This window comes from Coenobita brevimanus, chromosome 27 (assembly GCF_032717465.1).
Source record: "Coenobita brevimanus isolate Jiangsu-jjx chromosome 27, ASM3271746v2, whole genome shotgun sequence".
Taxonomy (NCBI): domain Eukaryota; kingdom Metazoa; phylum Arthropoda; class Malacostraca; order Decapoda; family Coenobitidae; genus Coenobita; species Coenobita brevimanus.
This window is the reverse complement of record NC_136980.1, coordinates 24341220-24413308: the sequence shown is the minus strand read 5'-3', so window position 1 is coordinate 24413308 and position 72089 is coordinate 24341220. Positions and strand designations below refer to the sequence as shown.

The 72089-nt window shown below is 41.6% G+C and overlaps 1 protein-coding gene across 1 annotated transcript; it reads right to left on the bottom strand.

Annotated features, from left to right (window-relative positions):
- Positions 1-13222: 13222 nt before the first annotated feature.
- LOC145394510 ((3R)-3-hydroxyacyl-CoA dehydrogenase-like) lies at positions 13223-68517 on the bottom strand. The gene is made up of 6 exons (XM_080268354.1): positions 68445-68517; positions 52176-52292; positions 44240-44433; positions 43913-44097; positions 43517-43644; positions 13223-13347 (listed from the first exon to the last, which is right to left on the bottom strand). Exons 1-6 carry the CDS (start codon positions 68515-68517, stop codon positions 13256-13258), a joined length of 789 nt encoding a protein of 262 aa, XP_080124480.1. The 3' UTR covers positions 13223-13255.
- Between the last annotated feature and the right edge of the window lie 3572 nt (positions 68518-72089).

Below are 72089 nucleotides of genomic sequence, written 5' to 3'. Positions count from 1 at the left end.
TACTGCGGGCTCATGGCCTTTAGTTCCTTCTTCCTCGCATAAAAAAAAAAAAAAAAAACATAAATGAAGACATGCTAAGAAAGCTAATAACAATATTCATCAGACCAACCTTGGAATATGCATCAGTAGTCTGGAGTCCTCATCTCAAAAAACACATAGACAAGATTGAAAAAGTTCTAAGGGCAGCTACAAGATGGGTACCAAGTTTAAGGGATCTATGCTACGATGAAAGACTAAATAAACTGAATCTACCAACATTACAGGAGAGAACGAAAAGAGGTGACATGATTATGCTATATAAATGCATATCAGGGAAGAAGAAAATAGACATAAATGATTATTTAACATATGGGGAAGCATCAGCAAGAGGACACTGCAAAAAACTGCATAAGAAGAGAGAAGATAAAGACGTAAGGAAATTTAGTGTCCCAAATAGAGCAACTGATCAGTGGAATGCACTACCGAATGAAAATTGTGTGCCAAAACAATTCACAATTTTAAGGATACATACGATAAATATGGTTTAAATCACGGGACAGCACGAGCTTGACTCATTCCTGTAAAGATACAATTAGGTAATTACAATTAGGTAAGAACACACACACACACACACACACACAGTGTGGACAATGCATCACTTAACCTATCTATCTATCTATCTATTGTCAGACGCCTCAATCCCGTTTGGGGTGGCCACAAACAAATCGCCTCCACGTCGTCCTGTCCCCCGCCATTTCACTGCCCTGCTCCCAACTCACCCCCCTCTCTCATATACCTCTCCACCCCATCCCTCCATCTCATCCTCGGCCTCCCCCTCCCTCTTCCCCCCTCCACCTCACTCACATACACTCTCTTCGTCAGTCTTTCACCCTCCATCCTCTCCACATGGCCAAACCACCTCAGTGTGTTCCTCATAACACTTCCTATCACATCTTCATCCACACCACAACGCTCCTTTATATCCTCATTCGTCAGCCTGTCTCTCCATGTGACTCCACAGGCTCCTCTTAAATAACTCATTTCCATTGCTCTCACTCTTGACTTGTGTCCTTCCAACAACGTCCAAGCTTCACTTCCATATGTTAGAGTTGGTATCACAATACTGTCATGTAGTAACTTTTTCACTTCCATGCTCACTTCCCTGTTTCTTATCACTGCTTTCAAAGAACCAGCAACCTTTCTTCCCTGCTGTACCCATTCAAGCACTTCACCCTCCAAACCTCCATCCTTATTCATCATACTACCCAAGTACTTAAACGTACTCACATTTTCCAATTTCTCACCATCCAACCTCGCTGTACATTCACTGACTTCACCTCTCTCAAAGACCATCACTTTACTCTTCCCTACATTCACCTTTAGATTCCGTTTCTTACACACTCTCCCAAACTCATCCACCAAGCTTTGCAGCTTCCCTTCGTCTTCACTCAACAACACAGTATCATCTGCAAACAACAGTACAGGGAGTTTCCAAACATTATCCTCTCTCACCAGGGCCACTCCAACATCCACTACCCTACCTTGTACCTCTTTTATTACCCCATCCATGAACAGATTGAACAACCATGGAGACATGACACATCCCTGTTTCAACCCAACCTCCAAAGAGAAAAATTCACTTAGTTCACCATCCACACACACTGCAGCCTTAGCACCATCATACATACTCTTCACAGCATTCAACAACTTTCCATCTACTCCACCACTTAACCCGCGGCGTCCCGTCGACGTACTTCCACGTCCTCACGTTATGTCACAGCTAATCCCGTCGACGTACTTCAACGTCCTGCAATTGCAAGGTTCATAATTTCCACAATTTTCAAAATTCGCGCGAGATTTTCGATTCGCCCACGTACCCAAGCCTCCCCTACCTGCTGCCAGGCAGGCAGCATCCTAGACCCCGCATGACCCGCGCTCGCCCTTGTCTCGGTCACTCACCTGCTAGCAGTGACCCAGGTCAGACATGGCGTGGAAAGGTCTCTCAGACAAGGAAATAGCATCCGCCCTGGAAGCCTTCACTGGAGATAGTGATTCTCCACTCGATGATGATGTGGTAGATCGCGATTACATCCAGCCAGAGGAAGAAATAAGTAGCAGTGATGAGGAGGTCCCTTCGCCCCAAAAAACGCGGCATGTGACATACCGTAAGACAAGGGAAGGCCAGCCTGCTCCCCAACCACGTGCACAGCTATCTCACCATCCCGAATCTGATGAGGACGAGGATGAGGATGATGAGGATGACGGAGGCTTAGGACGTGATATCGCCGCGTGGTTGGGAAAAGAGAAAATATCACCACGAGGATCAGAAGGTGGGGCGAGACGACATATAAGGTATGGTGAAAGTACTTTGTCTGGGGAAGTGGCAAGTGGTGTGGTGGGATTGCTGGGAGAAAGGGAAAGTGTTGTGGCGGCAGCGCGGGGTGAAAGTGAGAGTGGTGTGGGGGTAGTGCGGGGTGAAGGGGCAAGTGGTGTGAGGGAGGCAGCGCAAGCACGTGGTGCTTGTAGGCCTAGGGGAGAGGAGGTGGAGTCACTCCCCAGCACTTCTTTTGCCCCTGAATATTCCCAAACTTCCTCCCCACAGCCCCAGGATGTGGGGAAAGGAAAGAAAGGGAAGGGAAAGGGTAAAGGAAAAGGGAGAGGGAAGAGAAGTGTGAGTGATGAGAGGTGCCGCTCTCCACCTCCCCAACCTCCCCCACCACCCTCACCTCCCCACCCTGACGAAGGGGACGATGGTGACGTGGCTGGAGATGGTGGTGTCACGTGGAACTGGGAAGATGGGAGTAATTTTACTCCCATCATTCACCCTTTCACTGAGGAGTGGCGGTCAGGTTGCACGGCTCCAGGTGTAAATGCAGGTTCGTCAGGGGTGGATTTTTTCAACTTGTTCTTTGGTGAGGCGTTTGTGGGGCGCATAGTTGAACAAACTAATATTTTTTCACAATCACAGCACCGTGAAAGTGAACGTTTGGGAACCACGAGTAGGCATTCCCAACAGTATGACTATCCCGTGACAATTTCAGAGATGTTCCTATTTTTGGCCCTGGTTATCTTGATGGGTGTGGTAAGGAAAAACCAAATTCCTGCCTACTGGACAACTGACCCAATCATCCTCACACCTTTCTTTGGAAAGGTGATGAGTCGTAACCGATTTCAGTATATTCTCTGCCGCCTCCACTTTTTTGATGCAGAAGATCCAGCCAATGCAAATAACACCGATAAAATGAGGAGAATTAGGCTGGTATTTAATCATTTACGGCAAATGTTCCGCTCCTCATTTTATCCCTACAGAGACCTCGTCATAGACGAGAGTCTTGTGTTGTGGAGAGGTAATATTTCCTTTAGGCAGTACATACCCAGCAAGAGATACCGTTTCGGGTTCAAGATCTTTGTTATGTGTGACTGTAAGACTGGTTATGTGCAAGACATAGTCTTGTACACGGGTGCACAGACAGATATAACAGAAGATCGGAGTATAGGACTCTCTGGGGCATTGGTGAAGACAATGATAGAAGAGTACCTTCATCGTGGTCATGTGTTGTACCTGGACAACTGGTACACTAGCCCTCTTCTCGCTAGGTTCCTCCACCAACACGACACCGGAGTCTGTGGTAGTCAAGAGAAACCGTCGCCATATGGTCAAGATAGGGAGGAAACTTGACAAGAACGAGGTGGTTTTCTTCCAGGCCAATAACATCCTTGCAACCCTGTGGAACCACAACAGGGAAGTTTGCCTCCTATCAACTGTTCACAGCCCCCTGATGCACCGCACAGACTCCGTGGATCACCGTAGCGAGAGGAGGCGCAACGTATGGAAACCCGAGTCTGTACTTGCCTATAATCTGAACATGAGGCAAGTTGATCAGTCAGACTCGATGATTTCAAGTGTTGACTGTGCCAGGACCACGATGAAGTGGTACAAGAAACTCTTTTTCCACTTGCTTGACATCACGGTCCTGAACGCCCACTACCTGCACGCAATGACCACCGGAGTATCCGAGACCTTTGAGGGGTTTGTGAGGGAGCTGGCACGTGAAATAATCGCCAAGCATGCCCAGGACAGACCCACACACCGCACCCGCACCCCCATGGCTGCTCAGACTCCCCTACGTCTTGCAGGACGCCACTATCCCAGCGCAATCCCTTCCGACCCAAACCGTCGTAAACCCCAGTGTCACTGCCATGTATGTAAGCACTCGACAGTCAGACCATCCACTCAGAGAAAAGACACAAGATACGAGTGTGTCGAGTGCAATGTTGCGTTGTGCCTTCAGCCTTGTTTCAAGGAGTATCATAATTTCCTACTCTACTGAAACTGTGTGGGAAGGCGAAATGACGCTCATTATAATGGTAAGGCCAGTCAGTAGGTGCTAAGTCAAATATAAAGTTGCAACGGGTGTTATTTTTTCAGAAAAGTAATGTATAAGTTGAGAATTAGTGTAAGTGGAAAGAATTGATATCAAAACTACACCCACTGTGTAAATCTGGTCAGTAAATATGTGATACCAAGGAAATAAAGTGGAAACGGGTGTAATGTTAGCATGAATAAAACGTATAAGTTGAACAATAGTGTAAGTTGTAATAATTGATGTCACGAGTACACCCACATTCTGGTCAGTAAGTATGTGATAGGAATTATATACAGTGGAATTTGTTGTAATGTTAGTAGTAAGGTATTTTATAAGTTGAATACTAGTGTAAGATGAAACAAATGATATCGCGATAACACTCCCTGTGTAAGTACGCGCAAATATGACGCTCAGTTCCATCGTAAGTTCTGAAATTATGCGACATCAATCATATCAAGTGTAAACATGTGCAATGTTAGTGAAGAATTATTATATAAGTACAAAAATAGGTTGTAAGTTGAAATAGTTGTCATAGCGACTTCACCATGTGTGTTATTATGCGCTATTATTACGCTATATATTTACGTAAGGCCTGAAATAATCTCAAAACAGTTCTATAAAGTTGAAAGGTGTATAATAATATTAGAAAAGTATTATGGAAGTATAATAAACACAATACGAGTTGAAACAACAGTCACAGCGAGTTCACTCACTACGTAAATAAGCGCTAACATTATGCTAAATGTTATCAAAAGGCCTGTGAATACGTAAAAACAGTTCAATAAAATGTAAAATGGTATAATGTTATTGTAGAAGTATTATGTAAGTAAAAAAAATTATATGTGTCATGATTTTAGAATTTTAGCGATTCATCGTGACCAAGTTGGCCAATTTTGCTCGTTTCGCACGATGGTACAATGCTTATTTCTGCTCTATTTTTGTATAAAATCCAATATACTCTTTTATCACATGTTTTTATGTTTGTAATAAATACATATCTACTTACTTTCATTGGTTTCCCAGACTTATAATACCATAGAAAACGTTAGAGGCTCAGACCGCCTACGGAGAACACGGGGCCAGGTGGGACCAAGGCATACCTGGTTAGGGTAATTAGGGACCCCGGGGACCAATTTCTTTGCCACTGACCATTGTTTCTGACCAAAAGCGAAAGTTTAAGCAAAAAAAAAAAAGGGTCGAAAAATGGTCGGGATTGGGGGGTATCAGTGGTTAAAAAGTGGTCGGGACGGGACGGGTTAACCAAAATCCTATATTTTGTGAAACACCAAGACAAAGTTCAGCAAACAATGGCTGGGAAAGTATCAAGGAACATTATATACTGCATGTAAATCATGAATTTACACGGCCTAATGAGCTCTCAGGTGTGAGGTGTGTGGACGTGAGAAAAGCAACAGAAGAAGCGAAGTGAACATCGGCCACCGTGCGTGCGCTGCCCACTGGCTCTGGCAGCCACTAGTAATTGTGGATGTAGTGTAGGGGATATCTGGCCACGGAAATACTGCGTAACAATTTTTACTGTTTTTACATCTGTTGCAGATACTTTACATTAGTCACCCACACTGCGTCAAAAAGTAAAATGGGAAAGTTGTTTATATACTCAGGATGCAATTTTGCCACACTTCCAAAAACTGATGCTCGAGAAGGTTGCAACTCCCCCTTCCTTCCCCTTACTACGCCCCTGTATAGAGCTGTTTTCTCTGAAATCTCCCATAGGGACCGAAAACTAGTTTCTATTAGCAATGGAATATACAGTAATGGGGAGCTATTGTTCACAATTATTCATTATCAGTATAACACTTCAGTACTACAGAAGATTTATGACACGATGGTCCTGAAGGTTGCCACTCTTCTCCCATCTCTTTATCCACTTCATCAAAGTTTTTGTAGTGAAGCCAAGTTGATGCGTTATTGCCCTGATGAAAAGGCCATTATCACGTAGAGCGATGATTTGACCTCTAAACACTAATTTGTCTTCTCGCCGATTCATGTCGACTTGGTGGGGCACTTGGAGGTACTGATTTCGCCTTTGAGCAGAGGATAACCAAAACATCTCGGTTGAACCCCCCACCCCCAGAGAGAGAGAGAGAGAGAGAGAGAGAGAGACCAACGGTTATGTAGAGGAAACATCATGTAAGAAACTTCATCTTAAAACATATTTCCATAATTCCTTAGACTCCACCAATCGTCTTCGTCTAGTTTTGAGTATCAATATGAGTTTTAGCTGTTTAGATATTTCTTAAATGTTTGAATACCTTGAGTACATACAAATTATTTTTGGCTGCTTGGATATTCCTTGAAGCAGTAGAACTGTTCATAGATATTGAGCCAAGATGGTTAGCTGAAATACTGTCCACGTCTAAGGATTAAGACATGTGATAACTCACTAGCTCGCATAACACATTCATTCATTGCCGACCTTATATTCTGTAATGTGCTCTTCTGCTGTTATTTTTGTATTATATTTTCTAGGCCAGGCAAATATAAACATACTTTCATCATTTAATCAGCAGTAAGATTGATCGATATCTACGAGTATCAAAATAAAATTCTCATTTCATTTATCAGTCGGTGAGCGAATGACACTGGTTTGATACTACGTAAATTCTGGTTGCTTGTGGAAGGTTCGAAGCTGTAACCTGTCGTCCGGGAAGGAGGGGCCGAGACTAGCGCCTTCTACATTGTGTGTAGTTCGAACTTCTGAACTGAGCTGTATATTGGAAAAGTGGATACAAAAGAAACAAAAATCCCGATTCAAAGAGCAAAATGGAAAAAGGATGCAGAGAACTTCAAAGTGAAAACTTGCGATTTTATTTGTCAGAAAGGTCAAAGTGGGATGGATGAAATGAGTGATACTGATGATAGTTTGGAAAATGATGGTACGGATGAAACATATTGTCCGAGTGTAGAAAAAAAAAAAAAACGGAAAAATATCAAGGTATCACGATAACTGTGAACTTGTTGCAAGAGAAGCTGATCGATTTGGTGTGAGTGATAGAGGTGCCGCTTCAATTGCCACTTCCACTCTGGTGGGCGCTGGACTTGTTTCACCTTAAAACAAGAATTTAGTTGTAGACAAGTCAAAAGTAACATGTGCCAGAATATCAGACAGAGAAAGACTTCAGCATATAGAGAAGGATGACAAAACATTAACACTGGACGTGAGAAAAGATGAAAATGTTTGTCTGTCCATTCACTAAGTATGCAAATTTGAGGAACACATTTCATTAGTTAAAGAGACAGGCTTTGAATACCTTGACCATGAAACTCCTGGTGGGGGAACAGCAGCTGCCATTTCTGAGTGCTTGATGAACTGTGGGCTGAGGACTGAAATGCTTATTGCAGTAGGGTGTGATGGTACACCTGTTTACACAGAGACAAAGGCGGAGCAATAAAACTGATTGAAGACTTTCTTAACCGTCCTTTGCAGTGGCTTATATGTTTGTTACACTTCAATGAGCTTCCATTTCGGCATATATTTAAACTTTCTGATGGTGAAACCTCAGGGCCACAGCAGTGAAAAGAAAAATTGGGAAGTAGATAGGAGAAACAGTTAGTAACCTCCCTGTGGTAAATTTTGAACCAATCCCAGTAGATGATGCGAAGAAGTTTCATGAGACCTATTCGCAGCTAGATTTAAGTTAAAAAAACAAATTCTGACTATATGGTATGTAGTGTCATCTGGAAAATTTCCTGCATCATTTTCTTCAGCTCAACCAGACCCATTAGCACATTCAAGATGGCTGATAGCATGTGCAAGAATTTTGAGACTGTATTGCTCAGTACCTCTTCCTTCCAAGCCACTGAAGACATTAGCCAAATATTTGATGACTGTGTACATTCCGACCTGGTTTGAGATTTAGAAAAAAATTTCCTGTGTCAGTGGCCCAAAACATCTATTCAATGCTGTTACCAAGATCAAATATAATTATGAAGTATGAGTGTTTGGGAGCATATAAGGCTGCTACCCAGGCCAGTCAAACAAATGCTTTCCATGCCCATCCGGAAAACATGTTATTGGGCATGGCATTTGATGAAGAGATTGCCATCAGAAGAAATGCTGTGAAGAAAATTCTGCTGTATCAGCAACAAACAACCCGAAACAAGAAAAAAGATAATTCAAAGCACCAGAGATAAATTTGGGGGCAGATCATTATACTCAAATGATCAGCTGGGATGTGTTGGATATTACAGAACCACCACTCCTCAAGAATTTGACTGATGTTGAACTACATGATTCGGCTGAAAGTCCTTAACTTGTAGAGAAGCTGTGTCCAAAGTATCCTTGCCATACTCAGTCAATTGAATGCACAGCAAAGCTGGTGACTGAAGCATCTGAAGATGTTTATGGTTACAGAAACATAGATGGGTATATAAGAAACACTCTCAGGTCATAAAAAATAATGCCAACATTCGAATCATTGAAGGAATTCAAAGCAGAGTAAATCTGGCCCAGTTTAATGGAAGGGTGGATGGAATGGGTAAGGTGTGGAACTCTATTTCCAGCCACCTCCTCGCGGTGAGTTCTGAGTAATGCATGGTCACACTGTGCTAGGTAAGAGCTGCATAATAAAGTTTCCAGGTGCCACCTCGTACTGACATAATACGGATATAATATTTTGCAGTTCTCTTGCTTTTATATAGGAGCAAGATTTCCACTCTATCATAAAAAGAAAAATAGATAGTAGATAGATAGAGAGATAGGTAGATAGATTGACAGATAGATAGATACACAGATATATATATATATATATATATATATATATATATATATATATATATATATATATATAACAGCTTTTGGTAGATTTGGAAATACGAAGCAAATTTACCACAAAATTCCTTAAAGTCCAAGAAAGGCAGCTATAATTAATTTCTGCATATTTTTAATAACGTACACTTTACTTAACAGTATCTGAACAAAGGAAAAAAAATTGAATTTCTGCTCACAGCTCGTGTACCATCGAAAGTAAACCCTAAGCCTGTCATGCCACTGATGGAAAAATGCCATTGTGTACTGCATGACTCACAGCTTACTTCCTGTCTGCCACAGGTCCTTGACAGAAGACTGCTGTGTAGGTATTGTTGTGTTTAGTTTCATTCTATCCACAGTGATATGATATTATGGTCCAAATATTCTGCACGTTATATTTCATGCATTTTACCATTTAAGAGTGAGCAGGATCTGGGATACGAATGTATTAGTGGCAAATAATAATTACAGCCTTAGTTCACATCTAAATGGTGGAGAAATAAGTGCTAGGAGACAGATAAGAGTCGATAGTCACTGGGTAAAACATTTATTTATTTTTCATTGTTAGGCGATTCCGATACGATGCCGATTATCGTATAATTTTTCACTTCAGATATAGATACCTATTTTAATATGGTTTTGCTTGCCGAGTTATAACAGTAGGTGTAACAAGAACCTTCCAGTCTGAGTGGATTTACTTTGGTGCTCAACAAGAGGTTGACCCCATATATCAAGCAGGACAGCTAGAATGTGAAAATAAATAAACCACACTGGACCTGAGGTTCGTGGAAAGACAAGAGGAATGTTTAAGGAAGCTGCCAATAGTATTCTTATTGGCAATGATTATCTTAACCTGCTGCGTGCCAGTGCTGTTTTAAAACGGCTTAAAATTTAAACATTCACCGTGACCGCATTTTTCAAGATTCGCGGGTAAAAATTGGCAGGCATGTATGTTAACTGTTCCTCTATCATGTCCCAGGCAGTTAAAACCATACACCCCCCACCCCACACACTCACTCTACCTGTGTACCTCACCCAGTACTGTACATAGCGAAGGCATGTTGTAAATATTTTCACGTAAGAGTAGGGACTATACATAGTGAAATCAGGTTGTAAATATTTTCTTGTAAGTTTAAGTACCATATATAGTGAAGTCAAGTTGTAAATACCTTCTTGTATGTGCCAGGACTGTACATAGTGAAGTCAGGTTGTACCAATCTTCAAGTAAGTGTAAAACAATGCATTCACAGTGAGAGAGACATGCAAATTGTGACAGATGTTGAAGTAATAAGTAATCAGAAAAGTGTCCTGAACATTGCTATACCTTCCCAGCATAAATAACTGAGTTTACCTTACACAGAAAACGGCTTTCTCTCATCTATGTGGTAAGTGTGAGAGAGCGGGAATACCTGTATATGAATATGCGGGTCTCAATAAAACCGTTTTCCGAGCTTCGATGAGTATTGTAATGGTGAAATTTGTTGTTTTCACATCAAAATCTATCATTTTATCCAAAAAAAAAGTCAAAAAATGGCCAGCACGGAGGCGACCCATAGCGCTAAAGATAGTTGGCATGCAGCAGGTTAAAATTAATTTAAGGATAGCATTCAGAGAGAAGTAAGTTTAGTATTTTCCTAATTTCGTAGCTTAAAGAACCTTAGTGTGGGAACTTTGTTTACAAACACTCATTTTCGACAGTGTGTACTGGCTGGTTTGGGAAAAGCTTTGAATTTAGAAACTTGCTTAACCCGCCAGATGCAGGCAGACTTTGGACCCTCATGGCGCCATGATGCCAGGCAATTTTTGACCATTTTTTTTCTTTGCTAGATAGGTTAGAAGTGATGAGAAAACATGGAGAACAACAATAAAAGTATTCACAGAAGCCATGTAGGTCGATTTTGAGGTGGATTCTCCCTGAGCAGACGGCTGAAAACTTCGGAGTAATGCCCATAGACTTCACCCCCCGCTGCTGCCACAGAGCAAGAGGAGGCAGAAGCTCTGCATTTTCGTCATTGGTAACTATGCTATTCAAGCCAAGGACACTCTTGTTGAGTATATATTGAGGCCTAGAGAGTCAGATGAGGCCTAGAGTGGTGTTGGAATATCCCAGCCGATTTTTTTGTGCCTAATTTGACTTCGAGTTTTGGCATATATATCAAATCGCCGACGTACATCGCTGGCACTGTCCGCGCATATAGGGGCCGACATACACGTAGATCTCCGGCACAGAATGGGTTAATAGTTTCTCAAAAATATGGACAGTGTACTTACTGTATTAATGGCAAAATTTACTTTATGTAAACAAATTACAGAGCAGAAAGTGAGCCATATGGAAAACGAATTGTACTCCAATGTGGAACAAGATAGTTATATTATTATCATTTAGACTGTATGGGATGTAACTGAGGATAGGAAGTTTGTGCTTAGGCCAGTGAAAGTAGGTTTGTGAGAAACACTTGCGGGATAAGTCAAGTGATTGGAGTGATTGGTAACTAGAATGTCCAGGAATGGAAGGTTTTTGTCGTTTTTAGGTTCATAAGTGAAATTTATGTCGGCATGTTGGGAGACAACAATCCAAATATTTTTCAATGTGAGCAGGGTTGTTAAATATGAGGAATGTGTCGTCAGTATACCTTTGGTAAAAAAGAAAGAAGAAAGAAAGAAAAGGGGGCTTAAAATTACTGGGACAGTTATTAAGCTTGGTTTGTGCATTATGTCAAAGAAAAAAAAAATGCAAATGAAGAACCTGGTAGTGACCCCATCGCCACACCATGTGTTTGAGTAGAAAGTTTTCCATTAAATGTAAACAGGGATTGGTGGGGTAGCTATCTCCAACAAGCTGTACAATGATTTCCTGTTGAGGCCAACTGAAGTGAAGGTAGAAGTACTGGTGTTGTTTGTGATGAGTCGAGTCGCTTCATGCAAGGGAACATCAAAGCCAGCAGAAATCTGAACCATATATTTATTTGTGCATGGGAAACTGACCAGGGGAACCAAAAATATATTTTTATTGTAAGTGAAGGTACCTTTAAATGAAATGTTGGGTCTTAAAGGTATGTTAGACTTATAAACTTTGGGGAGACCATAAAGATAACCAGGAATAGAACCAGAAGCATACAGACTAATAGGTGCTACTATAGTGTACGGTCTACAGAGATATTTACACTACAGCACTCGGTTAGGATAGGATAGGTTAGATTGGCTAAGTTAGGTTAGGTTAGGTATAGATTAAGACAGGACACGATAGGACAGGATAGGATAAGTTAGGGTTAAGTTTGGACAGGTTAGGATAGGATAGGACAGGATAGGATAGGATAGGTTAGGTTAGGTTAGGTTAGGTTAGGTTAGGTTAGGTTAGGTTAGGCTAGGCTACGATAGGACAGGACAGGATAGAATAGGATAGGTTAGGTTAGGTTGGGTAAGGTTCTGTCATGTCCTAACTCAACCTAACCTAAACTGTTCTATTCTGTCCCAACCTAACATTCTATTCTGTCCTATTGAACTACATTCTAAAATGTCCCATTAGACCACTCGCTATAGTGTAAATGTTCCGGTAGACCACACATTATAGCAGCACCAAGTAACAGTCATTAGTAGTGTCATCAACTTCATCTTTAATACTTCGTAGCAATCTGTTTAGTTTATATTCATGCTTAAGGATGGTAGAAGAAATATCAAAATTAATGACCTTAAATTTAGAGGTGTCGCTGAGAATATGATTAAGCTTAAATTCATATTCATCCTTGTTCAAGTAAACTATGCCCTTTCCTTTGTTGGGGAAGGTAATAATTATATTATAATTATTTAGTGATTTCAAAATCCTATGATATATGCAATCCTCCTTTTCTTTCACATGTGTATAGTATTTTGTAAAAGATTTTGTTTTTGCTAAAGCAGATACATTATGCCGCACATAAATCATGTCTTGGTTGTGGATGTTGTATTCCTTTAAACCTGAACATTATTTCTCAAAAGGTAAGTAGAACTTAACATAGTTTAAACGAAGGGAGGGAGAGCAAAATCCACGTTTAACGACAAAACATCGAATTGGCGTCAATCGTTTAGTTAATATAGATGAAGTCATTTTTAATCCCTCCACAAGGCCTTTGACTAGGGAAGAGAAAGATGTGTATGGTGATCACATGCCGTATCCTCCCGTCACCTCAACACAGGCTCCCACCATGTAGCTGCTCCGCTCGCCCAGCAGAAACGCCACCACTTCAGCCACTTCTGTATTTGGCGAGAAAAAATAAAAAAATAAAGTAAAATAATATAAACACAAGTGCTCGTGGACCCTTCGGGCCCCTCGCACTTGCTCCTGCGAAGGGGGTTTAGGCGTTATGAAGTATGGTTATCTGAGTACAATAATATAGTATGGGTACACTCTCGCGCTGCTATATTTTAGTTATAGCTATGGACAAAAAATTCTACGGAGATCCTATGCCGGGCGCCGGCAGCTGTGTTTTTTTGGTCAAAATGTGATCACTCATTAAATACAGTAAAAGTATTTCAATCGTGATGGGATCAAGTTTTTTCACATAAACGAATTTTTTTGCAATTTTAGTGCCAATTTTGGTGCGATTTGAATGTGTAATTTCGGCTGCCCAAAACACACACACACACACACACACACACACACAGCTAGTGCTATAGTACAGTATATTAGATTTCCAAAACTAAACAAGTTTGTTAAGTTCGTTACGTTTTTCCGTTACCTGGAACTGAAAATAGGGACCTGAATGTAAATCGATGGTTGTGTGTGGTATTCTGGGGGAATGTTTGGGTGATTTCCTTCTCCGTCACACTTGCATGTGTGTGTGACTGTTCCTTGCCACTAAATACTGCCCACGCATGTTGGGTTGAGCCCCGATACTTGTTTCTTCAACTGAAAATCAATCCCTTACCAACTAATTCTTCCCATGTCCCCATCCTTTCTACCGACTTAGTGGTTGGCACAAATATCTAGTTCTTTCCTTTTCCGTCACACACAGTGTATCGTCGTTAGAGGGCTGGGCAGAAAATTTTGACAGAATGTGTTAAGTATGGTAACAATGGAGCTTTGTGATTGATTCCAAGATTTGTCAGTCTTGTTGTGTGATTCTGCTTGCTTACTTGGTTTTTCTTCTCAGACCAACCTCCCCAAATGCCTGTCATCGTAGCCTGCATTCAACCCTCATCCTCCACCTTTCATCTATTATATACCGGTAGTATCATTTCCAACATCAGGCTAGCCTTCAGATTATGTTATGTAGCCCTGCTTTGCCACAGATAATATAATTGCAGTTTCATTATATGATTACGAGGAAGGTTCTAAAACAGAACTGCATTTTCAGGCATTTGATCTAACAATAACCTTATGAGATACAATGGATATAAATGAAAGGCCAGCTTAGGAGTGTACATATTAGACTTATGACAAGTAAAATTAAGGCAGACACGGTTCTTTCTTCTCCCCCCCCCACACACACACACACTGGCACCCAAATCGACTGAGTGTCCCTATACTGGGTCACTCGTTTACCGAGTCATTGTACTCTGTTGAATAATGAACCCTGGCATGTTACAAGCCACAAATGTGGGATGCTGAAGGATGGGAGTATTAATGATGCCTGGGGTGTATCTGAGGTGCGGGTGTTTTGCTTCTTGGGTGTGTCTGGAGTGTATCTGAGAGTCTGTCCAAAGACATAATATGTGATGGAATGTGTCGGGGTGCTGGATACGTTCTGGGTGGATGCAGTTTTGAAAGGTCTGCTGAGATGAAGGCGTCTGACGGCACCAAGCTAGTGGTCACAAATTCTGTTCTTGTACTCATTTGATGCAGTGCTGCCTACTTCTTCCTTCACTTTTATCATTCTTTTTCTGTGTCTGCCCACCTCTTTTCCAATATCTCCCATCTTTCCTGTCACTTCTTTTCAGGTGGCATATCATTAAGTGACAAACATTGTGGCTTCCTGTAAGCCAGGAAACAATTTGCAACGCTGGTTGGTAACCATATAACCAACCCAAACGTCCCTATATGTCAGCAGATGGGTTGGTGGAGAGTTAGTACCCCTCCTCGTAAAACAACAAACTCAAAAACAAATTACGGGATTATGGCATCTTGCTACAGATAGACAGATAGATAGCTTTTTATATCGACTGATGACTAATACTTTCTTCCGTAATAATAATGTGTCGTGTACCAGTACAGTAGGTGCAAGAAAAAGTACTATGTATGACAGAACCATTAATAATGGTGTATCCAGAAGCCATTAAATGTTATTCTGGAGATTAAAATACAAAAAACTTACAAAGTAGGTGAGCTTTCATTCTCTGATATGCTTTGTCCAATTGTTACTATTATAATAAACCTGACAGTCACACAGTCATATTGTAAAATACTGTATTATTTATCAGGGGACAAGATATACTGTATTCATACAAGGGAGCCTACGCGCACTTTTGCCACTAGGTCACACTTCGCCAGACAAATATCGAACTACAGACGATTTCCAATCCAGTCGACCTCCATATGGTTGAATATACTGTAGCTTAAGAAAGACCCCTTTCAGTTGGATGGGCTAAGGAAGGCTATATTGTTGAACCCCTCCAGTTCGAAACCTCTCTCACGATCTGTTTTAATAATGTCTGGAGACAACTTGAATAAAATACATGAAAACGTTGTGACAGAAAGTAGTAAATTTTCAGCAATTCGATCCTTCCACTGCTATATTCCCCATCCAGACGCTTTTGTCAATTTTAGGAAAGGCCTCTCATATTTATCGGTTAATGAGTTAATAAAGGCTGTACCTAACCTACAGTTCAATATGTCCCCTGGAAAGAGTATGAACATGGTACAAAAAACAACCACATGGAAGGTGTTATTATCGGTTGTTCGAAGCCTCCTTTGTTGAGTTCAGCATCCTGCTTCGAATCTTCTGAACCCCTGAAGTCCCCTGCTTCGTCTTTATTACACGTACCCGCCCTGGAGGGGCTCTGGGATAGGTGTTGTTTTCACTCATTTTCTCTGTTTGTTTGTTTGCTTGCTTGTTTGTTTGTCTGTCTGTCTTTCTGGCTGGCTGGCTGTCTGTTAACAATTTTTCGTGAAAACTACTGGTGCGATTTTGACTAAAATTACACGGATGATGGGCTAGGGCCTTCTGATCACCTGATTAAATATTGGGCCAAATTGGGCCAAGGCCCAGGCTGTAGGCCCCCAAAATTTAAATAACGGGGATGCGTATTTTTTGTCGCCATAACTACTTTCAAATTAGTTATATAGACATGAAACCTAAACCTAATGGTGCATCTTTCAAATCTGCTTCCTATATCATGCCTCTTCCCATCAGGGGGTTCACCCCCCAGCTTGCGGTAAAAGGGTCAATGGCAGGTGGGTCGGGCCTAAAGCTTCAAATGGGCATAAAATTGTCAATTTTCACCTGATCTACTACAAATTTGGTATGTGACATCTTTGACTAGATATCCGATTGTGTTTATATGTCAGCACTAAAATGAATGCCGGGGACGGGTTTGCTAAGCCTTGGCAACGCTTCTGTTCACGTTCAGATGATTTTATGCAGCTAAGTAAATCCCTCTCATATTAAAGAAATTAATGAAGGCTTAATCTAACCACTTCAACTGAACTATCTCTCTTAATATGAATAAAACCATCTAAAGATAAGAAGAATAACAAGAAGGGTAATCTGTGCAAGAGGTAATGCCTATTATTCGAACCCTCCTTCAAAGAGTTAATTATCCTGTTTCATATCCACAGGTCCCTTTAAGCTGGCCTGCGAATAAGATATGTCCCATACCATGATAGGGTTAACAGTGACCGTATTCACACTATAGCGGTATTTTCGTCCTGCCCTTTGAGCGGTCATAACCAGTCGCGACACGAGGCTTCCCGTGACGTGATTGGTGTTGAAATTTCTATTGTCAAAATGGCAGCAGGAAAATGTGGCTAATGACACAGCTGAACGATACTGATTGTCGTTAGTTGGAATAAATACTACAAAGGACGCGTCCACGACAGGGTTTACAATAATATTGCTCTCTCTCTCTCTCTCTCTCACACACACACACACACACACACACACACACACACACACACACACACACACACATACACACACACATACACACACACACATACACACACACACACACACACACACACACACACACACACACACACACACACACACACACGCACACCAAAGTTCTGTCCCACCTTTCCCACCATACTTATTCCCCAAGTGCACATGCAAAACACCTACTCTAGTCGATATGTACACCTACACATCCCTCACATACACCCTCATTCGACAGAAAATCATTCTGGAGAAGGAAGGAAGAAAATATCATCATCATCATCAGCCTAGCCTCTTTTTCCCGTCCAAGGATAGAGGATGAACTATTTATGTACAGACAATGTGAATCTCTCAGCTGATCACAAGTATTTTTCTCATAACTCTTATCTCTTTAGTCATGCAAAACAACTCTCTTTTTTCCCTTTACACTCATACCTCTCACTTACATCCCCTCAATCACATTTCGTACTCACACTGTTATCCATCGTTACACATTGTCACCCACTCACACTTATTCACACCTCTCACCCATACCTACATCCTCATCCCCACTGAAACGTCTATACCCACCTTCACCCACACCTGCCTCCACCCACATTCACACCGACATCCACAATCACAACCACCAAAGCATCACACCCTCACTCATTTATACTCACTTCCACAAAAATCCACGCTTGCCTACACCTACATTCACTACAATCACACCCGCATCCACAACCACATCCCAACCATCAAAGCATCACACCCACATATACTCATCTGCATCTAAACCCACACTTACCTACACCTACATTCACAACAAACACACCCACATCCACATCCACATCCACAATCACAACCATCAAAGCATCACACCCACATATACTCATCTGCATATAAACCCACACTTACCTACACCTCACAACAAACACACCCACACCCACATCCACATCCACAATCACAACCATCAAAGCATCACTCAAATTTATACTCACCTGCACCTAAACCCACACTTACCTACACCCACAATAACTACACTCACACCCTCTTACACCTACAATCATGCTTACTTACACCCCCATCCCCACACCTACTATACCCTTTTTACTCTAACTTGTCCTAAAATTTCCATCTATCCATCTTGAATGCTGAGTTGTAACCAAACATGGGGACTCGAGTCTGTGACTCGGACTCGAGTCCGACTCGAGTCGCTGTTTTTGATGACTTGCGACTTGACTTGGACTCGAGAGTAATCTGACTTGACTAGAGACTTGGTCATAAAGACTCGTGACTTGACTCGAGACTTGCAGTTATTTTGACTTGGGACTTGGTTTAAAATGATTCGAGTCTTGGTAAAATCATTATAATGTATTTAGTATAGGAGTTGGATAAATAAACCGTCTGATTCCTCCAGACAAATTGTTCCGTATGGACAGGATCCAGACAGGTCCACTTACAGGCGCACTGCCAAGTTGCCAGCCATACGATCATGATTAACCTGAAATAATATGTGTGACATACATACTTCCAAAGAGAATGATTTAATACCATATATTTTCATCATTTGAGGGTATGCCGTCTGGCAGCAACACAAGAGTAATATAATCGAATGAAAATACGATCATCTGAGAACATAGGCTGCAGCCGCCGCACACTGCAACTTCTGCTAGCAGTCTGTCGTTCGTGATAGATGACAACCTTGTGGTGCGGTCATTCTCCCTTGTGTCTGTCGCTCTGATTTGATCTGTTACTTTTGTCGACATTATGGCTGCGGCAACACCTAACATAATTCTGTTTGCATATAAGGATTTCGAAACCTCACTGGACAAAAGGAGTGCCATTTGTGCAACATGTAAAAAAAAAATTACAGAAAAAACGCTACTACATCAAACTTCGTGCGACGTCTCAAAACACACCCTCAGAGGTAAGTTTCTTTTTTTTTTAAAGCGGGAAATGGGCAAAAATCTAGAGTATAAGGGAGATGCTTTTACTAAGGGAGTCAGTATTTTAGGTACCATATAGGATTATTAACTAGTACCTGGTAACTATATGCAGTTCAAGAACTTCTCGGTAATATCTCTTGGTGTACAAAGTTTACGATGTGACCGCCAGGCGCCAGTCTTTGTTTTCTGAACCTAACCTAACCAAATCTAATCTAAAAATTACTGGGTACACTGAGTGATTGAGTTGGCAGCTGGTGGTCGCCAGTATGTAGGAACTGCTTGTGTAAGTGACATTATTATGATATAATTTAATGCATTAATTTTAAGGTATGGTCGAGGCCGAAGTAGGAATGCTTCCAGAGCCAGACCCAGTGCTTTTGCAAGAGGACACTGAAGAAGATGAGCCACTTAAGACCCCTCGTCTCTTTGCAAGTTACCGTCGTGAAGAATGTCAAAAAGATAGAAACAAATTCAGTGTACAGGGTCAACTTGCTCGATACCTTGAACTATGTACCAAGAGCCAAGTCTGTGATGCTAATGGTGCTCTTAATTACTGGTGGTTTCATCAGGTGCATCTGCCTCATTTATACCAAGTACCTGTTAGGGTCCTTTGTATTCCTGCATCTAGTGCACCGATTGAATTCAGTCATGGTGATATTCTTATGAGACCACATCGTGCAAGACTAAGTGACAAGAACTTAAGTAATCTCATATTTTTGAAGTGCAACAGCAGCAAAACTGACATGTAGACCCGAACAGAATAATAACTTGCAGGTTAACTTTGTTCTCTTTCTGAAGATTTTATATGTGTTTGTTTATTAATCATTGGAATTCAGTTTCTCCTTGTTTACTTACTGAAAATATTTTTTAGTAAGCTCTGATAAGTAAGACCATTTTAAGGTATTATATATCAAATTATACAGTATGTTACATCACTGTTATTAAGTAAAGATAGTTTTCCCTTTCTGTAGGCTGCTGTGGGATGGCGTTCAGTTTCACCATTATGTAAAAAGTATTGAATACTTCATAGATCATATATACATTACTGTGCCATACTGTGAGAATGGGTTGAAAACAGGTATAACTAAAAACTAAGGTTGAGAGAGATGCAGCTACTATAAGATGAAGGTGGTGGTCTTTCCTAGTTTTACTATTTTTAACTGCTAGGTGGTTAGAAGTAAAATACATATCTTGTTCTGGCTACATCCAGATGATATTTAACCCTGTGAGGGAAATAATTACTAGTAGCTCTAGAAACTGTTGTAAAAATTCATGGGGCATTGATAACATTATCATATCTAATTCTTGAATCAACACAGCTTGTTATGAGCAGGTCTTGTTATGAACAGGACTCGAGACTTGACTTGCGACTCGACAAAAATGACTTTCGAATTGACTTGTGACTTGTCACTAAAGACTTGAGACTTGACTTGCGACTTGACGATAAAGACTCGAGACTTGACTCGAGATTTGACAAGGAACACTCGAGACTTGACTCGAGACTTGAAGAAAGTGACTTGTAGACATGTCTGGTTGAAACAATAGATTAACAATAGGACATGGTGCTAATCATGAAGAAGTGCTATATGCAGGATGCAGAGCCGTAGTATCGTCTTATTCTGACACTGACCTACGTGAATTAAGACGCAAAAAGATGGATGTGAAGGCCAGGTTAAGGTAAAAGGACTCTAACACCCACTGACTCAGAGATGGGCGATAAAAGACAGTAGATGAGTGACCTGTGGGTAATATATTCCAGGAAGGGCATCTTCCTAACCTGCATTTGCATAACACTTGAATGAAACAACACATGGTCTCAATCATGGGTTTTTGATTAAATGTTTTATGATAAGGGCGATGTATGATCGGGCATTCACTTTCTTATAGTGAACATGATCTACTTTATGATGTGGAATGGAAGAGCAACAGACAAAATACCAAGGAGGACCCTGCAGGATTAACAAAATAGCAGTCCGATTTTCCTGACTATATTTGCGATTATCATCGGGCTTTCCTTGATGAACCACATATCCAATATCTGTATAATTATGCAGGTATGTGATATTATGGCTTGGTCCTTATATGTGATTTTTCAGTTCAGTAATTTTCACTCCGGGATTATTAAAAAAAAAATATATATATATATATATTCCTAATAGGTGGTGGGGCTCCCACCATCCACTCACTACGTGTAGTGCAACCAACACATAACTGTCCTAAGTGTCAAGCCAAACAGTGTTATGTAGTGCACTGCCCAGTTACACAGAAGTAATGAAGGAGCCGTGACTACCTATACACAACGTTAGGGTAATCATCTGGCTCCGAAATAAAGCAGGGCGAGGGTACCATAGTCGAAATACAGAGTAATTACCTATACCAGAAAGCCTCAAGAATTGATGGAGTGTTTGGTGCAATGCTCGAGCATGAGGTAGAGATAGTAGTAGAATGGATGTGGAAGATGTGCACATTGGCCTGGGAGGAAGGTTAAGTCAGGGAGGAAGTCAGGTATAAGTATTCCCTGTACAGAGGAAAAGGGGAAAAAGAATTGTCAGGTAATCATAGAGGCATTTGTCTTCTTGGTGTATTAGGAAAAGTCTATGGTAGGATACTTAGTGACAAAATTAGAGAAATAACAGAGGCATTAGTTGGAGAAGAACAGGTAGGTTTTAGGAGGGGAAGAGGTTGTATAGATCAGGCATTCATTCCTAGGTCTTTAGTAGAAAAGTTTCTAGAGAAAGGGAAAGAAGTTGTATGCTGCCTTCTTGGATTTGGAGAAAGCATATGACAGGCTGGATAGACAAGGATTGTGGAAAGTAGTAAGAATATATGGAGCAAACGGATAGGTGTTCAATGCCGTGAAGAGTATGTATGAAGGTGCTAAAGCTGGAGTGCATGTGGACAGTGAACTGAGTGAATTTTTCAGTTGGAGGGTTGGATTGAAACAGGGATGTGTCATGCCTCCATTCTTGTTCAATCTGTATATGAATGTGAATATAAAAGAGATACAAGGTAGGGCAGTGGATGTTGGGGCGACCCTAGTGAGAGAGGGCAGTGTGTGGAGACTGCTTGTGCTGTTGTTTGCAGATGATACTGTGTTAAGTGGAGACGAAGGGGAGCTGCAAGGCCTGGTGAATGTCTCTGGGAGAGCGTGTAAGAAACGGAATCTAAAGGAGAATGTTATGGTTTTCAAGAGAAATGAAGTCACTGAATGTACAGTGAAGCTAGATGAAGAGGAAGTGGAAAATGTGAGTGCGTTTAGGTACTTGGATGGTGTGATGAGTAAGGATGGAAGTCCAGAGGGTGAAGTGCTTGAAAGGGTGCAACAAGGAAGAAAGGTTCCTTGTTATTTGAAAGCAGCGATAAGAAACAGGGAAGTGAGCGTGAAGGTGAAAAAGTTACTACATGAGTATCGTGATACTAACTCTAACGTATGGAAGTGAGGCTTGGACGTTGTTGGAGAGATACACGTCAAGAATAAGAGCAGTAGAAATGAGTTTTTTGAGAGAAGCATGTGGAGTCCATGGAGACACTGACAAATGAGGAAGTGAAGGAGCGTTGTGCTGTGGATATGGATGTGTTGGGAAGCGTTAGGAGAAACACATTGTGATGGTTTGGCCATGTGGAGAAGGATGTAGAGCGAGAGACTGATGAGGAGAGTGTATGTGAGTGAACTAGAGGAGGGAAGAGGGTTGGGGAGGCCAAGGATGAGATGGGCGGATGGAGTGTAGAGGTATATGAGAGACGAATGTGTGATCAGAGCAGTGAAATAGCATGGGACAGGGTGACATGGAGGCGATTTGTTTGTGGCCACCCCTTACGGGATTACCGCGTCTGGCAGTAGATCGACAGATAGATAAATATATGGCTATTGGTCAGGCAGGGCCTATCAAGTGAAGGCATGCAATAGCCAGCCATATTGGCTGGTGAGTTTAATTACAAGTTTTTAGTATGGGGAGCAATAATCTTTTGTTCTGATAAATACATATGCATTAATTCTACAGTTTCTTTCTAAACAGAACATTTTTATCTTGCAAATTTTTAGTAACAAGTGGTAAAATGTGGCCTTTTCTTTGTATTATCTTAAATATTTATTTGTATTAGATATTTGTAGGCTACTTCATGTACAAAAAGAAGGCATACTATTTATATTCATGTGTTTATCACCTTTAAATATAAAGTACTAAAGAGGTGAAGTGATAATGGGGATAGTTTTAGTTCTACTCGCTGAGAATCGACTTATAAATCTAAAATCAGTTACATCCTGCTGAGCATGTTCACGTATGATGTTCTTTTCCATAGCTATGAGATCCCTACAGGTGAAAACACCTTTGCAAGACTTCATGGACACCAGGGTCCTCTGCCCGACATCATAACAGTAAATCTTACACAGCTTCAACAAGTCCTTTACCTGAGAGGAAGTAAAAGCCTTAAGTGGGTCTCTCTTATCAAGTTTTTCACTTGTTCCACCTCACCAATACCACATGAATTACCATCGTAATAATGAAAGAATTATGACTTGTCAGGGGAGTGGAACCGTCAGTATATAGCACAACCAAAGATGCGTTATTTACAGAAATATCACGGGGAGTACGAGTCAAAAGCTGATCAGTCGGGGGACAGTCAATTTGTGACACAGTCAAGGATCCGTCAGTACCATCTCCCCTCCTCCCCTGAAGGGGTAGGAGGCAGTAGGGTGTCCACCATAGTAACCACCACTCCCTCATGGGGAAGTGAGAAGAAAGAGAGAACTTGAGCAAAGGACAAGATACCCAGGATAAGACAGTTAAGACCGATCAGTGAGAGGGTCACTCCATAAGTGGGGAAGCAAAGGCTGTGTCAAGAAACAGATACAAACATCTACCGTTAATCTTTACAAAGAAGGTAGGAATATTAGAACTAGTTAACCATATCTAACACCATCCTAATGGTGAACAAAAGCTAATACCGGTGAAGCAGACTTGCAGCTAGAGGAGAGCAAGACAAGCATATCTGTACCTCTACAACCATGCATCAAAGGCCTTCTAAACAAGATGTGAGATAGCCGAGATATTTATACCACTCTAAGTTCCCTCCCCTTTCTCTTGTCAGCCTGAATGACTACACAGGTATACACTGAAAAAAAAAAAAAAAAAAGTTTTGTTTTTTCATGCAATTTTTATATATTTCTGGACCCTGAACTGGAAACTGAAAACCATTTTTGTCCATCACGTAACTTTTTTTGAGAACACTTTTTTTTTAAGTTTTCAGTTATATATTTTTTTTTTATCATTTCACACTATATAGTTATTTATATATGGATATTTTATTGCAGTGATAACATGCTTGAATTTAGTATTTGCTAATATTAAAATCCATGTTGATAACACTATTTTTTTTTTTAATTAAGCCGAATATAGCTGGAGCAGAACACAGGGATGAATCACACCAGCACTAGAGTGCAGCAAACATATCTCAGTGTGGCACTGTTGACCAGTGCACTTGTAAATTACTTTCAGTGGAGTGTTTCTTTTTAAAAAACAGCGATATAAATTGATAATGGTGTTGTTTTACTGAAGAAGTTGTGATATTTATTGATTTTTGTTTCTTTAGCCCCCAAATGCCTGGTTAATTTTCAGCCTGGCACATTCTCACTATGGGCATTTCTGGCAAAATACTGTAGCTCTTTTTCAAACCTTATTATCTGGAAAAGTATATCTTTTAGAGAAGTAACTGAAAAACCATATTACTCACAAACTCTTTTTCTTACAAATGAAACTATCCCCAGGCCTCCAGACTGTCGCGCTGTTGAGTAAGGACGAGTAGAAGGTGAGTGGTTGTCGATGATTTTATGGGGAGTTTCCGAGCGTGGGCTGCTGGCTGTGGCTTGGGCGAACCTGGCTAGCATTGGCAGCACTGACTGGAGTGGTGATTGTTACACTGGCCGGCCTTCCTCCACAAACACCTAAATTTTTACACTTCTCATTTACTTGCCCACAGGCACCGTCATAAGGATGAGTCATCACCTTGTCCTTTTGGTTCACCCTTGATTTTCCAGCAGTAACGGTGGCACTATGCCCCATAGGTGTGTGGTAAAACTTACGCCGTATACTTTTCTTGATTGTTTTCAGGCATTAGTTATAACACTTCCCTTATGTTCAACAGTACTTATACTGTACTTCATATCACAATTATGGTTTATTGTATTTGAAAAAAAAAAAAACATTGCTTACCATACTGCACGCAGGAGAGTTGAGTATGAAGTATACACTTGGTCATAATTTTTTTTTTACTCTTCCCATTCATCGTGAAAATATTGCTTATGTTCTACACAACTTATAAAATTTGTACTTCAAGTCACAAATACATTTCATATCACATCTTTGCAAATATTTCAAGAGTAAGTATTAAAAGACGTTGTACGCAATAATGTCATTTTCTTACATGCACTGGTGGTTTTCTTTCATACATCAGGTAGGGTTACTCATAATATTTCTCATGCATTGCATCACATATTACCATTAACAATTCATTATCATAATTAAAAAATTGTGCACAGCTGTTCAATTTTCTCATAAATAAAAATAAAAAACTTGTGCACTCCCGTTCACTTATCATGTAAACCAAAAAATAAAAACACTTGTAGACACCTGTTCACTTTTCTCATAAACCCCCCAAAGAAACACCTGTGCACACCTGCTCACTTTTCTCATAAACCAAAAAAAAAAAAACATTTGGGCATCTGAGTGGTACTCACAGAAACATTTAGGGCATAGCGAGACCTTGCATTGGGCACACTGGTAGGGGGTTTCCTTCCGCGTGGGGATGCGGCGTTTTGTCTTGCTGCAGACAAGACAGTGCCTGTAGGCCAGACCACCTGCAGGTGTTAGGCCTACGTCAACATGACGATGATGCTGGAAATACAAAATGCAGCTCAGCCTGTCTACCATCACCAGCTGGTATCCTTTGCCTGCCAACTAGCAACTGTGCAGTTGCATACCTTGCAAGCAGCTCACATGCCAGGTCTCTCTCGAACTCTTCCAGAGATAGATTCCTTAGTCAAACCTGCTTGAAAAGTAGGTAACTGTTCAGGACGGCGATATCAAGATGTAAGAATGCCTTATTCTAACAGGATTTATGGAGGCATTCAACTGCCCCAGTCTGCACGTCCGACTTATCAACGAGCCTTATGTTGATGCTGTAGTTGTTGACAGTATTGGGCTCGAACACGGGTTCCCTGGTCCAGTAGTCTGCTTTGCCTGTGTCCTCCATAACTTCCTTAAGAACTGTGGTCAACATGTTAACCTTACTCTTTTCGTGCCATGTAAGGGCTAACATGTTGCCACATTTCTGGGTCAGGAGGGCAGCTTTCTCCATTTTTTCTGGGAAAGATAGAAAATTATTTCTTCCTGCAAAACAGTTCCACAGGACCCAGTACCACGTTCATGTAAATTCCTGGTCAATGCGGGGGAAGTGTAATAATTGTCAGTGTTCAGGATGTGGTGCTCATTGAAGTACCTGTTCATGAGCACCTTTACGACTGATGACGAGAAACGGGGATCATCGCTAATTATATCAACATCTGTAGCTGAATAAACTATTACATCAAGCACATATCCAGTTTGGCAGTCACAGAGGACAAAGAAATTCAGTCCAAAATGGTGACGCTTTGAAGGCACAAACTGAATAAATGCTACGCGGCCCAAGAACAACACAATCAGCTCTTCAATAACCACTTTCTGAAATGGTTGGAAAAGCCTGGCAAACGACTCCTTCAGCATGGTCAGGATAGGTCTTATTTTTCATAACCGGTCATTGGGAGATGACCCATAGTTCCTGCTGAAGTGAAGAAACAGGAAGATGGCCAGGTACACCCACGGACAAATGTGATGACGCCTCTCCATCCTCACTGTGAACATGAAACTGTGACGAGTGAATCCGAAGCACCTAGTAAACATCACACCATACAGAGGCCACCGAGGTGGGGAGGTGGGGGTGAGGAGACCGATGAGTGAGGGGGAGGGGTGAGGTCAAGTGATTCATCACGGTAGTGCTGTAAGCTTGCCTCTACCCAAAGTTATATTACTAATAACTGATACGTTTATTGTACAAAATGTATAAATCGTTTCGTTATCGTGAAAGGAAGTTTGATGTAATCTCCCAATAAATTCCTACAAACATGATATGCTGTCACATATTACATTGCTGGTCGCACCTTCCTCCGAGAGGAAGGAGTAGTTGCAAGGAGAGTGGAAAGGTTACAAGAGGATGAGAAAAAGGCAGAGTATAAGAGAGAATTGGAGGAACGATTGGGCAATTATGAATTGGAGCAGATGGGAGACGTGGAAGGTGTGTGTAAGATATTTACAGAAGAAATATGTGCAGCATGTGATGTGGTGTGTGGAAGGAAGAGAAGACGGAGGGGGGAGCAAGGAACAGCGTGGTGGACTGAAGAGGCGAAACAGGCTGTGGCACAAAAGAAGAAAGCATACAATGAATGGATGAGAAATAGGGGCGTGGAAGAAGTTGAGAGGCGGAAGAGAGAGTTATATGTGGAAAGGAAGAGAGAGGTGAAAAGATTAGTAAGAGAGAGTAAGAAGAGAGTGGATGAGGAATTTGGAAGGAATTTGAGTGTAAAGTGGAGGGACTGTAAGAAAATGTTCTGGAGAGAAGTGAAAAGAGTAAGACAGGGTGGAAGTGAAGTTAGCAGGGGAGTGAAAGATAAAAATGGTAGATTACTAGTGGAGAAGGGAGAAAAAGTGAGCAGATGGAGAGAGCACTTTAAGGAATTGTTGAGCGTAGAGGATGGAAGTAATACGAGTATAAGTGGCTGGGGAATGGCTGGGAGAAGGAGGGAGGTGAGAAGACAGGAAGAAATCAGTAAGATAGAAGTTGTGGAAGCAATGAAGAAAGTTAAATCGGGGAAAGCCCCAGGAATTGATGGAGTGTGTGGTGAAATGCAGAAGCATGGGGGAGAGATAGTAGCAGAATGAATGTGGAAGATGTGCAGATTGGCCTGGGAGGAAGGTAGAGTCCCGGAGGATTGGAAGTCAGGTATAATTATTCCCTTGTACAAAGGAAAAGGGGAAAAAGAAGTGTGTGGTAATCATAGGGGCATTTGTCTTCGTAGTATAATAGGAAAAGTGTATGGTAGGATACTTATAGACAGAGTTAGAGAAAAAACGGAGAAATTAGTTGGAGAAGAACAGGGAGGCTTTAGGAAGGGAAGAGGTTGTGTAGATCAGATATTCATTCTTAGATCTTTAGGGGAAAAGTTTCTAGAGAAGGGAAAGAAGTTGTATGCGGCTTTCATGGATTTGGAGAAAGCATATGACAGGGTGGATAGACAAGGATTGTGGAAAGTGGGAAGTTGTTGAATGCTGTGAAGAGTATGTACGATGGTGCGAAGGCTGCAGTGCGTGTGGATGGTGAACTAAGTGAATTTTTCTCTTTGAAAGTTGGTTTGAAACAGGGATGTGTCATGTCTCCATGGTTGTTCAATCTGTACATGGATGGGGTAATAAAAGAGGTACAAGGTAGGGTAGTGGATGTTGGAGTGGCCCTGGTGAGAGAGGATAGTGTTTGGAAACTCCCTGTACTGTTGTTTGCAGATGATACTGTGTTGTTGAGTGAAGACGAAGGGGAGCTGCAAGGCTTGGTGGATGAGTTTGAGAGAGTGTGTAAGAAACGGAACCTAAAGGTGAATGTTGGGAAGAGTAAAGTGATGGTATTTGAGAGAGGTGAAGTTAGTGAATGTACAGACAGCGAGGTTGGATGGTGAGGAATTGGAAAATGTGAGTACGTTTAAGTACTTGGGTAGTGTGATGAGTAAGGATGGAGGTTTGGAGGGTGAAGTGCTTGAAAGGGTACAGCAGGGAAGAAAGGTTGCTGGTTCCTTGAAAGCAGTGTTAAGAAACAGGGAAGTGAGCATGGAAGTGAAAAAGTTACTACATGACAGTATTGTGATACCAACTCTGACGAACGGAAGTGAAGCTTGGATATTGTTGGAAGGACACAAGTCAAGAGTGAGAGCAGTGGAAATGAGTTATTTAAGAGGAGACTGTGGAGTCACGTGGAGAGAGAGGCTGATGAATGAGGATATAAAGGAGCGTTGTGGTGTGGATGTGGATGTGATAGGAAGCGTTATGAGGAACACACGGAGGTGGTTTGGCCATATGGAGAGGATGGAGGGTGAAAGACTGACGAAGAGAGTGTATGTGAGTGAGGTGGAGGGGGGAAGAGGGAGGGGGAGGCCGAGGATGAGATGGAGGGATGGGGTGGAGAGGTATATGAGAGAGAGGGGTGTGAGTTGGGAGCAGGGCAGTGAAATGGCGGGGGACAGGGAGACTTGGAGGCGATTTGTTTGTGGCCACCCCAAACGGGATTGATGCGTCTGGCAATAGATAGATAGATAGACCTTCCTCCCTTCTCTCCTCCCAGCCTGGGTTGCTAGACCCTTTGGCACGACCCTCATGTTTGTTCCTTTCCATTCCACACCTCGCTTGGCACATTGCTGCAAGTCGATTTACAGGTTAATTAGTTGATGTGGCTGAGGTATTACGATGCAGGTTAACGCACATTCTACGACGGTAATGTGAATTATAAATATAGATGAACCAGAAAGCAGAGCTAACATTACAGTGTTACCTAGGAAAGAGTAAATGCTGTTTAATAACAGTGATGCACTACCCATTTGCACATGTTAACAGTTCATATTGTGATACACAATTTGTTATTAGGTGTTTAGGTCGTGATTATTTTAATCAGTGGACTGTGATAGGTGATATCATCATACCAGATCTCACAGTGTTCACACATCTGTATGGTGAGCTAGTTATAGCACATAACGTCATGTAGGACAGTTATTTTGATGTCTCTTACCCTGATGAAGGATTGTTGCTTATTTGTGTAATGAAGACAATGCATGATATATAAACACAGCATATTACTTATCAATAATGACTTTCTACAATATCCATGTAAATGATGATACAGGGATCATACGTAACAATATATTCAAAAACATAACTATAAGAAAGCAGATATTATTAGGTCAGTAATCTGTCAAGTCACCCTGTGCATCAACAACTTCATTTAGTCTTTTTGGCACAGACTCTACCAGATTCATGCAATTGTTTGGTTGGCAACTTGCAGAGTTCCACACATCATATGCTTTATGTTTAATGGCAAGGCGTTTCCTTACTTCTCCCACATTTCAGTCCTGACTCATTATTAACCAAAAATTTTCACAGGGGTTAATGTCACACCTCTTACTGGACCAGTCAATAACTACTATCTCTGGGTGTTCTGCGAACCAATGTTTCACTATTCTGCTGTTATTGACAGGACTGCTATCCTTCACATCAATGATGGGTTCAGGTTCAGGAATTGCCAAAGTTAGCCCAAATGGCAACATAACTTCTTCCAACATCCCTCATACTATGTCTTCTGGAATTAAGCGAGAGTTTACCACAAACATTTATTCAAGATAGAGAAACAAACCATGAATTTCATAAACTAATAATAGTAATAGTAATATAACTCTAAAGGCAAGCATATACTACTGCCGTTATGAATCACTTGACCCCACCCCTCCCCATCTCCTCCAACTAGCCAAACTCCCCCTCACTTACCGGTCTTCTCACCCCCACCCTCCAACCTCGGTGGCCCCTGTGTGGTGTGAACTTTACGAGGTGCTTTGGGTTCACACGTCATGGCTTCATGGTTCACAGTGAGGATGGAGATGCGTCAACACATTTGTCCGTTGGTGTGCCTATCATAGGCCATATAATTTTCAAACACAGGTGTGTCCACAAGTTCGCCTACCGACCAATAATCATGGAACATGTTTTGTAATGTGGGCCATCATCATTGTCAAAGCCAGCCACACAAACAACTCCGCCATCTCCACTGGTACCCAGTCCTTCATTTTGTCACTTTCGGCGGCCAAAATATCCAGCCGGTGCCCACTGATTGCCTGATGGTAATTGATTTCTGCCACCAGGTGCTCCATAATGGCAGTGGTGAAGATGGCCCTGGAAAAGGACATCATAGTCCTGGGGCTGGAAAACAGCGTATCATACTGCACACCTGCCTCTTGAACATCAAAGGCAGGCACACTGGGCTCAAATCCTTCCCCCTTCGCTCACACAAAGGCATCAACTTTTCCAACACCAGGGAGCCTTGGCCGTGATTTTTGGCCGTCACGCCTTTTCACACCACGTGCATGCCCATGCCCATGCCCACGTGCATGCATGGGGACAACCACGGGCAGGGAGTGAAGGGGAAGGAGAGGCAGAAGTGAAGGAGTATGGGGATGATGTCTCACCTGATGCGGGGCTTCCCTGGGGAGATGCTGGCGGCCCCATCACACCATGTTGGCGCTGAGGGGAACTTTCCACACCTGAAGGTCCAGCTAATGAGGATAATGCCCTCGAAGTGCTGGGTTGTGGTGACGAGGGACGTTGGAAAGTGAGACTGTGGCAAACTGGCCGCAAGACTGGTGGTGAGATGAGGTAGTGGCGTTTATGGAGATGACCATCACCATCTCCCTCACTTTCTTGGTGACCAGGGTCATCCACCTCTTCCTCAGACGTGCAGTCGTCACTGTCATAGTCCCTGCCCTCCTCCTGTAGCAATTTGAGAGCCTTTTCAGGAGTCTCGGGGCAGGTCGGGGACAGAGAGCGCGACACATCACTTTCAACATGGTAGCTTCCCCCTGCTTTGGAGGAAGTCTCACCCCTCGCACTAAGAGAAGACACAGTTTCCCGAAGGGCACAAGCTATGGCACTGTCACTAAGCCCTTTTCTCAGTAGCAAGGGCTCAACCTTGACAGGAGTCGATGTTGCAGTAGTCCCGGAGCATGAGGGGACAGAATTGGATGACGAGGCTAAGGAAGATATCACTCCACATTGTAATAATGACATGGAGAAACTGAACCATGCATCCATGGGGTACCTTGGGTTCCTCCCTACCCTATGGTTATGAGAGAAGATGGGTGCAGGTTCAAACGGGGGCCCGACTCTGATGTGTATGCACATTTCCTGACGAATGGGGGTTAAAGTTATATTTAAGTTTTGTTGTACTGTTTACGATCATATTATGGCATTTAGAGGTTGTGTGAACAGTCCTGATCTTTTTCGTTACATTTAGGGAAAGTTTGTAGTAAAAAGAAAGAGAGAACATAAAACCTTTTGCTAAAAAAAAAAAAAAAACGTTATTACACCTATTTCGAATAAAACTTGGTTACCAGGACACAGACTGGGTCCCTCACAGTGTCTGCTCTGTTTGTGTTGATGAGCTAAGACAATGGACAAAAGGTAAAAGAAGGCTCTTGCTTTTGGTATTCCGGTGATATGGAAGGGACCCAAAATCATAGTAACGACTGGTGCTTTTTGTTCCTGCAAAGTTCAAAGACACACACAAAAAATCAGAAAATGTTATCCTATTCTTTTATCAGCAGTAAGACCTGTACCACAATGACCTGGTCTACTAATCCCTACTCTACCTGATAGTCTTAATTATGTAGAAACTCACTCAGAGAAAGAAAGTGCTGCAGTAGACAATGAAGAATTTGTCCCAACGTGTTCAAGCCATGAGCCACAGCCATTCTTTCAGGATGAACTTATGATTTGGTAGGAGACCTTGGTATCCCCAAAGATGCTGCAGAGGTCTTGGGGTCCCGATTAAAAGATAAAAGCTTATTACATCCAGGCACAACTTTCTCTTGGTACCGAAATAGAGAAAATGAGTTTGCACTATATTTCAAGAAAGATGGATGCTTGGTTTATCGCACTGACATAAGTGGCCTAATGCAGAAACTTGTCAGAGATTATAGTGCAGAAGAATGGAGACTATTTATAGATTCATCTAAAAGCAGCCTGAAAGCAGTATTTCTTCATAATCGTAATAAATATGCATCAATACCTATTGCTCATTTTGTGCATTAAAAAGAAACATACAAGAATTTGGCAAATCTTCTCGAGATAATCAACTACAATGAACACTGTTCGTTCATATGTGGGGACCTGAAAGTGCTGTGTATCTTATTGGGTCAGCAGTCGGGGTATACAATAGTCAAATGTTTTCTCTGTGAGCCAAGGACTTACATTGGGTTCAGAAGGAATGGTCAGATAGAAAAAATCTACAGCTTGGTGCCAAAAACATCATCAGACCTAGTATGGAGAATGGAGATAGTGCTGCTACCACCGCTTCATATTAAGCTTGGATTAATGAAGTAGTTTGTCAAAGCCCTATCAGAAGATGGAGCCTGTTTTATGTATTTGTGCCGAAAGCTTCCTGGTTTGTCTGCAGCTAAATTGAAAGAGGGTGTATTCTGGCCCTGTTATTGGAAATCTGATTTCCGGTGCAGAATTTCATAGTGCGCTGAACGACCTGGAACGAGAGGCTTGGGCACCATTCAGAGAAGTAATTTCATAGTTCTAGGGTAACAATAAGTATCCATATTACAAAGAAACTATGTGGAATTTGTTAGTCAAATTTAAGGAGCTGGATTGGAATATCAGCATCAAAGTTTAGTTTTTCTATCCTCATTTGGAATTTTTCCCCAGAAATCATGGAGCAGTGATCGAAGAACAGGGTGAAAGATTCCATCAGGATACTATCAAGGACATGGAAAGAAGGTACCAGGGAAATTGGGATGTCAATATGATGGTGGACTGCTGCTGGGTGATTCATAGTGATGCACCAGAAAAAGTGTACAAACGACTGGCCACGAAACGAAATTTTGGAGCAAAGAAACTGAGAAGTTTCAACGAGTAGAGAGGTTATATGTGAGTAATAGAATATATAGTATTATTTCCTTTATGTATATGTTTGAAACTAAATATTTTTTAATTTTCAGTTAATTTAGAACAATATTGTATATATCGATTGAAACTTATAATACCGGTATGCTATGTTTTAAGCATTTTTTTGTGTGTGTCATAATTTGATTTGATGGAAACATTCTTTATGATTTTTTTTATTGTGTTCATAAGTGCAATAAGAAATAACTACTCAGAATTAAACAGTTTTTAATTACTTTAATTTTGCAGACCTTTGCTACCTATACGAAAATTCTATTATCCAACCCTATCCCTGTATAAGCAAAATTTATCCGCTTATGCATCCGTACCTCTATTTTTCCAGCCCCTTGGAAAGAAGCAAATATCCATCCTGTTCCTAAAAAGGTGGCAACTTCTGATCCATGAAACTATAGCCCAATTGTAATAACTTCTGTTCTCGGTAAAGTTTTTGAGACACTTATTAACAAACACATAGTCAAGCATCTAGAAACCAATAAATTGATTAATGATCGGCAGTATGGATTTAGACAGGAACGTTCAACTGTAGATATTCTTTGCCTTCTTACCCATCAGATTAACAAAACAATGGACCAACATGGTGAAACACACACAGTAGCACTTGATATTTCAAAACCATTTCACAGAGTATGGCACCAGGCCTTATTGTCTAAGATGTCACACTATGGCCTTGCATCACTTGTTCCTCTAATTTCTTCTTAACTTCATAGTACAAAAATACTGGTCATCGTAGATGGAATTTATTCTCAGTTTCATTCCATAAATGCTGGCGTACCTCAGGGATCAGTTTTGGCGCCAACCCTCTTTCTCATTCATATACAGTAAATGACCTTCTATCTGTCACGCACAACCCCATACACTTTTATGCTGATGACTCGACCCTTCATAGTTCTTTCACATTTAGTACCTCCTTTACACAATGTGATATATTAAATTCCCAAATAAACACAGCAATTTCTCTGAACCGGACCTTTCTCAAATTAATCAATGGGGACAAAAAAATCTGGTCTCATTTAATGCTCAGAAAACTAAATACATTAATTTCTCCAATAGAAAGAATCCCTCAGACTCTTACATAATTTTAAATGATGTCAGTATTCCCATATCCACCACAATTGATATCCTAGGAGTTACATTAAACCCCAACCCAAGCTTGACAGCTTATGTTAAATCCCTTGCTAAAAATGCTTCTAAAAACTGGGACTTATAAGTACAGAGTTCGTGAGTTCTTCACTGATGGCCACAATATACAAAAGTCATGTACGTTCTCAGATCGAATACTGTTCACCACTGTGGAGTGGATGTGGAGCGGTTGCATTAAGGCAGTTGGACAAAATTCAAAATAAATCAATAACCCTGCCATAACGCAGGACCTTCCTCCATTATCAGTACGTAGAGATGTTGCTTCTTTAGCACTATTTTATCGATATTTTTACCGTAAGTGCTCTAACGAACTGTCTTCAATTGTGCCTCCCCTTCACATTTTCTCCCGAAATACTCGGGCTGCTGGGAAAGCCCATGAATTCACACTCTCTCCTCCACAATGCAGAACCTTTGCTTATCGTAATTCATTTATCCCCAGAACTACTACTCTCTGGAAATCACTTCCTGGGAGTTGCTTCCCACATACATTTAATCCTCTTGATTTTAAGTCCAATTGTTATAAGTATTTTATGAATGGAGGATGCCTTTAAGCACATGGACCTATTTTTTTCCTTTGTTTTTCATTCCTCCATTCATTATCAAAAAAAAAAAAAAAAATGCTATCCTTGCTGTATACCTACATGGAATGAAAAATCTGTTCCTATGTTTTTTTTTTTTTTTACACAAACGCGAGGTGCTTCCACTAATTTTCTCATTCGTTTAATCAGATCTTTTTAAATGACAAGCCTTTTCCAACCCGGGCAAATGATTGTGCTGATGTATGTGCAACGCTAGGGAATTATATATTCTGTGACGCCGTACATCTGCTTTGCAGTCTGCTACCTTTGTATCCATTCATTGTCCTGTTTCCTCTATGTACTGTACATTTTTGAGCGTCCACTGCACGGTATGCTGAAAACTACACTGTTTTTATATTCATTTCCTTTCATTTTTTATGTCACCATATCTCCTATTGTACGTTTTGAGGATGCTGCGATCCTAAGCTCTACTTTCTGTAAGTACTGTACTTGTTAATAGCCGTAACTTTGGCTGGGTTGCAGACAGTTACATATCTTGTGTGCAGACAGTTACATATCTTGTATTGTCATAGATTTATTGAATATTGGCATCATTTCTTTTTCATGATATCAGTAGCCTTCCTTTTTAGTTTTAACAACTTACTTAACGTACTGCATAGCTTTTTCAAGGTTTGTATTATGTATTAAGAAGGAATGCCATCAGGTAGGCATGCTGTTATATGTAAAAGAAAAAAAAAAAAAGACCAGAGGCTAGTCTCATTTTACTTGCATAAAAGATAACGTCGTGTATTTACTACACTTCCTTCAAGCAAGGAAGATATATCAGTTGTAGTTCTTGTGCAGCAGTACACTTCTGAACTAGTATGTGGAAAAATGTTAAAGTTGAAGCATCCTGTCCCACGACACGCCTATTAATATCTCAGTGTGCTGTGGGCGTGTAATAAATTGTTGATGTCAGTCAATGACTATCATAGTCCACCCTGTATTTTGTCTTAGGGGCATTCTTGTATTAATGGGATAGAAGATAACAAAAAAAAAAAAAAAATACCATGCAGTTCCTACGTTTGTGTCATATCAGAATAGTTAGGTTCTACATTTTCAAGAATGGTTAGGTTATTACCCGTCCCCGTCCCGGAGGGGCTAGGGGGCGAGTATTATTTTCACTCGGTTTGTCTGTCTGTTTGTTTATTTGTTTGTCTGTCTGTCTGTCCGTCTGTTTGTTAACAACTTTACGCAAAAACTACTGGTGCGATTTTGACTAAAATTGCAGGGATGATGGGCTATGACCTTCTGATCATCTGATTAAATTTTGGGCACACTGGGCCAAGGCCAAGGCTGTAGGACAATAAGATGTTAAAAAAAAGGGGGGGGACGGTAATTTTTTTTTTCTCACGATAACTCCTTCCTAATTCGCCATATCGACATGAAACCAAAACCTAAAGGTTCATCTTTCAAATCTGCATTTCATAACATGCCTCATTACACCAGGGGGGTCCCCCCCCCCCAAGTTAGCGGCGGGAGGTGTAAAATGTCAAATGGGTATAAAATCGTCAATTTTGACCCAATTTACTCAAATTTGATATGCAAAACCTTTGACTAAAATAATATCCTGTTGTGGTTATACGTCAGCACTAAGATGACTCCCGGGGACGTGTCTGCTGTGCCTTGCCACCGCTTCTTGTTTATCTTGGTTTGATTACTTCTCTTTGACAAAATAAATTAGTTATTATTGAAAGAAGTGGGTCTGGCACAACACTTCACTGCCATTTTGGGTGAAGTTGTCAGGTGTTGCAGAAGAAAACTGCCTAAGCATGATGAATAACAGAACCCAATTATCGAGAGTTCATGTGGAGTTAGAAGCAAATATATACTCCAAATACGGTACATGTTTGAGAGCAGAAAATTGAGCTAGTGACAGTTTATTATTTTCTATAGTTTATTTCTTATAGGCATGAATTGAGATACAGAGATCCACTACACCCTCTGAAAGTCAGTGATGAATACCCCATACCATACTAGTGATGTCTGAGTCAATGACAGCCCTCTTTCTGTGGGATACTGGCACCACAAAATGCGAGACACACGCAAGTCAATACACATTCTGTTACTAGTGCTTCCGAATTTATTGTACTTTAACAGCGTGATTAGGAATTCAACAGTGGTACAATGATACAATAATTGTGCTGGCCTCACCTTATTTGGTTGCAGTACGTTTAATACTCACGTATTTCTTTATGAAAAATCTGAGGAGAGACACGTCTATTGTAGGTAAAAATGTCTTAGCTACGGAAGCCCATGCCACAGCCTAATAAAGGCGCTGTCATCATCTTGTAAATGACTGCTGATTATCTCAGAGTCGTTTCTGAAAGTGCCTGCGATTAACTGAATGATGACATAGTGTCAACTGCTGCCAAAGGAGATTTATGAAGCCAGAAGTTATGGACAAAGTGTCGTGTCGGAAAAAGAATATCTGGTTATGAGAAACCATGTTAGAGTTCCGATGGCTCAACCGCACAACAAGCAATGTCACCAGAATTCAGATTTGGCGGTATGAGCAAGTATTATATGAATAACGATCAGGAAACCATTTAACCCACTGGGTGGTAACCATATAGCGAAATGGATGCGTGGTGGTCTAGTAGGTTAAGGCTCTCCAATACGATGGGGGTGATATTAAACAATCCATTTGAAGGGTGGTTGCAGTTCATTGCTTACATGATGACACTCAGGGCCCAGTGACACTGGCCATCCTTGCTTTACATGTTGGGAGTGAGCACTCTAGGCCTGAAACCCAATGATCCCTGTGATGCAGAAAAGGATTGGATGATAAAAATATATTTATAAGATCAAGGTGAAAAGATTAGTAAGAGAGAGTAAGAAGAGAGTGGATGAGGAATTTGGAAGGAATTTGAGCGTAAAGTGGAGGGACTGTAAGAAAATGTTCTGGAAAGAGGTGAAAAGAGTAAGACAGGGTGGAAGTGAAGTTAGCAGGGGAGTGAAAGATAAAGATGGTAGATTACTAGTCGAGAAGGGAGAAAAAGTGAGCAGATGGAGAGAGCACTTTAAGGAATTATTGAACGTAGAGGATGGAAGTAATGTGAGTATAAGTGGCTGGGGAATGGCTGGGAGAAAGGAGGGAGGTGAGAAGACAGGAAGAAATCAGTAGGATAGAAGTTGTGGAAGCAATGAAGAAAGTTAAATCAGGGAAAGCCCCAGGAATTGATGGAGTGTGTGGTGAAATGTTGAAGCATGGGGGAGAGATAGTAGTAGAATGGATGTGGAAGATGTGCAGATTGGCCTGGGAGGAAGGTAGAGTCCCGGAGGATTGGAAGTCAAGTATAATTATTCCCTTGTACAAAGGAAAAGGGGAAAAAGAAGTGTGTGGTAATCATAGGGGCATTTGTCTTCTTAGTATAATAGGAAAAGTGTATGGTAGGATACTTATTGACATAGTTAGAGAAAGAACAGAGAAATTAGTTGGAGAAGAACTTGGAGGCTTTAGGAAGGGAAGAGGTTGTGTAGATCAGATATTCATTCTTAGATCTTTAGGGGAAAAGTTTCTAGAGAAGGGAAAGAAGTTGTATGCGTCTTTCATGGATTTGGAGAAAGCATATGACAGGGTGGATAGACAAGGATTGTGGAAAGTGTTAAGAATATATGGAGTAGATGGGAAGTTGTTGAATGCTGTGAAGAGTATGTACGATGGTGCGAAGGCTGCAGTGCGTGTGGATGGTGAACTAAGTGAATTTTTCTCTTTGAAGGTTGGGTTGAAACAGGGATGTGTCATGTCTCCGTGGTTGTTCAATCTGTTCATGGATGGGGTAATAAAAGAGGTACAAGGTAGGGTAGTGGATGTTGGAGTGGCCCTGGTGAGAGAGGATAGTGTTTAGAAACTCCCTGTACCGTTGTTTGCAGATGATACTGTGTTGTTGAGTGAAGACGAAGGGGAGCTGCAAGGTTGGTGGATGAGTTTGAGAGAGTGTGTAAGAAACGGAATCTAAAGGTGAATGTAGGGAAGAGTAAAGTGATGGTCTTTGAGAGAGGTGAAGTCAGTGAATGTACAGCGAGGTTGGATGGTGAGGAATTGGAAAATGTGAATACGTTTAAGTACTTGGGTAGTGTGATGAGTAAGGATGGAAGTTTGGAGGGTGAAGTGCTTGAAAGGGTACAGCAGGGAAGAAAGGTTGCTGGTTCTTTGAAAGCAGTGATAAGAAACAGGGGAGTGAGCATGGAAGTCAAAAAGTTACTTCATGACAGTATTGTGATACCAACTCTAACGTACGGAAGCGAAGGTTGGACGTTGTTGGAAGGACACAAGTCAAGAGTGAGAGCAGTGGAAATGAGTTATTTAAGAGGAGCCTGTGGAGTCACATGGAGAGAGAGGCTGACGAATGAGGATATAAAGGAGCGTTGTGGTGTTGATGTGGATGTGATAGGAAGCGTTATGAGGAACACACTGAGGTTGTTTGGCCATGTGGAGAGGATGGAGGGTGAAAGACTGACGAAGAGAGTGTATGTGAGTGAGGTGGAGGGGGAAAGAGGGAGAGGGAGGCCGAGGATGAGATGGAGGGATGGGGTGGAGAGGTATATGAGAGAGGGGGGTGTGAGTTGGGAGCAGGGCAGTGAAATGGCGGGGGACAGGGCGACTTGGAGGCGATTTGTTTGTGGCCACCCCAAACGGGATTGAGGCGTCTGGCAATAGATAGATAGATAGATAGCATTAGTGATTTTTGCACCTGCACAAGCAATAGTTCAGCAGATGTAATGCTTTTTGTGGCACATGTGTGTGTGTGTGTGTGTGTGTGTGTGTGTGTGTGTGTGCGTGTGCGTGTAAAGAAAATACCGTAACTTAGTTTAGATCCGATTTTAAACAATTCTTTGGAAGGGTTAAGGATCACTTAAGTAGCTGAACATTTTTTTTTTTTTTTTTTGACCAACAAGTCACAGGTCCGGGTCACATGTTAAGGTTAACCTGAACAGGTTTTGTCTGATTTAGAACAAACTTGGTGGGGGAGTTGAGGTTAAGGCAAGAGTGGAGGGATTAGTTATTAGAGCAATCATTCAAAGGTCATAGTTAGGGAGGATTGTCAAGGTTCTAACTGTGTGTGTCTGTGTGAGAAGAAAATAACTAAACAAATTTAATCTGATTTGGACCATGCTTGGTGGAAGAGTTGATGATCAGCAAATAGCTTGATTTTTTCTCTTTATTAAAACGATAAATGTCAAGGTCGCTAAGTAAGCTTTACTTATACAGCTTTTGTCCAGTTTACACCAAGCTTTCTACATGGGTTCAGGCAAAGCAAGGATGAAGACACTTGATTCCAAGAACAATTAGCCAAAGGCAAAGGCCACAGAGAAAGACCAAAGATCAAGGTCAAATGGCAAAGTCAGATTAAACAGTTTTAATCCGATTTAGAGTAAATTTGGTGGAATTGTTGAGGCAAAGACAAGGACGAAAGTGCTTGGTTTTAAAAACATTCAGTCAACAGTCAGCGCTTGAGGGCAAAGTAAAATATCATCTGTATAACGCGGACAGTTTTGGTTACAGTTTTGAGCAAAGTTAATGGAAGAATTGACGGGTAAACAATTGATGATGATTATTGATTCTGAGAAACAATTAAAAGGTCATTATCACAGATAAGAACAACTCAAACAAGTCTGATTCAATTAGGACCAACCTTAGTGAAGGGTAGAGTCAGGCAAGAATAAAGTAATTCGATTATAAGATCAATCACTAGAAGGTTTGCGTCACTGTGCTAAGTCAAATATTCCTTCCTCAGACCATTTGTTAGGTGCAGGTATTGGCCTCTCTGAGTGTTGATTCTTATTAACGTTGTCACCACTGAATACAGGTCATACCATCTGATTTGTTAACCTATCCCCTGGCCGCAGTCTTCTCAGTATTTTGGGAGTAAGCCTTAGCACGACACAGACCTTACCAGTTTACATGTTACTTCGTTTTTTTTACGTGTCCGACGCTGGGCAAAGGATTCAGGGCCTATTCCCATGTTTCAGTAGTCCTCCATCGGACCCAGTAGTCCTCCTACATCTCCACATGTCACCACTTCGGCGCTAACTCCCACCGTCCATAATGAATACATGCTAGGGCTGTCTCATACAGGACTGGTGTACTGCTATTACCAGGAGTACAGTACTTTTATGACTTGTCGGCAAGTCATCTGGTAGATCAGAAACGTCTTCTTTTTAAGAAATTCAAATCCTTAAACTGTTCCCTGCCCCAACCAGGACGTGAACTTGGGTCCATTAGGTCTGCTGGCCGCCTCTCTACCGATCCACTTATATCATACTGAATCGCATAATATAAATTTCTGCAGGAGGGCTTAGGGCATATGATTTCATATTTTGTTGTTGTTGTTTGTTTAATCCCAGTCTGCCTGGCCAAGCAGACTCGCCAACCACAGGTAAGCAACTGCCCTACTGGGTACGTCCCACAGATTGTCTACCCCATTGATGTTGCCTCTGCATATTAGTGTGGTATGTGCTGTACAGTACTCCATTATGTGTGTTATATTGTGTGGGCCCATTCCAGAAGCGGGACATGTGCAGTATTTAGTTCCACCCAACGTGAACCGAAGCTGGCAACTGAAGAGAATTAGGTGATGTCCTGATCTATACCTAGCTAATTGTTCTCGATCACTTCTATCTTACGATACCTCTCCTTGTGATGAAGTTTGAGAGGAGGGACTTGTAACAGTGTTCTTACTGAGGTGTCGTATTGTCCTGCATGGGAATTGAGTATGCCGGTGTTTCTTCATTGCTAGTGTTAGGATGTTTGGAAGTGGGATGCTGTTGAGGATAGTCTGGTAATGCTTGTGCGTGATTGTTTTATAAGCCCGGTTGTGTTGTGCGGCCCTGTTATTTAATGACAGGGGTACTGTGTGTTAGCGTAGGCTGCAGCGTACAACTGTATGTCTCTCACATCAAGATATTCTCTAACAGCGAGGACTTTAGGTTCAGAGAGTAATTGAGCTTTATGAGTAGCGAGGACTTTAGTTTCAGAAAGTAACGGAGCTGTGGGAGTGATTTTAGTGCAGCCAGTAATGATGCGTGGGACGTTGTTCTGTATAGTCTGCAAGGTGCTGTAGTGGGTGTTAGATAGGATGGAGGCCCATGCTGTTCTAGTGAATATATTGTAGAGCAGGAAGAGATGAGATGTCATACCGACTGAAATAAATGTAAAACTTATTTCAGAACACAAAGAAAAACAATGTCATTGTTAATTATTCTCGTAATAGTAGTTCTTGCTTGGGGGTACTGTGATTTTTATCAGTGATATCATGCATGACAGTCACTGCATTTTTCATTATAACGCAAAGGGTTTGCAAAGGAAATATCGGTCATGTACAGGAAACAATTATTGGATTACTCACAACTGACTTGGTGCCATCAGACTCTTTCATCTTGGTGAAGGAAAAAAGAGGTACCATTTTACGTTTATAATCGGTATTACCGTAAATCTGATAATACGGCTGGATTCACGTAAATTCTTTTCATGAGCTTCCTGTCTTTATTAATCTGATTCGACATTCGTATCAGAAGTAAAGGAATATAATGATTGCATGGGAAATTCTAAGTCATTCGACTTCATTCGTTTTATATCATTTAGTTAGATCATATGAAACATTTCAAAATGCGCTTCTGTTCTCCAACTAATTTTGTGTCCATTTGTATAATGTGAATTTATTTAGTCTGTGTAACAGCAGAACTATGGACAAAAGAATCTGTACATAAAGTGCCTAGTGCAGCCTAGAACAAAAATGACAGTTCGCCCTGAAAACCACTCTTCCTCCTGGTGTCAGACGTCTACACCTGGCTGATTAAGTACTATCACCTCACAAATCCAGCCACCAGCCATCTGCCGACATCGCCCTACCAACCAGCTCATAGCCTGCACTAACCTTCAGGGCGGCCAAGTCTACCCAACGGTGTGAGCCGCTTGAACAGCTCCTGTAGTTCATCAGGTACCATTGCTCCCATTGGTGTGTCAATCACTCCAGGTAACACACAATTTACGCGAATGGCTTTGCTGAAATGGTAAGCAGTTTCAGTAACTTACACTTCAGTATGGAGGAATCATAATACAGACACACACACACACACACACACAATATATATATATATATATATATATATATATATATATATATATATATATATATATATATATATATATATATATATATATATATATATATATATATGAGGGAAATAATTACCAACATCAAGGCAGAAACTGTTTATGGAAACCATCATCAGTCCATTGTCTGAATACTTAGTGTATATGGTTTATCTACCTCGCGAGTTCCGCAGCACATGTCTTGGTGAGTGTAATAACTCCTCCTTTGCTGGCACTATAAGCACACAAATGGGGATATCCAGTTTTCCCCGCAATACTTGCGATGTTCACTATTGCACCCTTTGGATCCTTCCCATTGTCCAGCAGTGATGTTGCAAAAGCCTGGGTTACCAAGAAAATTCCCTGCGGAGTTCAAGATGACAGTTATATAAGACTCAATGTAATTTGTGTACCAGTATTAACTTCATTATAGTCTTCCATGTTCTGTTACCTTTTATTCATGGAATATCATTCACTCAACTGATTGCCACAACTTGGAACTGACCGTCAGATTGACATCAATAATTTTCTGCCAGGTGTCATCATCAGTCTCTGAGAAGGGAACCATGGTGAACACACCGGCACTGTTGACTAGCAGTGAGGGCGGGGTGCCACACTGGTCCTGGGCTGCCTTCATGGCGTCCTCCACACTCCTCCTGTCTCTCACGTCCATGGCCACAGCCACGTGCTGCTGACCACCTGCTGGAGACAAGAAAATAATGCACATGTTCTTTATTAGGATGTATTACAAGATGTTAATAGTAACACCAAAATCCTGCCTACCAGAAAATTCTCAGGTGCAAATAGCAATTAAAAGAAATGTTTTATGAACGTCAAGATGTTTATGTCGTGAAGAACTTACGGTCGTATTCTTAAACTGTGGGCAGGCGTTTACCTTGTCCTATCCGTATCTTTTGGTAAACTTAACGCACGAAAGGGAGAGCGTTCCCCGGTGACCGCGAGAGGATTATCCCAGTGTAGTAATGGAATCCGCGGGGAGTCTCATAGCACCCCTTCACATGCCCCGTCGTCATATTATAGTAGCCTTGTGCAAAGAAAAGTGTGTAGAATTTGAAGGGCCATATGGTGTGTATGATAGTAAGGATAGAGGTTTGGAGGGTGAAGTGCTTGAAAGGGTACAGCAGGGAAGAAAGGTTGCTGGTTCTTTGAAAGCAGTGATAAGAAACAGGGAAGTGTGCATGGAAGTGAAAAAGTTACTACATGACAGGATTGTGATACCAACTCTAACGTACGGAAGTGAAGCTTGGACGTTGTAGGAAGGACACAAGTCAAGAGTGAGAGCAGTGGAAATGAGTTATTTAAGAGGAGCCTGTGGAGTCACATGGAGAGACAGGCTGACGAATGAGGATATAAAGGAGCGTTGTGGTGTGGATGTGGATGTGATAGGAAGCGTTATGAGGAACACACTGAGGTGGTTTGGCCATGTGGAGAGAATGGAGGGTGAAAGACTGACGAAGAGAGTGTATGTGAGTGAGGTGGAGGGGGGAAGAGGGAGGGGGAGGCCGAGGATGAGATGGACGGATGGGGTGGAGAGGTATATGAGAGAGGGGGGTGTGAGTTGGGAGCAGGACAGTGAAATGGCGGGGGACAGGGAGACTTGGAGGCGATTTGTTTGTGGCCACCCCAAACGGGATTGAGGCGTCTGGCAATAGATAGATAAATAGATAAAAATATCGTGTATAGAAAAAAATAAGCGTTTAATATTTTTTCGTTTAGAAGACTTCACTTCTCTGGAGATGGTTAGTTTACGACGAGGCGAAAACAAAGTTGAGACACTATATCCACTTCCATTATATTTTCCAGTAGTTCTGCCATGCTGTTTTCAGATATGGTGCATGATACTTTTATAAATAGTTTGATTAGTTCATTAAATGATTCCTAAAGTAAAGAATGGCCGAGCACTGTTTAAACAGACAAATCGTGCACAGCCAGTTTGAATTATGAAGCCTCATGTTTGCGTTCGGTAAACTTTTACAAGTCCGCACTATTTTGTTTGGCTTGGCAATTTATTTTTCTGGTGTATTTTGGTGTGATTTGAACAAATTAGATTTTTATTTTCGGTGCTCGTAATTAGTTTTCAAATTAACCCCCCTTCCCAAGTGATTTGGGGGGACTTGGGGGTTTTCGGCAATCTGGGTGGGAAACTGACTAAAACAAGCATTAGGGGCAGGAATATAATCAAAATCGGTATGCCCAGCCAAGGCGTATAAGTATGGTTATAACTGACTGCATGAACCACTTTAAAGCTATGTCTGTCACCTAATTTTCGCAATGGTGCAGGTATGGTATACATACTAACAGAGTATTCAAGAATAAATGCCAGTCTTTAATAATTAAATGGGTAAGAAATGTTAACATTAAGGGATTATATTATATATGAACCTTCGAAACTGTTTTTTTTTTTTATATTTAAAATATAAAACTAATCAGTGCTACCAACTGTTTGCTGAGTCTACCCACACGAAGGGGTGCTCTCTCACCCTTTCAAGATTACCATTTACGTTGAAGGTGTGAACGTCCACTTCGACCGGAATGTGGGAAGGGTAATCCCTTCCCTCAGTTTCAAGACTACTGGCGTTAATAGTGACTTTTGATTCCAATTAGGATGTTAACCCGCCCCGTCCCGACCACTTTTTCACCACTGGCACCCGCCAATTCCGACCATTTTTGGACCCCAATTTTTTTTGCTAAAACTTTCGCTTTTGGTCAGAAACAATGGTCAATCACCAAGAAAGTGTTCACCGGGGTCCATAAGTGGCCTAAACAGGTATACCTTCATTACACCTGGTACCGTGTTCTGTGTAGGTGGTCTGAGGCTCTCACGTTTTCTATGGTATTATAAGTCTGGGAAACCAATGAAAGTAAGTAGATATGTATTTATTACAAACATAAAAACATGTGATACAAGAGTAAATTGGATTTTATACAAAAATGGAGGTGAAATAAGCATTGTACCATCGGGCGAACCGAGCGAAATCGGCCAAACTGTTCACGATGAATCGCTAACATTGCTGAATCATGATACATATCATTATTTCTACTTATATAATACATCTCCAATAACATTATACCATTTAACATTTTATTGAACTGTTTTTACGTATTCACAGGCCTTTCGATAACATTTAGCATAATGTTAGCGCTTATTTACGTAGTGAGTGAACTCGCTGTGACTGTTTCAACTCGTATTGTGTTTTTTCTACTTACATAATACTTTCCTAATAACATTATACACTTTTCCACTTTAGAGAACTGTTTTGAGATAGTTTCAGGCCTTACGTAAATATTTAGCGTAATAATAGCGCATATTAACACAGAAGGTGAAGTCACTATGAGTATTATTTCAGCTTACAACCTATTTTTGTACTTATATAATACTTCTCCACTAACATTACACATGTTTCCACTTTATATAATTGCTATCACATAATTGGAGACTTTACTATTCTACTGAGCATCATATTATTGCATATTTACACAGTGAGTGTTATCGCGATATCATTTGTTTCATCTTACACTAGTATTTTACATATAAATTACTTTCCTACTAACATTACACCCTTTTCCACTTTATATCATTGCTATCACATACTTACAGAGCAGAATGTTCTACTGAGCTTAATATTTTCGCAGATTTACACAGTGGGTATACTTGTGACATCAATTGTTACAACTTACACTATTTTTCAACTTATATGTTACGTTCCTGCTAACATTACACCCGTTTCCATTTTATATTCTTGCTATCACATATTTACTGACCAGAGTGTTATACTGAGCGTCATATTTTCGCAGATTTACACAGTGGGTGTAGTTTTGATATCACTTCTTTCAACTTACACTATTTCTCAACTTATACATTACTTTCCTGCAAAACATTACACCTTTTTCAACTTTATATAAGACTTAGCACATACTGACTGGCCTTACCATTATACTGAGCGTCACATCGCCATCCCACACAGTTTCAGTAGTGTAGGAAGTTATGGTACTCTCTGAAACATGGCTGAAGGCACAACGCAACATTGGTGGTGGTGGGGGAGGTTGGGGAGGTGGAGAGCGGTGCCTTTCATCACTCGCACTTCTCTTCCCTCTCCTTTTTCCTTTACCCTTTCCCTTCCCTTTCCTTCCTTTCCCCACATCCTGGGGCTGTGGGGAGGAAATTTGGGAATATTGTGTGGCGAAAGACGTGCTGGGGAGTGGCTCCACCTCCTCTCCCCTAGGCCTACGTGCACCACGTGCTCGTGCTGCCTCCCTCACACCACTTTCCCTTTCACCCCGCACTCCCACCACACCACTTTCCCTTTCACCCCGCGCTCCCACCACACCACTTTCCCTTTCACCCCGCACTCCCACCACACCACTTTCGCCTTCCCCAGACAAAACACTAGGACCATACCTTATTTGCCTTCTCGCCCCACCTTCTGATCCTCGGGGTGAGATTTTTTCCTTTCCCAACCACGAGGCAACATCACGTCCTAAGCCGCCGTCATTGTCATCGTCCTCATCCTCGTCCTCATCAGAATCTCTCTCTAGGGGATGGAGAGAGGTCTGTGCAGGTGGTTTGGGTGCAGGCTGGCCTTCCCTTGCCTTACAATATGTGACATACCGCTTTTTCCGGGGCGAAGGGACCTCCTCATCACTGCATGTTATTTCCTCCTCAGGCTGCACATAATCTTGATCCACCACATCATCATCAAGTGGACAATCGCTATCTAAAGTGAAGGCATCCAGGGCGGATTGTATTTCGTCGTCTGAGAGACCTTTACACTCCATGTCTGACCTGGGTCACTGCTAACAGGTGAGTGACCGAGACAAGGGCGAGCGCGGGTCACGTGGGGTCTGGGATGCTGCCCACCTTCCGGAAGGTAGGGGAGGCTTGGGTAGGTGGGTGAATCAAAAATCTTGCGCGAATTTTGAAAATTGTGGAAATTATGAACCTTGCAATTGCAGGACGTTAAAGTACGTCGACGGGATTGGCAGTGACAAAACGTGAGGACGTGGAAGAACGTTGATGGGATGCCGCGGGTTAAATGGGTATCGCCTGAACATACCTAAATGCAAAATCAGGACTGCAACAATGAGGCACAGCAAGAATTTCATTAGAATGCTTACTGTCAAATACATTAGGAAAAAAGCCAACTTTCCTCTTCTGGCAATAAGCAAATGTACCATATTGCTTTACAGCACCAAAGAAAACAGAACTGAGCATACTGCACCACTTGTGAGACTGACTGGCTCCACTGAGATGCTATTGTTATATTCTGTTTCAGCTACAGAGTAAGCAGCCTGAGCCACAGCCCTCGGGTAATTATGAAAGAGAGAGAGAAGAAAAAAAATATATTATCCACTGATTCTGAGCGCTCCTGAGCCCATTCACAATGTTCCTGGGTAAAAAAAAAATAAATAAATGAATAAAAAAAAGTCGAATCTCCATGGTAAATAGTAAACGTTATTATGTTCATTGCCTCATGCAATACGTGCAATATATAATTTATACAATGAGAATTAAATAAAAGCATTTTCCTTGAACTTTGTAATTATTTCTTCATTAGTTCTTCGTCTTCCCATCCATAGCCTTCAGTGCAACTGTTAAGCTATTTGGTCTGCTGCTAAAGACTGTGTGTGTGTGTGTGTGTGTGTGTGTGTGTGTGTGTGTGTGTGTCCAAAATATGCGACGATGGACTTCCACTCACATAATGGCCTTTCGTGATCTGCGAAAAATTTTCTTTCTTTTGTCACATGTTGAGCCATTCCCAGACGAAGGTAATTTACATCACATTTTTTTCTTCCATCTGGTGCCTAGGAAAGTCAAATTATGATAAGGGGTGGGGGGGAGGAGATAAAATCTGCAAGAATAAGTCATCTACTATAATACCTTTATTTAATTATTTTTTTTTTTCAAACCTTCTCAGTCAGTTTTCCTGTTCACATCGCAAGTAAGTTTTGGTATGTGAGGCTTGGTTAGTCTACCAGCAACTCTTGTACTAAGAACCAATGATCTAAATTCAAAGAACAGATTGTTAAGTGCACAGTGCTTGCAGGGGAGGGCTACAGTTTTCAGGTTTATACCACAGGTTTTTCATAGCTACAATTTTTTTTTTTTTCTAGCATTTATCTCCCCCTCCCCGCCCCAATTTGTCATATTAAGGCTTCCTGGACTCCAGATGGAAGAAATGACTGATGTGATAACCTCTGCCTGTTAATGGCTCAAAAACTGGAAATGCAAAAAAAAAAAAAAACATTGTAAGCTCCTAAATAGTCGTTAAACAAGAACATCACCAATACACACAGAGTATTTTGGGGGAAAAAAAAAAATCCGGTGCCACGCAAAGTAATTATGTAGCTGAAGTAAAAGCCATGGGTGGGAAGATTAAGTTGACATAAGCAATGTAAATAAAAATGCAATGCTTTTGTTTTCTTCTTCATCTATAAATACGGTATGGATTGTCTGATGCAGGGAACAGGCCGGTGATGTTTGCTGTATTGATATTTTTCTTACTGAGTTCAGTATATTGTCCATCCTTCCATCATCCAATCCTGTGTCACCCCATGGGTAGCGCAGAAACCCTGGGCTAGGCAAGTTGGTCCTGACATTTAAGATGAGTGTGACCGGCCTCACTCATCCCTGAGTGGCATTACGTGAGCAATAAACCCCAACCATCCCTTGGATATAGACCTTCATCGGCTCAATCCGATTGAAGGGCCTTAATTACCCACTAAACCACCAGGCGTTATAATTTGGTTATATGGTTACTACCCAGCATAGCAAATGGTTTCCTGGTGTACAGGAAACCTTTTGGCTTGTCACGCAGTGTACAGTTACCCATAGGCAAAAGGAAGAGGAAAGAATGCAGAAAAGAAAGACAGAAGAGGGAGTGTAAAGTCACCCGTAGGCAGAAGGAAGAGGAATGATTGAAGCAAAGAATGACAGAAGAGGAAGGAAGGAAGACAGGGAGGGGTAGACACCCAAAGTAGCACTACATCGAGTGAGTGGATGGTGAGTGGCCCCAACTGAGTATATTGTAACTGTTATAAATGCAGAGGACGTGTCACAGCTCAAAGGTTAAATTTTCGAACACTTTGTAAAAGCTGAAAAACAAATTTTGATTTGTGACCAATGACTGATTGTCTAATGATCCCATAAACTTAACTGCTTCTTCACCTAACACTGTACTGTTGCCTATAAGACTGTAAATATTTTGTTAATTATTTCATACGATTGTCAAGGATTAATTTATATTGATTATATTCCTTAAACTGAGGTGCTGGAATGCATTAATTTTAAGAACATAATGACCTGGCAACCCGCACCATTGAATATTCGTGAAGCAGTTATTGATACGGGATGTGGGGCTAACATTGTTTACGATAGTATGTAACATCCTGTTTTTTTTATCAATCTTATAGAAATAAAAACAATAACATACCTATATCTGTGAATGTGATTTTTTAATAACTTTTCATCTTATGTCAGCTCTAACCATGAGGTACGGAGAGAGAGATACTGCTGGTGAAACAATACTCATTTTACTGTAACTTGGCCTAAAACTTACTATCCCTCTTGAATGTTGAGCTGCAACAACACTAGATTAACACCGAAATATGTTGCTAGTCACGAGGAATTACTATGGAAAGGACAAGGAGGAGTAGCACTGTCTTTTTCTGCAACTGAGCTACATAATGTAAGCCACAGAAGGTCAAAAATCTGTGCCAAGTTAAGGTGAAGGAACTATAGAGGACATAAAGATCGCTAATGGAATTAAGAGACTACTTGACTGATGGTGAATAACTGCCACCTTATGCCACGTAAACAGGCAGTAAGATAAGTAAACTGATATTTATAATCATGTTTTTGTCAGAGTGCCCTAATTAAAGAAAGTGAAGTGGCGTAGTGAGATGAGAACTTGTATTTGTTTAGGTTTGTTAGGTTAGCTTAATTCACACTAAGGTTTTGGTGGAGAGAGAGAGAGAGAGAGAGAGAGAGAGAGAGAGAGGATTAAAGGGAGGGAAGGGAGTGTTAGCTTAATGCGTTCTCAAATGAGTGACATGAATCACTAAAATATTGTGTTCCAGTGCTTGGGAAGTTCAAACATGACCATTTCTTCTCATTCAAGTAAAGCAATGTGCACAAAATTAAGTTAGGTACATGTTTGTGCCTACCAACAACAGGTTAATTTACTCTCTCTCTCTCTCTCTCTCTCTCTCTCTCTTTGTTTATTGATTTATATTTAGGTAATGTAGGTAGACTTGTTAAGACAGACAGACAGATATGTTAGCAGACTTTTACTTATGTTGATCATTTTCTCCATTGTATTACACTAAACACAACTGCCCATCATGCAGACATAACTTTACCTCTGGATAGTCTGTGACGCAGTGAGCATGAGAGTGACTCACCAGACAGGAGAGTGACTCACCAGGAAGGAGAGTGAGGGTGTGTTTGGCCGCCTGAAGGTTGATATCAGCGACCACCAGTCGGGCGCCCTCCCTGGCCAGCACCTGACAACATGCGCGCCCAATGCCGCTCCCGCCGCCTGAAGCGACAGGCAGTAATAAGTTCACAGTAAACTTTAGTCTTTAAATATAAAGCATTATCTGTAGTGAGTGCTCTGCTATCTCACTGAAAATATTTTCTCAGTCAGTACCCATTTCTTTCCTCTCTGTCTCTTTATAATACTCTCAGGCAGTGTTCAGTGTCCTCCGCTTGCTGCACAGTACTGTCAGGCAGTACTCAGTGCTCCTTCATGAGTACTATAGTTTTCCTTTTGATACTGCAGTTTTTATGTACAATGGTGGACAGTAATATCACCCTTTTTTTAAACTGAACAACTGAACAATTATCAAACTCTCACAATACACTGAGAAGAGTTTCAACGATGGCATCACTGGGTTTTGTTAGTTATTGCTCACCGTCCCAGTATTAATCATAATGAAGTGAATCATAATGGGGTGGAGAGGTATATGAGAGACGGGTGTGTGACTTGGGAGCAGGGTAATGAAATGGCGGGGGACAGGGCGACTTGGAGGCGATTTGTTTGTGGCCACCCCAAACGGGATTGAGGCGTCTGGCAATAGATAGAAGTGAATCATAAAATCAGACTTTACTAATCTACCAGAAGGCCCGCCGACGTGTCGTAAAAATACCCCCGCTAATACCAATACACCAGTCCTGCATGAGACAGCCCTAGCATGTATTCAGTATGGACGGTGGGTGTTAGCGCCGAAGTGGTGACATGTAGAGGTGTGCGGTACGTAGGAGGACTACTGGGCCTTGAAAGCAGGCTGTGAAGCCTATGCCCAGAGTCGGTCACATAAAAAAGAAAAAAAAAAAAAAAAAAAGAAGGAATAACTAAGGAAGACGTGTTATGAATTCTCCCCAGCCACTTCGAATATTACCTTGATATACCAGTCAAGTAGGTGGTGGCGACCGTCATCCATTGATTTGCTGTAGTGCTCTCTGCTTCTTCCTTCACCTTTATCATTTTAGTACTGTATCTGCTTACCTCTCTTCCTTTGTTTCTCATCTTTCCTTCCACATTCCATTAATCTTCGTTTCACTTCATCTGGTTCTACACTGAGTGACAAGTTTAATGGTTGCCTGTAACTCAGGAAACCATTTACAATGCTGCGGAGCCTACTATGGTGCCACTGTTAACTTGGTGGAGAGATTCAAATACCCAGTCCATCCAGGATCCAAAACTTTACATGCTTCCCTGTGCCTTGCTGTGGCGGGGCAGTTGCCTGACTGTGGTTGATGGGTCCGTTCGGGCAGTGAGACTGGAGTTACTCTACAACAACAACAACCGGGCTGGGATAGTGTGGGAGGGAGAGGTGGGGGAGGTAATGCTGGAAAAGGGTTGGTAAGATGACTAGGCTGGAAGTGGAGTGATTTTGTGTGAGTCCTTTGTATTATTATAATGACCAACAACAAATCCCGGACCCTGCCACCCATCCTACCATCCATTCACAAAATCTACCATCCACCCTGCCTACTACCCACCCACCCACCAGCCCACCCCATCCATTCACCCACCCCTCCCTCCTTGCCCACAACACCCATTCACCTATCCACCCACAAACCCACTTACCCATTTTTGGTTTGTTTGTTACCGTAACAGCCAAAACGGCGCAACGAAGCGCATTTTTGGTTAGAGCAAGGTACCGTTAAAATGCTCTAACTTGACGAATAAAACAACTTCACGTCAAATCGGGCCACCGATTCCCGAGTTATGACTAATTTCTGGCCTTTTGACATCGAGCGGAGGCCTCCGATGGCGGCCTTTAAGCGAGTTCGATTTAAAAAAAATATTGTTACAGTTAGCAATTTTGTCAGTTGGCAGCACTGCTCAGTACCTCCATGGAGATGACCACCAATAAATGATGATCAACATGTTGGAGTGCTGGTACAAAGAAGGTATTTTAATTTGATTTTTGAAGACTACGAATGTATACGCAACAGAAAGTCATCGGCAGTTGGTCGAAGTCTAAGGAAACGAAGTGATGAGTCGACACGTGTAAATCTGAGGGTCAGGCTCAGAAGCTGTTAAGATTAACTGGTGATTCAAATAGTCGGTATGTATACAAAAGAATATATATACCGGTATATATATATATATATATATATATATATATATATTGTTACATAGCCTATGATTTCATCATCCTTTGTATAATTCTGACATACAGTATGCTGCCTGTTTGATCACGATTCGCCTCGTGGCTTCCATAGTGACCAGGCTTGTGTGTTCTACCTCACTCTCCCCTTCTCCCCCTTATAGTAGAGTAAATCGTTCTTTCTGTTGTTCAGAGCAGGATTGTCAACTCTTTGTCCCCTATGGCTTCATTTACGCGTCCTTCTTACAAGTTGTATCAAGCTCTGCCGGCCCCTATATAATGAGCTCAGTCTCTGCATTAACTGCCACTTAGATCTACTCCTCATTTTGTTCACATCTCTGTCCACCCCTGTATAGTGTATTATTATTTTTGTGAGTGCTCAGGAAGTCTCCAACCATCTAGCTGCTGTATAATTTGAGTATAAGTGTTGTTACCATTTTTCTTGTACTGTATGGCCTGAGACGTTAATTCGTAGGCCTGGTAAGGTTTTTGTGATTCATGTAGAGTTTTTAATGTCAGCCATTATTAATAACATTTTGTATCTGTAATAATATATCTTGCTTTAACTGAGCATTATCCGGTTTTCTCATTTATCAGGGCTGACTTAGATAAATTTGCTCTTGCTAAATTCATGTTAATAGAGGCTATTGCAGTAAACCATATATTTAACCTGTTTTTGCCATTACATTATCCTTATGAGTCCTGAATGTTTAGTTGTTAGTTTGAGCATTAAACTTTAACTTGTAATTTTACCTAACTCTTTTGTTTTGAACCTGGAACTTTGCAGGACTGTAGAGATTTTAGTATTCTCACTTGAAGTGTCCATTATCTCTCTCTGTTCCGTAACATAAATTTGGCGACCTCTTATCAGGATATTCAGGATATTATCATAAGGATATTGCTTGATATTTTGTGACTGTGATTTATTCATGATGTCTACTATTACTACTGTTGATGAAGCCAAAGATTTTTTGTCAAATGTGCAAACAGTGTGTGATGTAGAAAACAGAACAAAGAATGAACTTAAGATTGTTGCTCAACAATTGGGAATTGCTGTTCACTCTCATCAGTCTAAAGATCAAATTGTTGACAAGATTAATAAAAGCTTGTTTAATGTAACTCCTCCAGATGAGCAAACGCAGATTGAAATAGCTAAGTTACAGCGAGCCCTGCAGGAGGCTCGTGCTAAGGAGGCTGAGTCTCAGGCTCGTGTTCAGGAGGCACAGGCACAAATTGAAATTGCTAGGATTCAGGCAGACCATGAGTATCGCATGAAACAAAGTGGAACTAGATCATCTAGCTCTGATGATTTTAATGTGGCTAAAAATGTTAAACTTGTCCCTCATTTTAATGAGTCTGATTTAACAAAGTATTTTCAGTTGTTTGAGAGGGTAGCTACAGGTTTTAATTGGCCCAAAAAGTATTGGCCAGTACTCCTACAGAGTGTTCTCACCGGTAAAGTTCAAGTAACTTATGCATCTATGCCTCAGGATCAATCTGATAATTATGATGTAGTTAAGAGCTTGATTCTTAAGGCCTATGAGCTTGTTCCTGAAGCGTATAGAGTAAAATTTAGGACAACTTATAAGGAAGATAAGCAATCCCATGTTGCGTATGCAAAAATCAAAGAAGATCTGTTAGAGCAGTGGTTAAATTCTAAGAATGTAAATTCTGATTTTGATAAATTTAAGCAGATGATTTTGCTGGAGGACTTCAAAAGGTGTATTAATAAAGATGTAGGCCTATATCTTGATGAGAAAAGAATAGATAATTTGTCTGATGCTGCAGTTTTAGCTGATGAATATGTTCTCACTCACAAGAGATATTCTAAAGAAAAAAGGAAAGCTGAGAGCAAGTACGTTGCCTCTACTCAGAGTACAGGTAACAGGAAAGAGAATAAAGATGATGTTTCTCAGGAAGTAAATATCAGCTCCATCTCTAGATTTCTGAAAAGTAAATGTACTTATTGTAGTAAGCTTGGTCATACTACGGAGAAATGTTTCAGGAGACAGCGTGATGTGAACAAAAAGGAGTCTTTAAATATTCAGTCAATTGGTCTAGTGTCCACTCTTGAGAGTTCCCAGAATTCTTTAACTGAGTTAACTGAACCTGCTTTGAGGGGTAACTTAAATTCTCATGATGGAGCTCCTCTTTTGAGCAGTAACGTGGGTGACACTCTCAAGAGTTCATGTGCTAATTTCCTGTCTGATGGTTTTGTCAGTCCTCTGGACAGTAATGACAGGAAATCAGTTCAAATATATCGTGATACAGGTGCTTGCCAATCCCTTATGCTGACCAGTGTTCTAGGCTCTGATGTTAATTCCTCTGATGAAACTGTAATCTTACAAGGTGTAGGGAATAATTACTTCTCTGTCCCTCTGTGCAGAGTGAATTTAGAGTCTGGTTTTGTTAATGGTTCCGTTATGGTTGGGTTGGTTGAGACACTCCCAATGTCAGGTGTAACTTTCTTACTTGGAAATGATATTGGTGGAAGTCAAGTGTGTCCAGCTCCTCAGTTGTCTAGTGAACCAGTGACTGCGACCCAGGATTGTGATGTCCCTTATGTGTTCTTTGCATGTGCTGTCACTAGGGCTAAGTCTAAAGTTACTGGTGACTTAGAGGATAATGATGATGATGATGTTATCCTAGCTGACACTTTTCTTGCTAATTTGGACCACTCACCAGATGAGGAAGTACCCCGTAGTGTTGATAATTTGTCTCGTCAAGAGTTGGTTGAGTTGCAGGTTGCTGACCCTGAGTTGAAAGGTGTAGCTAACTCTGCTTGCAGTGAGGAAGAGTCAGCTGGTGCTTCTACTTGTTATTATATAAAGTCAGGAGTACTTATGAGAAAGTGGAGACCCCCAACAGCATCAGCCGACTGTGAATTGGAGGTTGTACATCAAGTTGTCATCCCTCGTGTTTGTAGGCAGAATATCATTAGAGTGGCTCATGATTCCAGTTTGCCAGGACACCTTGGAGTGAGGAAGACTGTGGCACGCATTTTGAAACACTTCTACTGGCCAGGTATCTTCAGAGATGTTTCCTGGTATTGTAAGTCTTGTCACACCTGTCAAGTTGTGGGGAAGTGTAATCAGACCAAAAAGGTTGCACCTCTAGTTCCCATTCCTCCTTTTGAGGTGCCTTTCACCCATGTGTTGGTGGATATGTGGGCCCTCTTCCTAAGACTTCTTCAGGATTTTCTTATGTGTTGACCCTGATTGATATGGCTACTCGTTATCCTGAAGCCATTCCACTTAGAAATATCTCAGCAAAGAACGTGGTTAAGGAAAATCTAGGGTTCTTCACCAAGTTTGATCTGCCCAAGGAGGTACAGTCAGACCGGGGAAGTAATTTCATGTCAAATGTTTTCAATCAGTCTCTGAAAGAGTTGGGCATCACCCAGATCACATCTTCAGCTTACCATCCCCAGACCCAAGGAGCGTTGGAGAGATATCATCAAACACTCAAATCGATGCTCAGGAAATACTGTTTGGAACATCAGAAAGACTGGGATAAAGGTCTTCCATTCGTTGTATTTGCCGCAAGAGAATCTCCAAATGAATCACTGGGGTTCTCACCCTTTGAACTACTGTTTGGCCATGAAGTAAGAGGACCCCTTAAGCTACTCAAGGAATGCTGGCTGTCGGAGGAAGATGACGTCAACCTGCTGGAGTATGTGATGAAGTTCAAAGAACGGCTGTCCACTGCATTACAGCTGGCGAGAGAGAATTTAGGAGCTGCTCAGGAGAAGATGAAGACTTGGTATGATAAGAAGTCCAGGTTACGTCACTTTCAGCCAGGAGATCAGGTTTTGATTCTGCTAACAGTGCATGGGCAACCTCTTCAAGCCAAGTTTAGTGGTCCTTATTTCGTGGAGAAGAAACTCAGTGATGTCAACTATGTCATCACCACACCAGATCGTAGAAAGAACAAGCAACTTTGTCACATCAACATGCTAAAGTTATATCACAGGCGGGAAGAAAATAACCCAGTCTGCACTGTAGCTGTTCCACCCGAGTCTGCAAGTGAAGTTCTCCCATGCAGCATGAGCCTGAGTGATAGTTTGGGGAAGAATCCTGATATCATGAACGATCTCCAGACTAAGCTTTCTCATCTAGCTCCCGAGGAAAGGCAGGAGTTTTCGGCATTACTGCAGGAGTACCCGCAAGTGTTCCGTGCCACTCCAGGAAGAACCACTGTGTTGATGCATGATGTCGATGTTGGAGACGCAAAGCCAATTAAACTGCCTCCTTACCGTGTGAACCCAGTGAAAGTTCCTCTCATCCAGAAGGAGCTTGGCTACCTGTTGGAGCACAAGATGATTGAGCCCTGTCAGAGCGAGTGGAGTTCTCCTGTCACTCTAGTCCCTAAGCCAGGTGGGTCACAGCGGCTTTGCATCGACTACAGACGTGTTAATCAGATAACCAAAACAGACACTTACCCTCTCCCTCGCGTAGAAGATTGCATAAACAAGATCGGAAAGGCTAGGTACATAAGTAAGTTTGATTTGTTAAAGGGATACTGGCAAGTACCTATGACTGAACGTGCTAGGGAGATCTCATGTTTTGTAACATTAGGAAAGACTTTTGCATGTTCGGTAATGTCATATGGTATAAAGAATGCACCAGCCACTTTTCAGAAGCTCATGAATGTTGTAACAGAGGGTTTGGCAGGGTGTGTTGTTTATATTGATGATATATTAATCTTCAGTGACAACTGGAAAGATCACCTATGCCATGTCAGTAAATTTCTTGAGCGTTTGGTTCAGGCTAATCTTGTAGCTAATTTATCGAAGTGTGAGTTTGGTTAAGCTAAAGTTCAGTACCTTGGGTACGTAATTGGTGATGGACACGTTGCACCACCAGGAGCTAAGGTTCAGGTTATAAGTGATCTTCCCAGACCTAAAAGTAGGAAAGAGCTACAAAGATTTTTGGGAATGGTAGGTTATTACAGGAGATTTGTTCTTAACTTTTCAATTCTTGTATCACCACTTACAGACCTACTGAAAAAGGGAGTTAAATTTGTCTGGACCGATAACTGTGAATCCTCTTTCAGTAAACTTAAAGCTATCCTGTTAAGTCAGCCAATGCTCGGTACTCCAAATTTTGCTAAGCCTTTTAAGATGGCTGTTGACGCAAGTGATACAGGAGCTGGGGCTGTTTTGCTGCAAGAGGATGATCAGGGTATTGAACACCCTGTATCTTATTACAGTAAGAAGTTCACTCCACCTCAAAAGAACTACTCAACTATTGAGAAAGGGCTTTTGGCCTTGATTTTGGGTTTACAGCATTTTTCATTTTATTTGTGTTCTGGTTTTGACTCCATAGTCATTTATACCGATCATAACCCACTGAAATTCCTTAGTAAGTTTAAAGATAAAAATCAGAGATTAACAAGATGGAGTCTACTTCTTCAGGAGTATTCATCAGACATACAACATGTCAAGGGGAAAGAAAATGTTATTGCAGAATGCTTATCTAGACTTTAGACAGATTGTTTTAGAGTAATAAGAAATTTCCATTGTAAATTTCTTTTTCTTTGTGGGGAGGTGTTACATAGCCTATGATTTCATCATCCTTTGTATAATTCTAACATACAGTATGCTGCCTGTTTGATCACGATTCGCCTCGTGGCTTCCATAGTGACCAGGCTTGCATGTTCTACCTCACTCCCCCCTTCTCCCCCTTATAGTAGAGTAAGTCGTTCTTCCTGTTGTTCAGAGCAGGATTGTCAACTCTTTGTTCCCTATTGCTTCATTTGCGCGTCCTTCTTACAAGTTGTATCAAGCCCTGCCGGCCCCTATATAATGAGCTCAGTCTCCGAATAGGTGGTGTCGACCATCAGCCACTCACTTGATGTAGTGCTGCCTACTTATTCCTTAATCTTTATCATTCTTTTTCTATGCCTGCCCTCCTCTCTTCTTATTTCTCCCATCTTTCCTCTCACTTCTTATTGCTTTTCTTTCCTTTACAGGTGGCTTTACATTGAGTGACAAGACAAATGGTTTCCTGTAAGCCAAGAAATCATTTACAACGCTGGGTGGTAACCATATAACCAAACCATACGTGCTCCCTACGTGTCAACAAGTGGGTTGGTGGAGGATTAGTGCCCCCCTCCATAAAACAAATAACTCAAAGTCAAACGGCCACCCGTTACGGGATTATTGCGTCTGGCAAGAGAGAGAGAGAGAGTCTCTGCATTAATTGCCACTTAGATCTACTCCTCATTTTGTTCACATCTCTGTCCACCCCTGTATAGTGTATTATTATTTTTGTCAGTGCTCAGGAAGTCTCCAGCTATCTAGCTGCTGTATAATTTGAGTATAAGTGTAGTTATCATTTTTCTTGTACTGTATGTCCTGAGGCGTTAATTCGTAGGCCTGGTAAGGTTTTTGTGATTCATGTGGAGTTTTTAATGTCAGTCACTATTTAAAATATTTTGTATCTGTAATAATATATCTTGCTTTAACTGAGCATTATCCGGTTTTCTCATTTATCAGGGCTGACTTAGATAAATTTGCTCTTGCTAAATTCATGTTAAGAGAGGCTATTGCAGTTAACCATATATTTAACCTGTTTTTGCCATTACATTATCCTTATGACTCCTGAATGTTTAGTTGTTAGTTTGAGCATTAAACTTTAACTTGTAATTTTACCTAACTCTTTTGTTTTGAACCTGGAACTTTGCGGGACAGTAGTGATTTTAGTATTCTCACTTGAAGTGTCCATTATCTCTCTCTGTTCCGTAACAATATACATATATATATATATATATATATATATATATATATAGAGAGAGAGAGAGAGAGAGAGAGAGAGAGAGAGAGAGAGAGAGAGAGAGAGAGAGAGATGAGTGCATAGACAGATAAGTTACTGTATGTTTATGTTATGTATGAATGTATGCATACTCGTATCAAACATGGTGACTCAAAACATAGGTACCAACTTCAGGAGATTTCTTGGATGATATTGAAAAAAAAAAAAAGGTGTGCCAACATGAGTCCAATTCTGAACCGTAACGGAGATACACTTATAAGTCTGTGGTTAAATTATGACAGAAACTTTCCACACACGAGGCACTCAGTAATATTAGCTCCATAACAGTTGAAGATAAACTCGTGCTTAAATATTGTTATTCAAAATTACCCTAAGATATCCGTCCTGAAGTTATTACTTCAGCACCTGGGACAGTACATGCATCCGTTACTGCTGTGTTGAAGCCAGGTAATCATAGTTATCTCTCAAGTGTTATCATCACGCGATATGTATTGACGTGGACTAGACGGTTTGATACCGTCATGACCGCGACTGCCTGTTGTATCTCAATTATTATTTCAGCGCCCAGTAACCATCAATGAATTTTATTGGTCTCATAAAAATTTTGATAAAATATAACCAGCAATAGAAATGGTTACCAGATTCTAAAGTAACATCTTTAAGTGCCATACAGCAGCTAGTCAGTTATGGCGGAAAAACCTGGGTTGTTCAGTAATAATTATGTGGTTCAGACAACATTCAGGTTTACCTGAGATCAAAAGAGTAGATAAGGTACCCACCAAGAGTACTGGAAACGAAATACAAGATATTAAGGAATTCAACACCTTTGCCTCAAGATAGCAGACCACCTGGAAATTGTGTGTGTGTGTGTGTGTGTGTGTGTGTGTGTGTGTGTGTGTGTGTGTGTGTGTGTGTGTGTACCATCATTCTACACATCACAAATTTCTGCATACACACAAATGTCCTGGGCAACGAATTCAGAGTTGTTGTCAGACTGCCATCATGCCTCCTCTATCGCTTGTGAGAAACTCGTATGCTCTTGTGACAGCTGCCCAGCATTCCTAACTGGGCCCTGAGATGTGAGAAGCCACAGCGCTTTCGTGTTATTATAAATAGTCTTAAGATTTCTCCTGTGTTTAGGGGCACTCATAACTATTTACGAGTCATCCTTAGGACGTAAGAGTTTTAATAAATTCCAGCCCAGAGGTCTAATATTGAAGACATTAAATGGTGAGCAACTGTCTCATCGTGTTTATTTACTTGTGCTGGTATTTTCATCATGAAATGGAAGGAAATTATTCGGAAGCCGAATGCTAATCGCCCGCCAGAATATGCTGTTGGTCAAGTCCAAGATTTTGGCCATAGCTTGATAGCCAGAAGGTTTCATGTTGATAGCTCAAGCCGCTCATGAGATGAAATGGGAACAGACAGACAGACAGACAGACAAACAGGCAGACACACACACACACACACACACACACACACACACACACACACACACACACACACACACACACACACACAGAGGCAGGCTAAAACATTATCGCTCCACCTTCTAAAGGCGGGCAATAATATTATCTGAAAGAGTTTTTACAATAAAGGTTAACAGCTACAGGAAAACTGAGAACACGATCAGCACATTGTTTGAATATCCATCACCTTTATTCACCCTAAGCCATATTAAATCGTCTGGCGGTAGCTGGAATAAAATATCAAACGGACATCATCATTAGCCCTTCAATCAGAGTAAGGAAGTTGTTATACTGTGGCTATCTCCTAATTGTACTCAGCTTAAGAGAGAGTTGTCGATCCGGAGGGTCTGCTATATCGTTCATTAACTCCTTCAGTGTTAGGGCGCTCTCTCAGGTGGAATGAAATCGTGTGACAACAGCAAGAATAGACTACAAACAACTTGTTGTCATGCACTGGGGAGTAGGAGACTTGTGTCTTATCATCTGTTCGCCGACTGACCTTGGCTCGTATTCTCGTCGGCTAAGGAAGCTTCCAAATACCTCTTCCTTTTGCGATTTCTTTTTGAATAAGGATGAATAAGACGTTACTGCAAGGCTTTACATACCACTGACGAAGACAGTACGGTGTAAGAAACAAAATAAATCGCTTAATAAAAGGTGTTAGGGAGCTTCCTAAGCCGTCGAGAAAACGGGTCCTTGAGTAGTCTCCCGTAGGGTAAGCCACTCAGTCGACTCAGTTGCCAAGCGGCGGTAATAAGCCATCATGGTGTCTGGCTAGCATGTTAGAAATAAATGTTTGTATTATTGTGGTTATAAGCCATCATCGTGACTGGCTAGCATGTTAGAAATAAATGTTTGTATTATTGTGGTAATAAGCCATCACGGTGACTGGCATGTAGGTTAGAGATCAGTTTTTGTATTGTAGTGATAATAAGCCATCATGGTGACTGGCAAGTAGGTTAGAGATCAGTTTTTGTACTGTCGTGATAATAAGCCATCATGGTGACTGGCAAGTAGGTTAGAGATCAGTTTTTGTATTGTAGTGATAATAAGCCATCATGGTGACTGGCAAGTAGGTTAGAGATCAGTGCTTGTATCATCGTCAGGTACAGAGAATTCCTAATACTGTTGCAAATTTAGTGTTTTTATTCTAGATCCGGAGGTATTACCGAAATCCAGCTATATCATAAGACACCCCTGCAAGATATCAGCGATAAACCAGTGATTATAAGCCCTCGTCAAATGATTTTCTGGATATATAAATTATTTACTGTCCTTCTAGCTGTTTGTGAAAACAAGTTTAGCGGTATTTCTAGCTTTGGATTTGACAACACCACTCTCTGCCCCATCTTCCATACCAATTTGTTTTACGTGTTGCTCCTTAACATATTTTTTACTAATTTCTCAGTATATTATTGCTTTTTCTAAACGAATTACATAGGCGAAGTCTTTCGAACCATATGGATGAAATAAACCTAATTAATCCCTTCATGTCAAAAGGTCTTTCCTAAATGCATTAAAATATCTAGAGTTAGCAACAATAAATGTACTGACACCTCATCACAGTGAAGGGATTAATATTATGTTGTATGCTATTTATGCCCTTTAAATATTGATATTGCTTGTAGAAATAACAGTGTAAATGAACAAATTTTTATGCACTGCCATTAACCTTTTCATTATATGACGTTTCCTGTACACTTCTTGCATCTGACGGACGATATTATTCACTTAAGGGACGATTTCTCGTGCTGAAGAGCGTACTTTAAAATTTCGCTCCATTTGCAGTGTAAGGTGTTTGTTACACTAATATATATATAGAGCTTAAATCTATTGTGTCCCCCCCGCCACGGGGGGGGGGGACACAATCTGGCCGCACTATGGGGTGGTACTACTACTCTGCGGCCAGGTTGTGTTAGGAAGAATACTGCCACCGTATTCCCTGCGTGTCGTAAAAGGCGACTAAAAGGGGCGGGGTGAGGGGACTAGGGACCCCCTCCTCTGTTTTTTAGTTCCTAAAAAGACACAGACCAGAGAAAGAGATGGGGAATGGAGGTATCCCCGTACCCTGAAGATTGGGTCTATGAATGTGCGTGGATGTAGTACGATTGAGGCTAAAAGGGAGGAGATTGGGAGAATGTTTGTGAGAAGAAAGTTGGATGTGTTAGCTTTGAGTGAAACGAAGATGAAAGGGATGGGTGAGTCTGTTTGGAAATGTGAATGGAAGATTGTCAGGTGTTGATAGAGGAAGGGCAAGAGAAGGTGTGGCCTTGTTAGTGAGTCCAGAAGTACAGCAGTGTGTGATTGAATGGAAGGAGGTGTCATTGAGACTGATGTGGGTGAAAGCGAAATTTGAACGTGAGTTGTGGGTTTTTGTGAGTGCATATGGGCGTGGTAGTGAAAGGGATGAAGAAGAGAGGGAGTCTTTCTGGAATGATGTTGATGAGTGTCTGCAGAGTTTTGGAGCGAATGTGAATGTGGTAATGATGGGAGATCTGAATGCTAGAGTGGGAAATATAGCAGTTGAAGGTGTAGTTGGTATGCATGATGTGCCTGGAAGAAATGAAAATGGGGAACGAATGATAGCGATGTGTGTTGATAGCGATATTGATGGTGATTGGAAATACGCCGTTTAAGAAGAAAGATATAAGTATACATGGGTGAGACAGGAGGGTGGAAGGGTTGTTGATAGAGCTTTGATGGACTATGTGGTTGTGTCTAGGAATGTAAGAGGAAGATTGTTGGATGTGAGAGTTCTGAGAGAGGAGGGTGGAGGTATGTCTGACCACTACCTGGTGGAGGGAAAGTTAAGAGTAGGTAAGAGATGGGTAAGAGCTAGGAGGGTTAGGTGTGGCAGGGATGTTTTGAGAGTGAGTGAGTTGGATAAAAGAGAGGAAAAGATTGAGTATCAGGAGAAATTGAAAGATGAGTGGAACGCAGTGAAAGATCAGGAAAATGGCAGTGTGGAGGAGGAATGGCAGTTGTTTAAGAGTGCTGTGGTGGGACATGCAGAAGAGATGTGTTGTGTGAGACGTGTGGGTGGTGGTGTAAGAAAAGGAAGTGAATGGTGGTGCCAGGAAGTAAGTATGGCTGTGGCTGAGAAGAGACATACATATGAAGTGTGGCTGCAGAGGAAGGATGAGATGTCTTATGAAAGGTATAAGGAAAAGAGGAATAGGGCGAGAAGGGCTGTGTGTGATGCTAAAGTGGCAGCAGATGAGAGGTGGGGTAGGCGGCTGACAGAGAATTTTCAACAGAATAAGAAAATGTTTGGAAGGAGGTGAAAAGGTGCGAAAGGGAGAGTCTGGGAAGGAAGAACGAGTAAAAGCAGAGGATGGAAGGATGTTAACTGAGATGGATGCAGTAAGGAAGAGATGGGCAGAGTATTTTGAAAGATTGTTGAATGTAGAGGAGGAAAGGGTGGTTGAGATTCTGGCGGATGGAAGGGTGCAAGGAATAAATGTGTTGGGAGAGTTGAATGATTTTTTAATCACGAAGGAGGAAGTGGAGAAGGCAGTAAAGGGGATGAAAATAGGGAAAGCTGCAGGTATGGATGGGTGTGCTGTGGAATGCCTGAAGGGTGGTGGAGTGACTATTGTTGACTGGTTAGTAAGATTGTTGAATGTGTGCTTTGTGAAAGTTATGGTGCCAAATGACTGGGCAAGTGCTTTTGTGGTCCCATTGTATAAAGGCAAGGGTGATAAATATGAATGTACTAGTTTTAGGAGTATAAGTCTGTTGAGTGTTGTAGGTAAGGTTTATGGTAGAGTGTTAATTATGAGAGTTAGAGAGGGTACAGAGGGAGCGATTGGTGATGAGCAGTGAGGCTTTAGGAGAGGGAGGGGATGCATGGATCAGGTGTTTGCTGTGAGACAAGTGTGTGAAAAGTATTTAGCGAAAGACAAGGATGTGTTTTCGGCATTCATAGATTTAGAGAAAGCGTATGATAGAATTGATACGGGGGCTTTGTGGACTGTTTTAAGATTGTATGGACTTGATGGTAGGTTACTAAAAGGGGTGAAAAGTTTTTATGTAAATAGTACAGCGTGTGTAAGAGTGGGAAATGCTGTGAGTGATTGGTTTCCCGTGAGAGTGGGGCTGCGACAGGGATGTGTGATGTCGCCTTGGTTGTTTAATATTTACATGGATGGTGTTGTAAGGGAGGTGAATGCAAGAGTTTTTGGTGGAGGACTGAGTTTGGTGAATGTTGATGGCGGAGAGTGGAATCTTATGCAGCTGCTGTTTGCAGATGATACTGCACTGGTGGCTGATTCAGAGGAGAGATTGAGACAGTTGGTAGAGGAGTTTGGAAGGGTGTGTGAAAGGAGGAAATTGAAAGTAAATGAGAAGAATAAATTAATGAAGTGTACGTGGTTGTTATATGGTAGGGGGATGAATATAGTTTTGAATGGCTAGTTGCTTGAGGAGGTAGAGTGTTTTAAATATCTAGGGTCACATGTTGCTGTGGATGGAAGAATAGATGCAGAAGTGAAGTTTAGAATAAATGAAGTAGGAAAGGTGCTGGGAGGAATGAAAAAAGTGTTTAGATGTCGTTCACTTAGAATGGATGTAAAGAGAAGGCTGTATGAGGGTGTTGTGGTACCGACTGCGTTATATGGAGCTGAAACATGGAATATGGGTGTAGCAGAGAGGAAAAGTTTGAATGTAATGGAGATGAGGTGTCTGAGGAGTATGTGTGGAGTGACGCATATGGATCGAGTGCGAAATGATGAAGTGCAAAGGAGAACTGGAGTTGTTCGGGAGATGGCTGGTAGAGTTGAGCAGAGGGTGTTGCGATGGTTTGGGCATATGGAGAGAATGGATAATGAGCGATTGGTGAAAAAGATAACTAGATCTGATGTGAGAGGTGTAAGGCTGAGAGGAAGACCATGAATAGGATGGATGGACAGTGTGAAGAGAGTGCTGGATGCGAGAGGGATGTCTGTTGAGCAAGGAAGAGTGGCTGTGCGTGACAGAAATAAATGGAGAGAATTTGTGAATGAATAAGTGATGACGCAGCCCTGAGGGGATATTCTCCCGCATTTGGTCTGATCAGCTAGTCAGGTCAGGTGCGGGTAAAGGGATGGTCTGTTATGATGTGGCAGGGGTAAACCAGCTCTGCTGTCAGGCCCTGCTGCGGATGTCACTGATTGCATTGCGCAGTTGACCCTTGTGTGGTGTGGTGCGGTGAGGATCTGTCCGTTCTCCCCTTTGGGGCTAAGATGCGAATGAATGTGTTTGAATGGATGAGTAAATGGGGAGTGTGTCGTCCTGTCTCGGCTACCTCCCTTTCCTTGGGGGAAGCAGCCTAGGTATATAGATAGATAGAAATCTATTGTAGTCTGAGCCAGAAGAATTGCCCTGTCTTCACCGATAACGGATTTTCCTCTTATGTTATCGCTACTTTCAGACCTTCCTATGTAGTTTAGGAAACTTTTTGAAATGGTGGAGTAAGATATCACCTCCATTATCCATCACTCTGGGGACTTCCATACTAACAATAATTATTATGAGGTAGCAGCAGCAATAGTAGTAGTAGTATAGTCCTCGTAGTCCCAGGTTCATCTGTAACTTGAACCTGGTGGACTAAAAGCTGAAGTTGTCTTTCTCACACAGTGTACCATCCTACTTTCGGGGGATAGGGAAATAGCTGAGGTGCGTTTATATAACCTGACACCTAAGCCGACCGGTTATCCTATATCAGTGCCACCACATGAAGGCAACCATCTCCAGTATCTTGGAAAAATAGCAAAACAAGTTTACAAACACTTCATTCAACAGAATAAGTCAAGTTGCTGTTATGACAAAGTGCATACAATGTTACCTGTGACGAGAGCGATTTTGCCTGTGAGTGTGTATGACGGTGTGGTGGTGGTGGTGTCTGCTGACGCTGCCATTACGACTGCTGACGCTCACACTACCGCACTGACAGCCTCACACTGCCTTAAGGCTAATCTGTGGGGGGGAAGGGTTAAAGGGCAGTGTTTGTGAGTGATACTGAAGGAACATTGCTTATCGCTATATAACTTTCAGGCGATAATATGAAGAGGCGCGGGCTCTTTTGTATGTGTATGTGTGTGTGTGTGTGTGTGTGTGTGTGTGTGTGTGTGTGTGTGTGTGTGTGTGTAAAAGCGATAGTGCTTAAGACCCGTAACATGAAAACAGTGTGTGAAGTCTTGTGAGCAAGGCTGTCATTTTTGACAGCCATTTATGGAACACTTAATTGTTATAGAGGTGAAAATATGGTTTATAGGTGATGTTAGGAATGGATGAAAAGTGATGTTGGGTATGATGTTACGATCTGCCGGAATGAGGAGTGATTTTTCGATTAAGTCAGATAAGCGAGAACTGCATCAGAGTTTTGAAAGATGTCAGAATGTGGAGGAAATAAGACTGATTTTGAAGGAAAGTTGTCAGGATTTGAAGGAGAATTGTGTGGCGTTGAGGGAAAATGTTGTTTCAATATATTTCAAGATGTGGTTCAGTTATGTTAACTATTGTAGAGGAAGTCAGATGTGGAGGCTTGAAGTTGTATAGGCAGATACATACATACATACATGCATAAAGAGAGAGAGAGAGAGAGAGAGAGAAGAGACTAAAATGTTGGCTTCTGTGGTCATACTCTTGTCAATACTAAGCATAAACTACGACGTAAACATTGTGATAGTGCGAAGTAATGGGCAGTAAAGTACAATGATGGCCGAACCCCGCTATTTATCTCTCCCCCCCCTTTTTTTTTTTTTTTTTTTGCCTGTCGACCATTGGGGCCGGAGCCCCTGGTCATTAAGGCAAAAATATATATATGTATATACATTGACATATATATGTGGTGGGGGGAACACAACCTGGCCGCACTATGGGGTGGTACTACTACGCTGCGGCCAGGTTGTGTTAGGAAGAATACTGCCACCGTATTCCCTGCGTGTCGTAAAAGGCGACTAAAAGGGGCGAGGTGAGGGGACTAGGGACCCCCTCCTCTGTTTTTTAGTTCCTAAAAAGAGACAGGCCGGAAAAAGGGATGGGGGATGGAGTTATCCCCGTACCCTGAAGATTGGGTCTATGAATGTGCGTGGATGTAGTACGATTGAGGCTAAAAGGGAGGAGATTGGGAGAATGTTTGTGAGAAGAAAGTTGGATGTGTTAGCTTTGAGTGAAACGAAGATGAAAGGGAAGGGGGAATCTATGTTTGGAAGTGTGAATGGAAGATTGTCAGGTGTTGATAGAGGAAGAGCAAGAGAAGGTGTGGCCTTGTTAGTGAGTCCGGAAGTACAGCAATGTGTGATTGAATGGAAGGAGGTGTCATCGAGACTGATGTTGGTGAAAGCGAAATTTGAACGTGAGTTGTGGGTGTTTCTGAGTGCATATGGGCCTGGTAGTGAAAGGGATGAACAAGAGAGGGAGTCTTTCTGGAATGATGTTGATGAGTGTCTGCAGAGTTTTGGAGCGAATGTGAATGTGGTAATGATGGGAGATCTGAATGCTAGAGTGGGAAATGTAGCAGTTGAAGGCGTAGTTGGTATGCATGGTGTGCCTGGAAGAAATGAAAATGGGGAACGAATGATAGCGATGTGTGTTGAGTGAGATGGTGATTGGGAGTACGCTGTTTGAGAAGAAAGATATTTATAAGTATACATGGGTGAGACAGGAGGGTGGAAGGGTTGTTGATAGAGCCTTGATGGACTATGTGGTTGTGTCTAGGAATGTAATAGGAAGATTGTTGGATGTGAGAGTTCTGAGAGGGAAGGGTGGAGGTATGTCTGACCACTACCTGGTGGAGGGAAAGTTAAGAGTAGGTAAGAGATGGGTGAGAGCTAGGAGGATTAGGTGTGGCAGGGAGGTTTTGAAAGTGAGTGAGTTGGATAAAAGAGAGAAAAAGATTGAGTATCAGGAGAAACTGAAAGATGAGTGGAACGCAGTGAAAGATCGGGAAAATGGCAGCGTGGAGGAGGAATGGCAGTTGTTTAAGAGTGCTGTGGTGGGGCATGCAGAAGAGGTGTGTGGTGTGAGACTTGTGGGTGGTGGTGTAAGAAAAGGAAGTGAATGGTGGTGCGAGGAAGTAAGTATGGCTGTGGCTGAGAAGAGACGTGCATAAGTGTTGCTGCAGAGGAAGGATGAGATGTCATATGAAAGGTATAAGGAAAAGAGGAATAGAGAGAGAAGGGCTGTGCGTGATGCTAAAGTGGCAGCAGATGAGAGGTGGGGTATGTGGCTGACAGAGAATTTTCAACAGAATAAGAAAATGTTTTGGAAGGAGGTGAAAAGGGTGTGAAAGGGAGAGTCTGGGAAGGAAGAACGAATAAAAGCAGAGGATGGAAGGATGTTAATTGAGATGGATGCAGTAAGGAAAAGATGGGCAGAGTATTTTGAAAGATTGTTAAATGTAGAGGAGGAAAGGGTGGCTGAGATTGTGGCGGATGGAAGGGTGCAAGGAATAAATGTGTTGGAAGAGTTGAATGATTCTTTGATCACGAAGGAGGAAGTGGAGAAGGCAGTAAAGGAGATGAAAACAGGGAAAGCTGCAGGTATGGATGGGTGTGCTGTGGAATGCCTGAAGGGTGGTGGAGTGACTATTGTTGACTGGTTAGTAAGATTGTTGAATGTGTGCTTTGGGAAAGGTATGGTGCCAATTGACTGGGCAAGTGCTTGTGTGGTCCCGTTGTATAAAGGCAAGGGTGATAAGTATGAATGTACTAGCTTCAGGGGTATAAGTCTGTTGAGTGTTGTAGGTAAGGTGTATGGTAGAGTGTTAATTATTAGAGTTAGAGAGGGTACAGAGGGAGTGATTAGTGATGAGCAGTGTGGCTTTAGGAGAGGGAGGGTATGCGTTGATCAGGTGTTTGCTGTGAGACAATTGTGTGAAAAGTATTTAGCGAAAGGCAAGGATGTATTTTGGGCATTTATGGATTTAGAGAAAGCGTATGATAGAATTTATACGGGGGCTTTGTGGACTGTTTTAAGATTGTATGGACTTGATGGTAGGTTACTAAAAGGGGTGAAAAGTTTTTATGTAAATAGTACAGCGTGTGTAAGAGTGGGAAATGCTGTGAGTGATTGGTTTCCCGTGAGAGTGGGGCTGCAACAGGGATGTGTGATGTCGCCTTGGTTGTTTAATATTTACATGGATGGTGTTGTAAGGGAGGTGAATACAAGAGTTTTAGGTGGTCTGAGTCTGGTAAATGTTGATGGAGGAGAGTGGAATCTGAAGCAGCTGCTGTTTGCAGATGATACTGCACTGGTGACTGATTCAGAGGAGAGATTGAGACAGTTGGTAGAGGAGTTTGGAAGGGTGTGTGAAAGGAGGAAATTGAAAGTAAATGAGAATAAGAGTAAAGTGATGAAGTGTACGAGGTTGATAGTTGGTAGGGGGATGAATATAGTTTTGAATGGTGAGTTGCTTGAGGAGGTAGATTGTTTTAAATATCTAGGGTCACATGTTGCTGTGGATGGAAGAATAGATGCAGAAGTGAAG

What these genes read in the sequence shown, in the direction of transcription:
- LOC145394510 (XM_080268354.1), bottom strand. Translation starts at nt 68,517, where the DNA reads ATGGCAGCGTCAGCAGACACCACCACCACCACACCGTCATACACACTC. An exon ending in TGTGCTGCGGAACTCGCGAG is followed by an intron (nt 43,645 to 43,912) that starts GTAGATAAACCA and finishes TTACCATTTCAG; the next exon opens with CAAAGCCATTCGCGTAAATT. An exon ending in TAGACTTGGCCGCCCTGAAG is followed by an intron (nt 13,348 to 43,516) that starts GTTAGTGCAGGC and finishes CGCCAAATACAG; the next exon opens with AAGTGGCTGAAGTGGTGGCG.